Here is a 66,749-nt window from a genome sequence, read left to right on the forward strand (position 1 = left end):
TGGCTTGTTTGGCAGCAACCCTGAGACGCTTTACAGCCCTAGACCCTAAAAGGTCAAAAGGCCATCTTATTCTCAATATACATTTTATTACCCAATCTGCTCCCGACATTAAATAAAACTCCAAAAATTAGAATCTGGCCCTCAAACCCCACAACAGGACTTAATTAACCTCACCTTCAAGATGTACAATAATAGAAAAAAGTTGCAATTCCTTGCCTCCACTGTGAGACAAACCCCAGCCACATCTCCAGCACACAAGAACTTCCAAACGCCTGAACTGCAGCAGCCAGCCATTCCTCCAGAACCTCCTCCCCCAGGAGCTTGCTACATGTGCCGGAAATCTGGCCACTGGGCCAAGGAATGCCCGCAGCCCGGGATTCCTCCTAAGCCGCGTCCCATCTGTGTGGGAACCCACTGAAAATCGGACTGTTCAACTCACCTGGCAGCCACTCCCAGGGGCCCTGGAACTCTGGCCCAAGGCTCTCTGACTCCTTCCCAGATCTTCTCGGCTTAGCACCTGAAGACTGACGCTGCCCGATCACCTCGGAAGCCCCCTAAACCATCACGGACGCCGAGCTTTGGGTAACTCCCAGTGGAGGCTAAGTGTGTCCCCTTCTTAATCAATATGGAGGCTACCCACTCCACATTACCTTCTTTTCAAGGGCCTGTTTCCCTTGCCTCCATAACTGTTGTAGGTATTGACAGCCAGGCTTCTAAACCTCTTAAAACTCCCCAACTCTGGTACCAACTTAGACAATACTCTTTTAAGCACTCCTTTTACTTATCCCCACCTGCCCAGTTCCCTCATTAGGCCGAGACACTTTAAATTATCTGCCTCCCTGACTATTCCTGGATTACAGCTGCATCTCATTGCTGCCCTTCTTCCCAATCCAAAGCCTCCCTTGCGTCCTCCTCTTGTATGCCCCCACCTTAACCCACAAGTATAAAATACCTCTACTCCCATCTTGGTGACCGATCATGCACCCCTTACCATCTCATTAAAACCTAATCACCCTTACCCCACTCAATGCCAATATCCCATCCCACAGCATGCTTTGAAAGGATTCAAGCCTGTTATCACTCGCCTGCTACAGCATGGGCTTCTAAAACCTATAAACTCCCCTTACAATTTCCCAATTTCACCTGTCCTAAAACTAGACAAGGCTTACAGGTTAGTTCAAGATCTGCGCCTTATCAACCAAATTGTTTTGCCTATCCACCCCATAGTGCCAAACCCATATACTCTCCTATCCTCAATACCTCCCTCCACAATCTATTATTCTGTTCTGGATCTCAAACATGCTTTCTTTACTATTCCTTTGCACCCGTCATCCCAGCCTCTCTTCGCTTTCACTTGGACTGACCCTGACACCCATCAGGCTCAGCAAATTACCTGGGCTGTACTGCTGCAAGGCTTCACAGACAGCCCCCATTACTTCAGTCAAGCCCAAATTTCATTTTCATCTGTTACCTATCTCGGCATAATTCTCATAAAAACACACGTGCTTTCCCTGCTGATTGTAATCTCCCAAGCCTCAATCCCTTACAAAACAACAACTCCTTTCCTTCCTAGGCATGGTTAGTGCGGTCAGAATTCTTACACAAGAGCCAGGACCGCACCCTGTAGCCTTTCTGTCCAAACAACTTGACCTTACTGTTTTAGCCTAGCCCTCATGTCTGCATGCAGTGGCTGCTGCCGCCCTAATACTTTTAGAGGCCCTCAAAATCACAAACTATGCTCAACTTATTCTCTACATTTCTCACAACTTCCAAAATCTATTTTCTTCGTCATACCTGACGCATATACTTTCTGCTCCCCGGATCCTTCAGCTGTACTCCCTCTTTGTTAAGTCCCACAATTACCATTGTTCCTGGCCCAGACTTCAATCCGGCCTCCCACATTATTCCAGATACCACACCTGACCCCCATGACTGTATCTCTCTGATCCACCTGACATTCACCCCATTTCCCCATATTTCCTTCTTTCCTGTTCCTCACCCTGATCACGCTTGATTTATTGATGGCGGTTCCACCAGGCCTAATCGCCACACACCAGCAAAGGCAGGCTATGCTATAGTACAAGCCACTAGCCTGCCTCTTAGAACCTCTCATTTCCTTTCCATCGTGGAAATCTATCCTCAAGGAAATAACTTCTCAGTGTTCCATCTGCTATTCTACTACTACTCAGGGATTATTCAGGCCCCCTCCCTTCCCTACACATCAAGCTCAAGGATTTGCCCCCACCCAGGACTGGCAAATTAGCTTTACTCAACATGCCCTAAGTAAGATAACTAAAATACCTCTTAGTCTAGGTAGACACTTTCACTGGATAGGTAGAGGCCTTTCCTACAGGGTCTGAGAAGGCCACCGCAGTCATTTCTTCCCTTCTGTCAGACACAATTCCTCAGTTTAGCCTTCCTACCTCTATAACAGACCAGCCTTTGTTAGTCAAATCAGCCAAGCAGTTTTTCAGGCTCTTGGTATTCAGTGAAACCTTTATATCCCTTACGGTCCTCCGTCTTCAAGAAAAGTAGAACGGACTAAAGGTCTTTTAAAAACAGACCTCACCAAGCTCAGCCACCAATTTAAAAACTACTGGACAATACCACTTTCACTTCTCAGAATTCAGGCTGGTCCTCGGAATGCTACAAGGTACAGCCCATTTGAGCTCCTTTTTATTAGGCCCCAGTCTCATTCCAGACACCAGACCAACTTGGACTGTGCCCCAAAAAACTTGTCATCCCTACTATCTTCTGTCTAGTCATACTCCTATTCTCCGTTCTCAACTACTCATACATGCCCTGCTCTTGTTTACACTGACAGTTTACACTGTTTCTCCAAGGCAGCATAGCTGATATCTCCTGGTGCTATCCCCAAACTGCCACTCTTAACTCTTGAAGTAAATTATCTTTGCTGGCAGGACTATGCTGAATCTCCTTAGGCACTCTCTAATCAGATGTCCTGAGTTGTCCCAATTCTTAGATCTTTTATACCTGTTTTTCTCCTTCTCTTATTCCATTTAGTTTTTCAATTCATACAAAACCGTATCCACGCCATCACCAATCATTCTAAATGACAAATGTTTCTTCTAACATCCCCACAGTATCACCCCTTACCACAAGACCTCCCTTCAGCTTAATCTCTCCCACTCTAGGTTCCCACGCCGCCCCTAATCCCGCTCGAAGCAGCCCTGAGAAACATCGCCCATTCTCTCTCCATACCAACCCCCAAAAATTTTCGCCACCCCAACACTTCAACACTATTTTGTTTTATTTTTCTTATTAATATAAGAAGGCAGGAATGTCAGGCCTCTGAGCCCAAGCCAAGCCATCGCATCCTCTGTGACTTGCATGTATACATCCAGATGGCCTGAAGTAACTGAAGAGCCACAAAAGAAGTAAAAATAGCCTTAAGTGATGACATTCCACCATTGTGATTTGTTTCTGCCCCACCCTAACTGATCAATGTACTTTGTAATCTCCCTCTCCCTTAAGAAGGTTCTTTGTAATTCTCCCCACCCTTGAGAATGTACTTTGTGAGATCCACCCCCTGCCCGCAAAACATTGCTCTTAACTTCACCGCCTATCCCAAAACCTATAAGAACTAATGATAATCCACCACCCTTTGCTGACTCTTTTATGGGACTCAGCCCACCTGCACCCAGGTGAAATAAACAGCCACGTTGCTCACACAAAGCCTGTTTGGTGGTCTCTTCACAGGGACGCGCATGAAACCAGCTACCTTATTATTCTTTATTGACAATGGGGGGGGGGAGAAAAAAACAGGCAGAGCACTTAGTGCCAGGATGTTGGCAGGTATTTTCACATTAAACACTGGTCTCCTCAGCCAAAGCTCACAATCCAGTAAGACAGGCATTTTAGCTGAACATTCTCATCTAACCCTAGGGTTATGCACTGAATTGTGTCCCAGAAAATTCACAAATTGAAGCCCCAGTCCCCAATGTTACTATATTTGGGGATAGGGCCCTCAGGAGGTAATTAAGGTTAAAAGAGATCCTAAGAGTAGGATCCTAATCCAGTAGGATTGGTATCCTTCTAAACAGGGGGAGAAACACCAAAGAGCTCTCTCCTTCTCACTGTGTGTGAACAGAGGAAAGGCCATATATATGACACAGCAAGAAGGTGGCCGATTACAAGCCAGGAAGAGAGTCCTCACCAGAAACTGAATTCTCCAGCACCTTGATATTGGACTTCTAGCCTCCATCCAGAATAGTGAGAAAATGAGTATCTGTTGTTTAAGCCACCTAGCATGTAGTATTTTGTTACAACAGCCTGAGAAGACTAATACACCTACAGACCCAAATGTAAAGGCTTCTGGGAACCCAAGCTGATAGTCACTGAAGCATTCCTGGCTCTCAGCAGGTCTTAACCAGGGTCACTGTGACTTCTAGGTTTCTTGGGACCCAAGGCCCACTGGAGTTATAGTCCAATTCATTTTTTTTTTTTTAGACAGAGTCTCACAGTGGCATGATCTCGGCTCACTGGAACCTCTACCTCCCAGGTTCAAGCGATTCTCCTGCCTCAGCCTCCCGAGAAGTTGAGATTACAGGTGCCCGCCACCAGCTGTTTTTTATATTTTTAGTAGAGATGGGGTTTCGTATGTTGACCAGGCTAGTCTCGACTCAAGGACTCAAGTGATCCACGCGCCTCGGCCTCCCAAAGTGCTGGGATTACAGGCGTGAGCCACTGTGCCCAGACTATAGTCCCATTCTTTTCCCTGCCCTCATCCTCTAAAACCAAGTTCCAGCTCCCTTCCTGTATTCCCTTGGCCCTTATTCCCATATTTCTCCTGGTACTCACCATGTCATTCCATTGGCTCAGGAACTCGTCTGCAATGCAGGGAAATTCTTCAGGAGATTCTTTTGTTGCCATTTCCTCATGAATGGTTCCCTCTTTGAGAAGCTTCAGACATGACTGTAAATTTCACTTGGGGCAGGAGGGGCAGGGAATGGGAGTGCCCATGCCAAGGAAAGAGGTAAAGTTTCCCCTGCTTCATCCCCCGTGCTGGGGGGAAAACCTTTAAGGAGGAATCAATAGTTCCTTTATGGAGGCCATCTGGCTCTGAGGAGGGGCTGGGTCCTGGGCCTCAGCTGCTGCAGAGCCCCTCCCCGCTGAGTGCCCAGCTCCTTCTGTCTTCCCCTAGTGAGGAAACAGTTCCTGTTCCCAGGGAGTCCACCCCAGCCTCAGGGCTTCATCCCAGCAACTAATAAATTAGCCTAGAATTGGAGAGAGGGCTTTTCAAGGCAACAGAACCAGCATAGACTTCAGTGAAAATGACATAGATTTTGGAGTCAGACTAACAAGGCTGTGATTTCTGGCTGTGAGTCTTTCTGGGGGATCTTAAAACAGGCACTGTCATCTCTGAACTGCAGTGTTCTCATATGCTAAATAGGAAAAGTGATCCTGGCTTTGCAGGGTTGTAAAGAAGATTTCCATTGTTTATGGAAATAGATACGTACCCCATTGACTCTCTTCTTCCTGAGTCAGTCTTGCTAATACATCTGAACTGTAATTCCCTTTCTGAATTTTGGGGTGGGGTAGGTTGGGGGAGTGGTGGAAGAGTGGTAGCTTTTTCAAAAGTCTGATTTGGACCAGGCACCATAGCTCACGCCTCTAATCCAGTGTGGGAGTCTGAGGCAGGAGGATTTCTTGAAGCAAGGAGTTCAAGACCAGCCTCGGCAACAAAGGGAGACACTGTTTCTCCACAAACTTTTTTTTTTAATTAGCCAGGTGTGGTAGGCTGAGGCAGGAAGCTCACTTAAGCCCAGGAGTTCAAGGCTGCAGTGAGCCATGATTGTGCCACTGCATTCCAGCCTTGGCGACAGAGCAAGACCTGTCTCAAATAAAATAAATAAAATAAAAATAAAAAGTCTGATTTATCCTTGGTTGTTGTTCAAGAAGTACGCCCTCAGAAAAAGCAGACTAACCACAATTGCGGCCCAAGCACATCTTTAGAAAGGCAAATCCACCCTCCAAATGATACATTAGTGAGCAATCATTCAAAGACTAAATGTTGATGTGGGTCTTTTTGGCAGTGGGGAGAGTGTGTGCATGCATGAGTGAATGAAAGGCCTTCCTAATGTCTGGCTTGGAGGGATTTACTGGGCCTTCGGGGCATTCTCAGCTTTCCTCGGATTACCCACTCTCCCTTCCCTTTGGACTGCTTTGGAGAGAGACTGCAAGGTACTGAGACCAGCATCTTGGGAACTGCAGGACATGCTTTGCAAAGACAGATACTTTCTGGGAGTCATTTTTCTGCCTGTTCTGCAGACACTTGGTGATACCACTTTGGGTATGTTATGCCCTGTAGTGGAGACAGTCTGCTAGCTAGACCCACATCCTGCCCCCCTACCTTGTTTTGCTATTGTGAAACCGAACAAAGGGGTAGCCCAGAGGGGACAGGGGAGGGCGAAAGAACACAATAAGGTCACAGGGCCCTGCTCTAAGTGTGTGCCCGTGCACATGCCATAGGGGTTGGGGGCCAGAGGCAAAATCCCCCTGGTGCTGAGGAAACAGCAATGGATTTAGAGCCCTGAAGACTGGCATTTAAGTTTTACCTCCTTACTGGCTATGTAAGTTTGGGCAACTAGTTTACCTTCAGAAGCCCTGTAACATGCAAGTGCTAACAAAGCCATCTCAGGGCTGGTGTGAGGAATAAATTTAACATTTATTTATTATTCACTTTAACAGTGAATGCAAAAGGGCTTAGTTGAAGAGTAAAATACTAAAAATCTATTGTGGTTAAGACTTTGGCTGTGAGTCAGGTGATTGGTGTATTTGACTATATTATTGTCCATCAATATTCAGTGTTTTTCCCCAGTCAGGCTTGGTCATGTGACTTGGCCAAATGTGAGCAGAAGTGCCCCTTCAGTTCCAAGGGGACGTTTAAAAGCTTTTATTAGCAATTCCCCAGCTCTCTTTCCTCTGCCCTAGGGATGGAGGGAGCACGTGTGAAAATGGGGCCCTGGGGAGTTGGGGACATGAGTGATTAGAAGGACCACAGCTCCCACGCTACTGCTTGATGGGCCCCTTACACCAGCCGGTTTAAGGCCACTAGGATTTGGGGGCTGATTGTTACTGCAGCAAAACTTAGCCTGGCATCACCATACAGATAGGTGCCGTTTCTTTATGCAGTTTAATAGAAAAACAACAAAACAAAACACGCACAAAGAAAACACATAGAAAATAATAGCAAACACAACACAGGCTTGGGAGATGGCAGGCGAGCCTGAGCTGGGTGCTACTTGCTGCTGCTCTTGGGAACAGGCCGGTAGACCCCGACCACCACAGCGTGGTCCCTCTCATAGGGCTCCAGGGTCAGCTGCTCTTGAGGCTTCAAGTTCTCCTGCTGCAACTTCCTCACCTCAGAAGCAAACACAGCCTCGGCGGATGCGGTGGAGTCGATGCAGTTGGCCTTGATGGAGATGAGAAAGTGGCCCCCGTTGCGCAGGAAGGTGTGGGCGTTCAGGGCCACGATGCGGGACTGGTCGGGCTGGGCCACGTCGGCGAAGATCACGTCCACCATCCCAATGAGCATGCGGTACTTGAGCGGGTGCCGCGCGTCCTCCAGGACCGGGATGATGTTGGTGCGCTTCTTGGCCACATTGACCAGATCGCGGCCGGCGCGGTGGGAGAACTCGACGGCGTAGACCAGGCCGTCTGGGCCGATGATGTCGGAGACATGGGAGACGGTGGTGCCCGACGCGGCGCCCAGGTACAGCACCTTGGACTTGGGCTTGATGTGGATCTGGTCCACTCCGCCCAGGATGGCCGCGGCCAGCTTGGAGCGGAACGGGTTCCACGTGCGGTACTCCTGCTTCACGCCTCCCTCGGTCACCGTGACGCGCCTCTCGCCGTACACTGACTGGCCCGGCACCATGTTCAGCGTGACCAGTGCGTCCTCCGCCCCGCGGTAGATGAAGACGCCCTCGTGCCGGTGCGGCTCCACAGACACCACCATGGCGCCCTTCCTGCGGCGGCTCTTGCTCTTGGCCACGCCGCCCCGCCGCTGTCCGCCGCCGCCGCGATCCTTGCCGTCGCCGCCGCCGCGCCCCCGGCCCCGGCCGCCTCCGCCGAAGCCGCGCGCCCGCGCTCCGAAGCCGCCCTTGCCCCCCTGGCCGCCGCCGTCGCCCCCGCCGCCCTTGCCCGCGCCGCCGCCGGCGCCTCGGCCCCCGCCCCAGCCGCCCCAGCCGCCGCCCCCGCGGCCGCCCCCACCGCCCCCGCGCGAGCTCGCCGCCGACTTCATGGCGCGCCCCGGGGCGGGTGCCGCGGGTTACCGGTGCCTCGGGGCGGGTGTCGGGGGCTCCGGTGGCTCTTGGTGGTCGTCCCGGCGGCTGTCCGCGGGGTTAGCGGCGGCGAGCGGCAGGGGCGGGACCGGCTCTACCGCAGTCCCCGCATCCCGGAGCCGCCCCTTGACGCAGCGGCTGTGGCGCTATTGCATCACACCCGTCCCCGCGACCCTGCGGCCCGGAAGCCCCGCTTCCCATCTCGCGTGCTGACGCAGCCTGCTCCTCTTCGCTCACCCTGCCCCTTCCCCATCTCCCGCCTTCCCAGGGACCCCTGGCACTTCCCTGGGCCACAGGGACGGGGGCGTCTCTGCTGCAGGAGAGCAGGAGAGGTGGAGGTAAGCATCAGCGTCGGTCCTGGCTGTGCCACCAGTTCTGGGAATATTGATCAGCAAGGAAGTGTTGATTCTTCAGTGTGAATGGGGATACACAGACAGCCAAAATGTCATGTTCATCCTCGAAGTCTGGTCTATTCTTCAAAATCACACTGTCAATCTGCAGCATTTTCTTGAGGAAAGAAAGAAAGAGAAAAAGAAAGAGAAAGAAAAGAGAGGGAGAGGAGAAGAAAAGAAAAGAAGAATTCGGGAGCACCAAGGGCAGCAACGAGAAGAAAAGAAAAAAGAACAGAAAGAAAATAAAAGAATAACTGGGCACCACCAATGGCCCCAAGGCCGTAACGCAGAGGCGTTAGCGTTTGGTCAGAACCAGGGACAGCGACAGCAGTGGGGGCTGTTTTGGCTACTGCTGGGGGCTTTGGGACCCACGCAAGAGCTGGGGAAAGCAGGGTAGGTGGTGTAACAACAGACCAGCCGACCAGCCTCCCGTTAGTTGAAGTAAGTGTGTACGAGAGAGAGACAGAGAGAGAGAGAGCGAGCGCGCTAGCGTACCATAAAATCGGAGCATTTACTGAACACCTGGTATGTGCAGTATGACTTTCGTTCCATCCTGGACCACAGCTCTTTCCGTCTCATACTCATGGACAGCAGTGCCAGGTCTGATTTTCCCTGAGGACTGGAGTGTCTCCTTAATGGGGACCAGAGTTTTATACACTGGAATGCGAACAAGGGATCAGTGAGCGAAATGTATGATTCCTGAGGTTGAATGGTTCACATAAAATACTCTACTTAGAGGTTTCCATTCTTGCTATGAGTTGAATATTTTCCAAAATGATGAACTACACTTGGTGTCTGTGAGGGTTAATTTTATGTGTCAACTTTACTGGGCCGTGGGGTGCCCAGATATTTGGTCAAATAGTATTTTGAGTGTTTCTGTGAGGGTGTTTTTAGATGAGATTAACATTTAAATTGGTATATTGAGTAAAGCTGATTGCCGTCTATGATGTGGCTGGGCCTCATCTAATCAGTTGCGGGCAGAAATAAAGCAAAATGCTGACCTTCCCCAAGGAAGAGAGAATTCTCCTGCCCAATGGCCTTTCAACTGGCACATCAGCTCTTTCTGCCTGACAACCTTTGGACCGGGACATTGGCCCTGCAGATTTTGGACCTGCTGGTCTCCCTAATCACATGAGCCAATATATATCCTATATACACACATATATATATCCTACAAGTCTGTGTCTTTGGAGAACCTTGAATAATCGAGATCCTGAGACAAAGCCTTGAGTCCAAGTGGGTTGTGAGGTGATCCCAGGAAGCACATGTTGGGGGGGCAAAAATGAAATAGAGAAGATAGAAAGGTTAAGAAAGAACTGGGCACAGTGCCTCACGTAATCCCAGCACTTTGGGAGGCCAAGGTGGGAGGACTGATTGAGCCCACGAGTTCAAGACCAGTCCTAGCAAGATAGCAAGACCCTGTCTCTACAAAAATGAAAAAAAACTTAGCCAGGTGTCATGGTGTGTACCTGTAGTCCCAACTACTGAGAAGGCTGAGCTGGAGGGGTCGCTTGAGCCTGGGAGATCAAGGCTGCAGTGAGCTGTCCGCACACCACTACACTCCAGCTTAGGTGACAGAGCGAGACCCTGTCTCAAAAAAAAAAAAAAAAAAAGAGGGTAGATTAATGAGTAGATGACCACAGTGGACAATGGGAGCTCAATTGCCCTGAGTATTCTCTGAGAAACTGTGTGGAAGGCATCTCAGAATTGTTCTACTGCAGGTTGGAGGCTGGGGCATTAATCCACTGTCTTAATTTGTTTCTATACCTGAGACTGGGTAATTTATAAAGAAAAGGGCTTTATTTTTTATTTTTTTATTCTAAGATAGGGTCTCACTCTGTCACCCAGGCTGAGTGCAGTGGCACAATCATGGCTATTGCAGCCTTCATCTCCCAGGCTCAAGCAATCCTCCCACCTCAGCCTCCTGAGTAGTTGGGACTACAGGTGTGTGCCACCACACCAGGCTAAATTTTTTATTCTTTATAGAGATGGAGCCTCACTATGTTGCCTAGGCTTGTCTCAAGCTCCTGGACTCAAGCAATTCTCCTGTTTCAGTCTCCTAAAGTGCTGGGATTGCAGGTATGAGCCACAGTGGCCAGCCAGGTTTATTTCTATATAGGTATAAACCATCATGCCTGGCAATTTTTTTTTTTTTTTTTTTACTTTTTGTACAGATGAGACCTCATTATGTTGCCCAAGCTGGTCTCCAACTCCTGGCCTCAAGCCATCCTCCTGCCTCAGCCTCCTGAGTTGCTGGAATTCTAGGCACAAGCCTCCACACTTGGCACCATATATACTTTTGTTTACAATTGACTTGTTATTCCATAAGATATGCCCTACAATAATGATCATAACTACATCTGTGACTAGGCCTCAGTAGTAGACATAGTGCACATCAATCATTCCCATAGACTTAAAAAATGCATGAGGAATTTTGCTTATTTTCTCACACAACCATTCCAACAAATTGCCCAAGGATTAACTAGACATGATTGATGTGAAACCAGAGGTAATGCTCTATAACCCCATCCCCATTCTCATTATACTTTAAGCATCCATACATGAAGAAACTTAACTTGTTTTCTCTAAGCCGTGGTCCACCTCCAAAGGTGACTGACTCTAGGGATCTGATCTCCACCCCAGTGACAGGTGCAGGTATATTTGCTCAAGAGGAGTTAAGCTATGATGCAGTAACATAGAACTCCAAAATCTCAATGTATTAATACAACTGTGTTTCTTATGTTTTATGTTCACTCAGAGTCAGTGGGAGGTTTGCACCACACAGCCACTGAAGAACTCAGGCCCCAACATCTTATGGCTGCAACATGGGAAAAAAGAGGGTCTCCACTGTACCGCTGAAGAATAGAGTGCAGAGAACTCTCAACCTTTTTGTATATTTAGTCTGGACTTTGACACAATCATTTCTACTCACCACGGATTGCAGCCTTGATCTCCCAGGCTAAAGCAATTCTCCCACTTCAGCCTCCTGGCTGATGACTGGCCAAAGCCAGTCACATGCCCTAGCTGAAAGGCAGCTGAGAGATGTGGGTGCCATAATTGGGGAACAGTAAATGCTTTTACCTAGGTGTCTACTGCACACTGCCAGCTGGCACACCTGGATCAGTGTACCCAACACAAACACCTCAGGTGAAATTTACTGTTTGGCATGTATATATTTAAATTTACTCATCAAGACAAAATATGACACCTCCTTCCTAACACATGACTAAAACTCAGAATCACAGTCAACTCCCAATAATATATCTCATATAGCTGGTTAATTAATTAGAAAAAGGGAATCTTCTCCCTTTTTCTAGCCTCTGGGCCTTGGAGAGTAGCTAAAATCCCTTATTTGGGATGTGATTATTGTTTGGCCATTACCTCTGCTGGGGGACACTTTGTCTCTTGGTGACCCAGACTCTCACTCCATTCCCCACTGTAGAATTAGTGGCTGCCATTTAGGAAATGCTCAAAAAGCTTAGCTGGACTACTTTTGCAAAGGTCTTCTTTCCATAAGACACCTTAGAAATTCTCTGTAATTCTTCATTTTATAGAATAAGAATCTGAGATTTGGGCTGGGCGCAGTGGCTCATGCCTTTAATCCTAGCACTTTGGGAGGCTGAGGTGGGTGGATCACTTGAGCTCAGGAGTTCAAGACCAACCTGGAAAACATAGTGAGACCCCATCTCAATATGTAAAAAAAAATTCTGGCCGGATGTGGTGGCTCACGCCTGTAATCCCAGCACTTTGGGGAGCCGAGGCAGGCAGATCACAACATCAGGAGATCGAGACCATCCTGGCTAACAAGGTGAAACCCCGTCTCTACTAAAAATACAAAAAAATTAGCTGGGCGTGGCGGCGTGCACCTGTACTCCCAGCTGCTGGGGAGGGTGAGGCAGGAGGATGGCGTGAACCTGGGAGGCGGAGCTTGCAGTGAGCCAAGATCGCGCCACTGCACTCCAGCCTGGGTGACAGAGTGAGAAACCATCTCAAAAAAAAAAAAAAAAAAAAAAAAAAAAAAATATATATATATATATATATATATAACTATCAAAGTCCTACAAACAATCTAAAATCCCCACAAAAATTACAGTGAGTCTAACTGTGCTCCCCTTCAATCCATTACGTTTTATAAGCACCATGTATATTTATGTAATTCAACTGGTATGAAAATGCAAAACAAACCAAACAACAAAGCAAAAAATTGGTTTACTTTAGATGACCCCGTGTACTCTCATTAACCAGTGAAATTTCTATAATGCGACCAAGTATTTTTTTGATTTGTACAAATGTATGGGGTACATGAGAAGTTTTGTTACATGTATAAGGCACAGTGATCAAGTCAGTGTAAAGTATCCATCATGAGAGTACAGTACATTTTTATTAAGTATCATCACCCTGCTCAGTTATCAAGCATTGAATTTGTTTCTCCTATCTTACCGTATGTTTGTACCTTTTTCTTTTTCTTTTCTTTTTTTTTTTTTTTTTTTTGAGATGGAGTCTCCCTCTGTCACCCAGGCTGGAGTGCAGTGGTGTGATTTCAGCTCACTGCAACCTCCTCCTCCCAGGTTCAAGCTATTTTTGTGCCTCAGGCTCCACAAGTAGCTGGGATTACAGGCACATGCCGCCATGCCTGGCTTTTTTTTTTTTTTGTATTTTCAGGAGAGACGGGGTTTTGCCATGTTGTCCAGGCTGGTCTCGAACTCCTAACCTCAGGTGATCCACCCATCTCACCCTCCCAAAGTGCTGGGATTACAGGTGTGAGCCACCTCACCAGGCCTGTATGTTTTTACCTTTTAACCCACTTCTCTTCATCTTCCCACCCTTCCCAGTCTCTGTTACCTGTTTTTCCACTCTCTACCTCCATGTGATCAAATTTTTTAGCTTCCAGCCAGGTGCGGTGGCTCACGTCTGTAATCTCAGCAGTTTGGGAGGCTGAAGCAGGTGATCACTTGAGCCCAGGAGTTCAAGACCAGCCGGGGCAACATGGCAAAACCCCATCTCTACCAAAAATACAAAAATTAGCCAGGTTTGGTGGCATATGCCTGTAGCCCCAGCTACTCAGGAGGCTGAGGTAGGAGGATCGCTTGAGCCCGGGAGATGGAGGTTGCAGTGAGCTGTGATGATCATGCCACTGCACTCCAGCCTGGGCAACAGAGCTAGACCCTGTTTCAAAAAAAAATTGTTTTTTAGCTCCCACATATATGTGAGAACATGTGATAGTTGTCTGTTTGTTCCTGGCTCGTTGCACTTAACATAATCACCTCCATCAACTGAGTATTATTTAGCCAATTTTCTAGAAAGGTTAATAATGGCCATTTTGGGCTGACATTGGCCAAGAAGCAAAATCAAAAATGATGAGAAAATTAGCATAAAATTGTAGATGCATATTAACTTCTCTGTACCATTTATGCCTTAGTTTAAATCTGCTTTTAAAATTTATTTGAATAAGTGTGGGCTGGGTGCGGTGCAGTGGTTCACGACTGTAATCTCAACACTTTGGGAGGCTGAGGTGGGCGGATCACTTGAGGTCAGGAGTTCAAGACCAGCCTGGCCAACATGGTGAAACCCTGTCTCTACAACAATACAAAAATTAGTTGGGCATGCTCACTTTGTCACCCAGGCTAGGGTGCACCAGCATGATGAGGGCTCCCTGTGACCTCTGCCTCCCAGGCTCAAGCGATCTCCCACCTTAGCCTCCAGAGTAGCTGGGACTACAGGCATCTTGAATAGGTAGATGTGGCAAGAGTGGACAACTTTGTTTCTGATCTATTGAGATGTTCACGTGGGGTATTTCCCTCTTCAGTTTATTAATATGATTTATTACTGTGATCTTTTGTTTTTGAGACAGGGCCGTGCTTTGTTGCCCAGGCTGGAGTGCAGTGGCTCAGGCTCAGCTCACCGCAATCTCTGCTTCCCAGGTTCAAGCAATTCTCATGCCTCAGCCACCCCAATAGCTGGGATTACAGGTACACACCACCACGCCCGGCTAATTTTTGCTTTTTTTTTTTTGAGACAGAGCCTCACTCTGTCGCCCAGACTGGAGTGCAGTGGCGTGATCTCGGCTCACTGCAAGCTCTACCTCACGGGTTCACGTCATTCTCTTGCCTCAGCCTCCCCAGCAGCTGGGACTACAGGTGCCCGCCATCGCGCCTGGCTAATTTTTTGTATTTTTAGTAGAGACGGGGTTTCACCGTGGTCTTGATCTCCTGACCTCGTGATCCGCCTGCCTCGGCCTCCCAAAGTGCTGGGATTACAGGCATCAGCCACTGCGCCTGGCCAATTTTTGCATTTTTTTGTTGACATGGGATTTCACCACATTGGCCAGGCTGGTTTCAAACTCCTGACCTCAATCAGTCCACCTGCCTCTGCTGCCCAAAGTGCTGGGATTACAGGCGTGAGCCACTGTGCCACCCTGCGATTTTACTTCATATGCTGAATCACCTTTACATTTCTCAGATAAATCCCACTCGGTCATATGTATAGTGCTTTTAGTATTTTGCAGAATTCAATTTGCTACTATTGAGAGTTTTTTGTATCTATGTGATAATTGATCTAAAGTTGTCTTATTTTATGATGTTTTTGGTTTGAATATTGGGGTAATAATATCCTTATAGAATCAGTTAAAAAGCAATCCTCCTTTTTTCGAAGTTTGAGAAAGACTGGTGTTGTCTTCTTTAAAGATTTGGTAGAACTCACTAGAAAAGCCATCTGGTCCTTGGCTTTTCTTTGTTGGAAATTTTTTGACTATTGATTCAATCTGTTTGCTACATAGGTCTATTCAGATTTTGAGACAGTTTGGGTAGTTTGTGTTTTTCTAGGAATTTGCTCATTTAAATTGTCTATTTTTTTAAACATACAATTGTATTCTCTATTCTTTTTATTTTGTAAGGTCAACAGTAGTATCTCTACTCTCATGCCTGGTTTTAATAATTTGAATCTTATCTTTTTCTTTCGAGTCTAGCTATCAAGGTTTGTCAATTTTGCTGATCTTAAGAAACCAACTTTCGGTTTAATTCATTTTCTCGATTGTTTTTCTATTCTCTCATTCATTCATGTCCACTGTAATCTTTATCATTTTCTCCTTTCTGCCTTCAACATGTTAAATAGGTTTTTTTCATTTTAGTGTACTATTTTAATTACCTTGTCATTTCTCTTACTATATATTTTGGAGTTATTTTCTTGGTGGTTGCCCCAGGGGTTAATTTATAACATCTTAATTTATAACATATCAAATTCAGATTAATATCAACTTAATTTCAGTAGTATACAAAATCTTTGCTCCTATATAGTGGTCTCCTATTCCCTTTTCTAGTTTTTGTCATAAATTACATCTTTATACATTGTATGTCCATCAATATAGATTTATAGTTAGCTTTACTCAGTTGTCCTTTTTATTTTTAAAAATTTTAATTTTTTAGAGATGAAGTCTCATTATGTTGCCCAGGCTGGAGTGCAGTGGTTATTCATAGAGGTGACCATAGCACACTACAGCCTCAAACTCCTGGACTCAAGCAGTCTTCCCACCTCAGTCTCCTGAACAGCTGGTACTACAGGGCATATGCCACCACACACATCTTCGCAGTTGCCTTTTAAGAAAAAAGTTAAAAACAAAAAATGCATTACTGTTGATTTTTATACTTCTACATACTTGATTTTATAATCTTTTACACTTTTAAAATATATTTTGTACTATATACTTACCTTTACTGGTGTTGTGTGATTTTGTTAGTCTAGGGTCCTCACATTTCAACATTTAGCATTTCTTGTAACGATGGTCTTCTAGTGACAAACTTTTTGTTTATTGGGAAACATCTTAATACCATCTTCCTTTCTGAAGAATAGCTTTGCTGAATATAGAGGTCTTGATTGACAGTTTTCACCCCTTTTGGCACTTTAAATGTCATTCCACTGGCCCTGTGAAGTGCCAGTGGAAGGTAGGACTGGCACCAGAATTCTCAGTTGGGGGTGGGATTGGGGAGAGTAACTGAATTCCAGCAAACCAGATTATCTTTGGATGACGGAAGGCTTCAGGCAGCCCTGTGTTTGGAAAAGCGCTGAGTAGAGACCTAGGTAATAGATCTTAGCTCAGCAAACAGGTCCCTGTAAATTAAAGAATGCAATGAGGAGAATTTATATTCATGTGGAGACACTGGACCATACCAAGTCAAACGTTTTCTGACCAACTTAATTTTCCTCATTCCTCACACTGTTGTGTTTAATCAATTTTGGGATGTACATTTTAACATTTCTGAAATTGCGATGCATCTCACAGTCATTATTAGTCAGATGATGGTTGTGACATAGTCATCAACGCCTTCACATGAATATCAGGACTCAGATAATAATCCTGGGAACTATAGTGGAACATCAAAACGCTGCATCATCAATGTTTTTGGTAGCATAGAGGATGATATTGTCTAGAAAAGACAGATATTAATGACTGCATCAAAAAGTGTCTCAAAAGAGTGGGACTCTGAAGTTTTAGGAGTATTTTAACCAATTTAGTTCAGTTGTATTTTCCTTTGCTAAGTTTATACATAAGTGATACATGATACAAACGAAAGTCTAAAAGACTCTTTTCAGTATGAAAATTCTAACTTACGAAAGTTCTATCAGTTTAAAAGTTTGTCAGAACTTTTTAGTAGTGCAAAACAATAGTATCTTGCAATCTACAGTGTTTAGAGCTATTGATATATAGTACTGTAATTTCCTAGAATGCAGTAAATAAGCTTGAGGTCACAGAAAGTTCATCCAATGTTAGGATAAATGAGTGAACATCTGAAAATCGTGTTTTTTTCTTTTTTTTGAGACGGAGTCTTGCTCTGTCTCCCAGGCTGGAGTACAGTGTTGCTGTCTCGGCTCACTGCAACCTCTGTCTCCTGGGTTCAAGCGAGCGATTCTCCTGCCTCAGTCACCCAAGTGGCTGGGACTACAGGTATGCGCCACCACGCCCAGCTAATTTTTGTATTTTTAGTAGAGACGGGGTTTCATCACGTTGGCCAGGATGGTCTTGATCTCTTGACCTCGTGATCCGCCTGCCTCAGCCTCCCAAAGTGTTGGGATTACAGGCGTGAGCCACCGTGCCTGGCAAAAATCGTGTTTTGTCTATTAACCAATAAAACAATTATTTTGACTTTCTTTAGAGGTCAAATGAAGGCAAGTTTGAGGGTCACAAAGGCCCATAGACTGACATGAGACTAAGGATTATCTGAAGTCAAACTGGCTTTGTTTTTCCAAAGGCTAGCACATTAAAAACAGGCTAACCAGCACAACCATAGTCATAGCTACTACAGAGACTGAGGCAGGAGGATCACTTGAGCCCATGAGTTCAAGGTTACAGTGAATGGCCAGGCACAGTGGCTCACACCTGTAATCCCAGCACTTTGGGAGGCTGAGCCGGGCAGATCACTCGGAGGTCAGGAGTTCGAGACCAGCCTGGCCAACATGTTGAAACCCTGTCTCTACTACAAATACAAAAAATTAGCAGGGTATGGTGGTGCATGCCTGTAGTCCCAGCTACTTGAGAGCTGAGGCATGAGAATTGTTTGAACCCGGGAGACGGAGGTTGCAGTGAGCTGAGATCGTACCACTGCACTCCAGCCTGGGTGACAGAGTGAGACTCTGTCTCAAAAAAAAAAAAAAAAGTTACAGTGAACTATGATGGCACCATTGCCCTCCAGCCTGGAAAACAGACCTTGCCTCTATAAACAAAAACAGGAGAATCAGAACTATACTATTCCTAAGGAAAGGTTTCTGATATTATCTGTATTATTAAATGGTATTTATATATCGATAAATTATGGTAAGACAGTGTTTTAAAGACATAGTTATGGCCTGGGGTATCTGAGATGATGAAGTTCCAGTATATGAACTTACCATGACCTTTGGTTAATTTAACATACTCCTGTAGTCTTTCATTATTTTCTCCTCCACCTCACTGAATCTTGTTTTTTTTTTTGACAGAGTCTTGCTTTGTCTCCCAGGCTGGAGAGCAACGGTGTGATCTTGGCTCACCACAACTTCCGACTCCTGGGTTCAAGCAATTCTCCTGCCTCAGCCTCCCGAGTGGCTAGGATTACAGGCACCCGCCACTACGTCCGGCTATTTTTTGTGTTTTTAGTAGAGACAGGGTTTCTCCATGTTGGTCAGGCTGGTCTCGAACTCCCAACCTCAGGTGATCTGCCCACCTCGGCCTCCCAAAGTGCTGGGATTACAGGTGTGAGCCACCATGCCCGGCTGAATCTTGTTTTTAATTCCTAAAGTCTCCTGAGTCTTCTGACCCAAGGGCTCAATAGTCTAGGTGAACTGTCTTTGCAGTTAGTAGAGTGAAAGGAAACTGCTTAGCCTCCCTATGTTTGCTAGAGGGAGCAGCAATCTAAGACTTATACACACCAGTCTGTGAATGGAAGCTATTATTATAGCTCATTAAGATACTCTCTAAGGTTCCTCTAAGCTTGGAGACTTTTAGAAACAGCATGGTATGACACAATTCCTGCTCATTAAGCATTCATTTTTCTATTGTGTTGGCTTTACATGGAATCTCATTTCAGTTTTAATTTGTGTTGGCAGATTCCATTAACTGCTGACTCAATAATCAGTGTGCTCAGCTGTACCCCAAAACCTCTCGCTGCCACTGCCAATCTCCATATTCTGTGCTGCTACAAAGATTCCAATTTGATGAAATGAGACAATACGCCCTGCCTGGAGGATGAATCATGACTGGTCTAAGGAAATCACAGCAATCCTCTCCTTAGCTTGGACATTCACTCTAGGTTTCTACCTTCCTTTGCAACTGGGATTGGCATCTGGCGAATGAGATGTTAAGAGTTCATCTTGAGCTTCAGGAAAATTGCCAGTCTACATTTCCTTGCCCCCTTCCCCCGAACCCAAGTCTTTTATATTGCCAATGTCATCTTTTCTTAAAAGGGGAAATAGCCTGAATTTGGGATTTGAAACATGCACAGGTGTGAATCTTAATTTTGTTCCTGAGGATTCCAGGGCAAGTTACTTATCTCTGTGCAGTCTCAAGTTTTGTTACTTGTAAAACAGGGTAAGTACCTCTCACAGAACAATGAAATGAGACATGAATGGGACAATGAAGAGGCGTAAATTCTTGCAGCCTTTTCAGGGTCAACAAATGGGATTCCTTATCTAACTAAAATTAATAAAACACATTCCTGCAAGGTCAATACATTCTCACTGTAGTGCACAAATCCTGTTATTTCATGGCCTCCACTAAGTCATTTTGGTTTAATGCTCAGCAAGACAGAAGCATATTTGTGGAAGTGATTTTTTTCTTTTTAGAATTCTAGTGGTTAAAGAACCACATTTTGCCTAGTTGACAAATTTTCTTTACTTATGCTTGTGTCCACATGATTGTAAAAATGCAAACAGTGCCAATGGCCACTTTGGTAAAAACACACAGTGTTCAAACCTATGAAGGATTACATCCTTTGGACAGGTTTTATTCCCAGGATATCAAACCCCTTGGCCATGACAGCAGCTACTGCTTCACATAGCAGCATACGCCACATGTTCACCTTCAATATTTTTCCTGAAAAGACAGAAAAAAGTTGTTAATTAACTTGTTTTCCTTTTTGAAAATCATTATTAAAGAATCTATGTTACTTGCAAATTTTAGTTAGAAGTGCATAGCCCAAACCACACATGTTTTTGGGTTTTAATTAGAATCTTCTTTACCTTAAATTATGAAGACAGACAATTTAAAAAATAAAGGCATTTCTGTTAAGAAATATGTTTTTAACTATTAAGAGATATAAGGTATGCAAGGATGAGAACAGCAAATTTTAACTTTCTTTTAAAAAACTGTCCTAGTCCTCATGGTCTGAAATAACTATAAACCTCATTATCACAGTGGTGATTTTTTTCCCTAATAAAGTTTCAGTCCTCAGGCATGACTTTAACAAATGCCTACTTGCCTCGTAATACATTAATTCCGGCTACTTCATTAACTATGTAATATGACAGAGGGCAGAGGGCCTAAGGTAAGAAAAGATAACAATTGTTTTCCAATAAGTTTCCATTATCAAAAACACCCAAAGATTCCTTCTGGGACCCACAAACACATTGTGTTTGTTGGAAAATCCCTACTCTCAGTCATCTTCCATTTGTTTTCTTTGGAGTCCTAAGGTTCCATTTCATGTGCCTAATTGTAGAAAAGTAGACTAATTGGGCAGAGTTCCACTTCTGGTTGAAAGTGCTACTTCACATTTTGTCTTTTATATATGATATGGTTCACTGTGCAACTGCTAGGGAAAAAGTGGAAGTTTCCATGAATAAAATAAATCTGAAAACCACTCCCACACAATTCAAATGCTTTAATGGCACCCCATCCCTAATACGGCTACTAAATGAGACACTTGGACCTGGGTGCAGTGGCTCACACATGTATAAGTCCAGCTATTCGGGAGGCTCAAGTGGGAGAATCACTTGAGGCCAGAAGTTTCAGGCTTCAGTGACCTATGATTTCACCACTGTGCTCCAGCCCAAGATCCGTGTCTCTCACAAAAAAAAAAAAAAAAAAAGACACTCACCAGTCTGTCTATCTTTCTCCACACAGTAGCAGCTATCATAGAACTCTGTGAAAGTAGTTGCCAGCTCATATATATAATCACAGAGAGTGTGGAGAAATAAGTCATCTAAAATCTTTTGCAGAATCTCAGGGAACCGTAAAATGCACCGGCCTAGTTTCCATTCCTTCTCATGATCCAAAAGAATCTTGGTTTCTCGAGCGGCTTTTTGGAGCATTTCTTCATCAATATTGGCCAGACGTGCAATAGACCTTAAAAAAATAAAATAAAATCATCAGGCAATCACCACTGTTCCCCTTTTTTAGGCACACTCATTCTCCACTCGAAAATATGTACTAAGAAGTGATTCACGTAAATCAGAAATTATCACCGATTAAAAAGAAGTTCCTATAAAATGAAGTATTTTATTATATGACATACTATTAGGCAAAACTAATAACCTGATCTAAAGCATTTCATAATACTAAAAATGGAAATATAATTCTTTTAGGGGATCAGCTGACACTTTCTAGGTATTTAAACATACAGCATCTAGAAGAGTATCGGCAAGTGCAGTTAAGGCCAGGTTTACGGATTCCGGGATAACTTGCAACACTAAAAGAGCACGTATTTCCAAAGATGCTTGTAGGCAGAAAAATAAATCTGAAAAAAACACTTTAGGCTGAGCGTGACGGCTCATGCCTGTAATCCCAGCACTCTGGGAGGCCGAGGCGGGTGAATCACTTGAGGTCCGGAGTTCCAGACCTGCCTGGCCAACATGGTGAAACCCTGTCTCTACCAAAAATACAAAACTTAGCTGGGCATGGTGGTGAGTGCCTGTAATCCCTCCTACTGGGGAGGCTGAGGCAGGAGAATCACTTGAACCCAGGAGGTGGAGGTTGCAGTGAGCCGAGATCGCCCCATTGCACTCCAGCTTGGGCAACAGAGTGAGACTCCGTCTCAAAAACAAACAAACAAACAAACAAACAAACAAAACACTTTAGGAGTCAGGTGTAATGGTGGTATATCAGTAATCCCAGCTACTCAGGAGGCTGAGGTGGGTGGATCATTTGAGCCCAAGACCCCGTCTCATTTCAAAAAAAAAAAAAAAAGAAAATATTTTTGAGTAACTAAATATGTTTTCATTTGATTCACAATAAAACAATGCCTACCCACAATTACCTGATTCTAGTGAAGGCATACAACAAGTAAGCAGCTGTATTTCCTTTGTCATCTAGCATTTTGTCAAAGGAGAAGACGTAGTCATTCAACCGGTTATGGGAAAGGTCAGCATATTTGATACAGCCATATGCGACGGATGTCTGAGCAGCATTCAATTCCTCTGCAGTTAAGACCTTTGGGAAAAACAAAACAGTATTTCATAGCTTACTGACTGCTGCTTCTGCCCTGGTGTCTCATAGGCATAAGACTGGGGTAGGGAACATCTAATGGTATTCTTTTACCAATAAACTTTAATAAACACTGACACTGAGGCAGAAGGACATGGGCCAATGTACAAACAAAATAATGAAAATATAAAACGCATTACGCACAACAAAGAATGTTTATATGAGAAACTGAATTTGTAAAATGTAAAATGTCAGCATGCATACCTTTCTCCAGTGTATTCAGTAGATATGAAACCAGAAGCATCAATTATTAGTTTATATCCACTTCATACTATGAACATTGTGAGGTTATAGGAAACAGAGTAACACCGAAAACTACAAACAAAAAGTTAGGGTTAAATAATTAATTGAAATCAAGGGTGTATTAAGAGTAGATAAAAGAACCCATTCACTGATTTGCTAATATTTGCTCAAGTATTCTGAAGCATTATTAGGTCACAAGTAAGTAATTAAGGATTTTTGCTTCTCGCCATGACAGAATACCTTGCAGCAGACTAACCATTCTACCAAAAGCAACTATTTAAAAGCTGGGTTAAACATATGAAACAACTGTTTGAAGTCACTAGAGAGCATCAACACAAGCAAAGTTGAAGGGACTATAGTTCTTAGAAGAACAAAAACATTGGGGATGAGTCCATAATCACTTGGCTTTTGCCCTAAGGGCATTTTTCAAATCACTACATAGTGGACAGAACCCAAGCAGAAAGAAGTAGTCTTACTGAGGAGAGAAGACAAGAGTTTAGAGTATGGGGCTGCCAAAGAAGCAAGGACACAATCCCCAAAAAGAAGGAGCCACAGAAGAGTCAAAGACTCTGTGAACAAATTTCTTTCAAATGTCATATGGCTGGCATGCACAAGGCAAGATCCAAAAAATCTATCAGGAAAGCAAGTGGTAATTAAAGAGCTGAGCAGTGATTTCAGCAGCTGTGTGACACTAGGCAGTTCTGCAGTGGCAAAATGGAAGGGCATTAGCACACACACCATTGAAAGATGGCCAGAGGGCCATATTTCAGGAGTAAGGACCTCACCCTAGTCATAAAGGTAAAATTTAAATAGTTCAGCCCTAAAGAAGCATAAGGCCAATATGAACAGGGTCAAGATAATCAGCTGGTATGCTATCTATCGGCTAGAAGAAAACATAACAGTCTCTGGAGGGAAATAACCTCAGCCAGAATCTTTATAATTTTCTCTTCATAATGCCCAGCACCCATAACAAATAAATCTTTCTAAAAAAGCAAGATGAGCCATGCCTGTAATGCTCATGCCTGTAATTGGCTCATAGCTGTAATGCAGCTACTTGGGAGTCTGAGGTGGAAGGATCACTTGAGACCAGGAGTTTGAGACCAGCCTGGACAACACAGACCCCTATCTCTTGGGAGGGGAAAAAAGATAAAAGAGCAAGATGAAATAACTAAATACTAAGGAGGGGGACTACAAAGAAAGGGCTAGCAGAGAATCAAGACAACAGAAACAAAAGAAAAAAGATAATAGCAACTTTAAAGTCTGAAATTGTTTAAGATGAAGCTACTTAAAAAATACTTATTAATGACAAAGGGGGAAAATACTAACTTTACAGGGGAGAAAACTGATACCATCACCTTACCAAAGAGATCAAAATTATTATTATTAATTATGAAGCTTATCAATATCATGTGCCTCCCGATATGAACTGATAAGAACTCTACATCTATTCTTGTAAGACTGTATAACCTGGAAACAGACTTAACAGAACAGGAGCCAGTATCAGACAAATCCAACTAAGTGATATTCCAAAAAAACTAACTGACCGGCAGACTTCAGAAGTGTTGAGGTCATGAAAGTCAAAGACAGACCAAGGACCGAACTGCCCAGATTAAAGATAAGGAGACATGATAACTAAATGTGACATGTTATCCTGGACTGGATGTTAGACTAGAAAAAGGTCATTAGTGAGATCAACTGTGCAACCAGAATAAGGACTGCAGATTAGTTAATGGTATTGTATCAATGTTAATTTCCTGATTTTGATAATCATACTATATAGCTATGAAAGATATTAGTATCTGGGGATACTAAATGAAAGATACAAAATTCTTTGTAATATCTTGCAACTTTTTTATGTCTAAAACTGTTTTAAAATGTTTAAAGAAAACTATGATTAACATGTTCAAAAAATTGAAAGGAAAACAGTAAGAAAAATGGAAGAAAAGATGAAAAATTTCAAGAAATACCTTAAACACAGAATACCAAAATATAATATCTGAAGTAGAAAATATTCAAAATAAAGCAAAGAGAAAAAAATGAATTAGAGCATAAGAAACACGTGAGATACAAAGTTCTAACATATGTACTTGGAGTACCAAAAATAACAGAATGAGGAAAAGTAGTAGCATTTGAAGAGATATGGCCAAGGATTCTCCTAACCTGATGAAAGAACTCAACCCACAGATTTAGGAAGTTCAGCAGCCCCCAGAGAGTAAATACAAAAATGATTCCCCAAACCACACTTAGGCATTTCTTAGTCAAAGGACTAAAAATAAAGCCTAAGAAAAATACTAAAAAAAGTCTGAGAAGAGGGAGCCAAGATGGCCGAATAGGAACAGCTCCCGTCTCCAGCTCCCAGCCCCAGTGACACAGAAGACGGGTGATTTCTGCAATTCTGCTTGAGGTACCAGTTTCATCTCACTAGGGAGTGCCTAACAGTGGGTGCAGGACAGTCGGTGAAGCGCACTGTGCGCGAGCCGAAGCAGGGCGAGGCATTGCCTCACTCGGGAAGCACAAGGGGTCAGGGAGTTCCCTTTCCTAGTCAAAGAAAGGGGAAACAGAGGGCACCTGGAATATCGGGTCAGTCCCATCCTAATACTGCGCTTTTCCAACGGGCCTGGAAAACGGCACACTAGGAGATTGTGTCCCGCACCTGGCTCGGAGGGTTCTATGCCCACGGAGTCTCGCTGATTGCTAGCACAGCAGTCTGAGATCAAGCTGCAAGGCGGCAGCGAGGCTGGGGGAGGGGCGCCCGCCATTGCCCAGGCTTGCTTAGGTAAACAAAGCAGCCAGGAAGCTCGAACTGGGTGGAGCCCACCACAGCTCAAGGAGGCCTGCCTGCCTCTGTAGGCTCCACCTCTGGGGGCAGGGCACAGACAAACAAAAACTCAGCAAGAACCTCCACAGCCTTAAATGTCCCTGTCTGACTGACAGCTTTGAAGAGAGTAGTGGTTCTCCCAGCATGCAGCTGGAGATCTGAGAACGGACAGACTGCCTCCTAAAGTGGGTCCCTCACCCCTGAGCAGCCTAACTGGGAGGCACCCCCCCAGTAGGGACAGACTGACACCTCATTCAACCGGGTACTCCTCTGAGACAAAACTTTCAGAGGAACTATCAGACAGCTGAATTTGTGGTCTCACGAAAATCTGCTGCTCTGCAGCCACCGCTGCTGACACCCAGCCAAACAGGGTCTGGAGTGGACCTCTAGTAAACTCCAACAGACCTGCAGCTGAGGGTCCTGTCTGGTAGAAGGAAAACTAACAAACAGAAAGGACATCCACACCAAAAACCCATCTGTACATCACCATCATCAAAGACAAAAAGTAGATAAAACCACAAAGATGGGGAAAAAACAGACCAAAAAAACTGGAAACTCTAAAAAACAGAGCACCTCTCGTCCTCCAAAAGAACGCAGTTCCTCACCAGCAACGGAACAAAGCTGGATGGAGGATGACTTTGATGAGTTGAGAGAAGAAGGCTTCAGACGATCAAACTACTCTGAGCTACGAGAGGAAATTCAAAACAATAGCAAAGAAGTTAAAAACTTTGAAAAAAAATTAGAAGGATGGATAACTAGAATAACCAATGGAGAGAAGGGCATCAAGGAGCTGATGGAGCTGAAAGCCAAGTTTCGAGAACTACGCGAAGATTGCAGAAGCCTCAGTAGCAGATGCGATCAACTGGAAGAAAGGGTATCGCTGATGGAAGATGAAATGAATGAAATGAAGAGAGAAGGGAAGTTTAGAGAAAGAAGAATAAAAAGAAATGAACAAAGCCTCCAAGAAATTTGGGACTATGTGAAAAGACCAAACCTACGTCTGATTGGTGTACCTGAAAATGATGGGGAGAATGGAACCAAGTTGGAAAACACTCTGCAAGATATTATCCAGGAGAACTTCCCCAATCTAGCAAGGCAGGCCAGCATTCAGATTCAGGAAATACAGAGAACGCCACAAAGATACTCCTCGAGAAGGGCAACTCCAAGACACATAATTGTCAGATTCACCAAAGTTGAAATGAAGGAAAAAATGTTAAGGGCAGCCAGAGAGAAAGGCTGGGTTACCCACAAAGGGAAGCCCATCAGACTAACAGCTGATCTCTCAGCAGAAACTCTACAAGCCAGAAGAGAGTGGGGGCCGATATTCACCATTCTTAAAGAAAAGAATTTTCAACCCAGAATCTCCTATCCCGCCAAACTAAGCTTCATAAGTGAAGGAGAAATAAAATACTTTACAGACAAGCAAACGCTGAGTGATTTTGTTACCACCAGGCCTGCCCTAAAAGAGCTCCTGAAGGAAGCACTAAACATGGAAAGGAACAACCGGTACCAGCCACTGCAAAAACATGCCAAATTGTAAAGACCATCGAGGCTAGGAAGAAACTATAGCAACTAATGAGCAAAATAACCAACTAACATCATAATGACAGGATCAGATTCACACATAACAATATTAACGTTAAATGTAAATGGGCTAAATGCTCCAATCAAAAGACACAGACTGGCAAACTGGATAAGGAGTCAGGACCCATCAGTGTGCTGTATTCAGGAAACCCATCTCACGTGCAGAGACACACACAGACTCAAAATAAAGGGATGGAGGAAGATCTATCAAGCAACTGGAAATCAAAAAAAGGCAGGGGTTGCAATCCTAGTCTCTGATAAAATAGACTTTAAACCAACAAAGATCAAAAGAGACAAAGAAGGCCATTACATAATGGTAAAGGGATCAATTCAACAAGAAGAGCTAACTATCCTAAATATATATGCACCCAACACAGGAGCACCCAGATTCATAAAGCAAGTCCTCAGTGACCTACAAAGGGACTTAAACTCCCACACAATAATAATGGGAGATTTTAACACCCCACTGTCAGCATTAGACAGATCAACGAGACAGAAAGTTAACAAGGATATCCAGGAATTGAACTCAGCTCTACGTAAAGTGGACCTAATAGACATCTACAGAACTCTCCACCCCAAGTCAACAGAATATACATTTTTTTCAGCACCACACCACACCTATTCCAAAATTGACCACATAGTTGGAAGTAAAGCTCTTCTCAGCAAATGTAAAAGAACAGAAATTATAACAAACTGTCTCTCAGACCACAGTGCAATCAAACTAGAACTCAGGATTAAGAAACTCACTCAAAACCGCTCAACTACATGGAAACTGAACAACCTGCTCCTGAATGACTATTGGGTACATAATGAAATGAAGGCAGAAATAAAGATGTTCTTTGAAACCAACGAGAACAAAGACACAACATACCAGAATCTCTGGGACACGTTCAAAGCAGTGTGTAGAGGGAAATTTATAGCACTAAATGCCCACAAGAGAAAGCAGGAAAGATCCAAAATTGACACCCTAACATCACAATTAAAAGAACTAGAAAAGCAAGAGCAAACACATTCAAAAGCTAGCAGAAGGCTAGAAATAACTAAAATCAGAGCAGAACTGAAGGAAATAGAGACACAAAAAACCCTTCAAAAAATTAATGAATCCAGGAGCTGGTTTTTTGAAAAGATCAACAAAATTGATGGACCGCTAGCAAGACTAATAAAGAAGAAAAGAGAGAAGAATCAAATAGATGCAATAAAAAACGAAAAAGGGGATATCACCACCGATCCCACAGAAATACAATCTACCATCAGAGAATACTACAAAATCCTCTATGCAAATACACTAGAAAATCTAGAAGAAATGGATAAATTCCTGGACAAATACACCCTCCCAAGACTAAACCAGGAAGAAGTTGAATCTCTGAATAGACCAATAACAGGTTCTGAAATTGTGGCAATAATCAATAGCTTACCAACCAAAAAGAGTCCAGGACCTGATGGATTCACAGCTGAATTCTACCAGAGGTACAAGGAGGAACTGGTACCATTCCTTCTGAAACTATTCCAATCGATAGAAAAAGAGGGAATCCTCCCTAACACATTTTACGAAGCCAGCATCGTCCTGATACCAAAACCTGGCAGAGACTTAACCAAAAAAGAGAATTTCAGACCAATATCCTTGATGAACATTGATGCAAAAATCCTTAATAAAATACTGGCAACCCGAATCCAGCAGCACATCAAAAAGCTTATCCACCATGATCAAGTGGGCTTCATCCCTGGGATGCAAGGCTGGTTCAACATACGCAAATCAATAAATGTAATCCAGCATATAAACAGAACCAAAGACAAAAACCACATGATTATCTCAATAGATGCAGAAAAGGCCTTTGACAAAATTCAACAACCCTTCATGCTAAAAACTGTCAATAAATTAGGTATTGATGGGACATATCTCAAAATAATAATAGCTATCTATGACAAACCCACAGCCAATATCATACTGAATGGGCAAAAACTGGAAGCATTCCCTCTGAAAACTGGCACAAGACAGGGATGCCCTCTCTCACTGCTCCTATTCAACATAGTGCTGGAAGTTCTGGCCAGAGCAATCAGGCAGGAGAAGGAAATAAAGGGTATTCAATTAGGAAAAGAGGATGTCAAATTGTCCCTGTTTGCAGATGACATGATTGTATATCTAGAAAACCCCATTGTCTCAGCCCAAAATCTCCTTAAGCTGATTAGCAACTTCAGCAAAGTCTCAGGATACAAAATTAATGTACAAAAGTCACAAGTATTCTTGTACACCAATAACAGACAAACAGAGAGCCAAATCATGAGTGAACTCCCATTCACAGTTGCTTCAAAGAGAATAAAATACCTAGGAATCCAACTTACAAGGGATGTGAAAGACCTCTTCAAGGAGAACTACAAACCACTGCTCAATGAAATAAAAGAGGATACAAACAAATGGAAGAACATTCCATGCTCATGGGTTGGAAGAATCAATATCGTGAAAATGGCCATACTGCCCAAGGTAATTTATAGATTCAATGCCATCCCCATCAAGCTACCAATGACTTTCTTCACAGAATTGGAAAAAACTACTTTAAAGTTCATATGGAACCAAAAAAGAGCCCGCATTGCCAAGTCAATCCTAAGCCAAAAGAACAAAGCTGGAGGCATCACGCTACCTGACTTTAAACTCTACTACAAGGCTACAGTAACCAAAACAGCATGGTACTGGTACCACAACAGAGACATAGATCAATGGAACAGAACAGAGCCCTCAGAAATGATGCCGCATAGCTACAACTATCTGATCTTTGACAAACCTGACAAAAACAAGAAATGGGGAAAGGATTCCCTATTTAATAAATGGTGCTGGGAAAACTGGCTAGCCATATGTAGAAAGCTGCAACTGGATCCCTTCCTTACACCTTATACAAAAATTAATTCAAGATGGATTAAAGACTTATATGTTAGACCTAAAACCATTAAAATCCTACAAGAAAACCTAGGCAATACCATTCAGGACATAGGCGTGGGCAAGGACTTCATGTCTAAAACACCAAAAGCAATGGCAACAAAAGCCAAAATCGACAAATGGGATCTCATTAAACTAAAGAGCTTCTGCACAGCAAAAGAAACTACCATCAGAGTGAACAGGCAACCTACACAATGGGAGAAAATTTTTGCAACCTACTCATCTGACAAAGGGCTAATATCCAGAATCTACAATGAACTCAAACAAATTTACAAGAAAAAAACAACCCCATCAAAAAGTGGGCAGAGGACATGAACAGACACTTCTCAAAAGAAGACATTTATGAAGCCAAAAAACACATGAAGAAATGCTCATCATCACTGGCCATCAGAGAAATGCAAATCAAAACCACAGTGAGATACCATCTCACATCAGTTAGAATGGCCATCATTAAAAAATCAGGAAACAACAGGTGCTGGAGAGGATGTGGAGAAATAGGAACACTTTTACACTGTTGGTGGGACTGTAAACTAGTTCAACCATTGTGGAAGTCAGTGTGGCGATTCCTCAGGGATCTAGAACTAGAAATACCATTTGATCCAGCCATCCCATTACTGGGTATATACCCAAAGGACTATAAATCATGCTGCTATAAAGACACATGCACACGTATGTTTATTGCGGCACTATTCATAATAGCAAAGAGTTGGAACCAACCCAAATGTCCAACAACGATAGACTGGATTAAGAAAATGTGGCACATATACACCATGGAATACTATGCAGCCGTAAAAAATGATGAGTTCGTGTCCTTTGTAGGGACATGGATGAAACTGGAAAACATCATTCTCAGTAAACTATCGCAAGGACAAAAAACCAAACACCGCGTGTTCTCACTCATAGGTGGGAATTGAACAATGAGAACTCATGGACACAGGAAGGGGAACATCACACTCCGGGGACTGTTGTGGGGTGGGGGGAGGGGGGAGGGACAGCATTAGGAGATACACCTAATGCTAAATGACGAGTTAATGGGTACAGGAAATCAACATGGCACATGAATACATATGTAACAAACCTGCACATTGTGCACATGTACCCTAAAACCCTAAAGTATAATAAAAAAAAAAAAAAGTCTGAGAAAAAGACATACTTTCAAAGGAGAAACAATGAAACTTACAACTGATTTTCAAAGGAAACTACGGTAGCTGGAAGACAATGGAGTATAATTTTTATTTATTTCCTCCCCCAGCCCCACTGGTCCTCTCTAGTTCTGTGGAATGTCATTTCTAAAAATGCTGAAAGAAAACAGCTGCCAAACTAGAATTCTATACCCAATAAAAACATTGTTCAAAACTGAAGGCATCATAAAGATGTTTTTGGACAAACAAAAATTCTGAAAGAATTTGTCACCCCAGCAGACATGTGCTGAAAAAAATAAAGACCTTCAGATTGTGGAAAAATAATCCCAGGTGGAATTAAAAAACTGCAGGAAAGGGCAAAAATATATAGATAAATGCAAGTACTGATGGTCTAATGCAAAATAATAATAATAATGATAAATGGGCAAAAGAGTTAACAGACTCTTCACAAGAGAAGATTATCTAGATGACCAATAAGCCTAGGAAATGCAGTCAGGCAGGGCACGGTGGCTCATGCCTGTAATCCCAGCACTTTGAGAGCCTGAGGCAGGCAGATTGCTGAGTCCAGGGGTTTGAGACCCACCTGGTCAACATGGTGAAACCTCATCTCTGAAAACAATACAAAACAAAAATTAACGTGGTGTGTTGGCATGTGCCTGTAGTTCCAGCTACTCAGGAGGCTGAGGCAGAATTGCTTGAACCCGGGAGACGGAGGTTGCAGTGAGCCAAGATTGTGCCACTGTACTACAGCCTGGGTGACAGGGTGAGATTCTGTCTTAAGAAAGAAAGAAAGAAGCCGGGCACAGTGGCTCACACCTGTAATCCTAGCACTTTTGGAGGCAGAGGCAGGGCAGATAACGAGTTCAGGAGATCGAGACCATCCTGGCTAACATGGTGAAACCCCGTCTCTACTAAAAAAAAAAAAAAAAAAAAAATACAAAAAATTAGCTGGGAGTGATGGCGGGCGCCTGTAGTCCCAGCTACTTGGGAGGCTGAGGCAGGAGAATGGCGTGAACCTGGAAAGCGGAGCTTGCAGTGAGCCGAGATTGTGCCACTGCACTCCAGCCTTGGCGACAGAGCGAGACTCTGTCTCAAAAAAAAAAAAAAAAGGAAAGAAAGAAAAATAAAGATAGTGAATATCGTCAATATCATTATTCATCAGAGGAATGAAATTTTAACCACAATAAGTCACTGTGCACTCACCGAAAAGCTAAAATAAAAAACACTGACTAAACCAATTGTCAAGGTTAATATGTCAACTTGACTGGACTGAAGGATACAAAGTATTGATCCTGGGTGTGTCTGTGAGTGTTGTCAAAGGAGATTAACATTTCAGTCAGTGGTCTGGGAAAGGCAGACCCACTCTTAATGGGGGGGCATCATCTAATCAGCTGCCAGTGAATATAAAGCAGGGAGAAAAACGTGAAAAGAAGAGACTGGCCTAGCCTCTCGGCCTACATCTTTCTCCTGTGCTGGATGCTTCCTGCCCTTGAACATCTGACTCCAAGTTCTTCAGTTTTGGGACTCAGACTGGCTCTCCTTGCTCTTCAGCTTGCAGACAGCCTATTATGGGACCTTGTTGTTGTATAAGTTAATACTTAATAAACAACATCCCTTTATATGTATCTATCCTATTAGTTCTGTCCCTCTAGAGAATCCTAATACACCAGTATTGGTAAACACATGGTGCAATGAAACTCTCATTCGTTAGTAGTGGGAGTATACAACGGTCACCACTTTCTCCTTGGCAATTTTTAATAAAGTTAAGCATAAGCCAACCCTACAACCCAGCAATGCCATTCCTAGATATATATCCAAAAGAAAAAGCACATGTACCTCTAATAGGGCTTGAACAACAATGTTCAAAATCGCTTTGTATTCAGAACAGCCAACAACTGGAAATAATCCTAATGTCCATCCATAGGAGAATGGATAAACAAAATGTGGCACCTTCATATATCAGAATATCATGCAGCAATAAAAACAAATGAACTACAGCTGGGTTTGGTGGCTTATGCCTGTAAGCCTAGCACTTTGGGAGGGCAAGGTGAGTGGATCGCTTGAGCCCAGGAGTTCCAGCCTCGGCAACATGGCAAAACCCCATCTCTACAAAAAATACGAAAATTAGCCGGGCATGGCAGTGGGTGCCTATAGTCCCAGCTACCCGGGAGGCTGAGGTAGAAGGATCACTTGAGCCCAGGAGGTCGAGATGCGGTGAGCCATGATCTTGCCACTGCACTCCAGCCTGAGCGACAGAGACTCTGTCTCAAACAAAACAAAACCAAAAACATATGAACTACTGATGCACATGGAAAAGGGCATATACTAAGTGATTTCATTTATGCGAAATTCCAGAATAAGCAAAAGTGATTTATGGTGACAGGAAAATCTCTGGGGTGATGGAAATATATGTTGATTGGTGTTCTAAGGCATATATATGTAAAAATTCATTAAGCTGTGCATTTTACTATACACATTTAAAATTAACTTAAAAAAATACTAGCTGGGGTGGTTAAAAAGAGTTAAAGCAATTTTTGTCATCAGGCAGACTAACAGACAGCTAGATGACTAAACTTACCACTTTTCATCTGACTGTGCCAGATGAGCCTAGACCAGTGATTTCGCTGGATCATGGGGGCAGATTCCTTATGGCTTGGTGCTGTCTTGGTGATAGTGAGTTCTTGTGAGATCTGGTCATTTAAGTGTGTGGCACCTTCTCCCGCTACTCTCTCTCTCTTGCTCCTGCTTTAGCCATGTGAAGTGCCTGCTCCCCCCTTCATCTTCCCCCATGAATAAAAGTTCCCTGAGGCCTTCCCAGAAGCCAACTGATGCTGGTGCCATGCTCCTACAGCCAGAAGAACCATGAGCCAATTAAACCTCTTTTATAAATTACCCAGTCTCAGGTATGCATGATCTCTCTCCTCTACTGCTCTAAACTTCAAAAAAAAAATTTTTTTTTCTTGTTTACTTTTCATTTCCTCCAAATTCCACACAAACTGAAAGACAGTCTGTTCTAAAGGTGCTATGAAAGGCCATCATGTTGCCTGCTCTGAAGGTTCATCAATGGCCTTGGGTGGCAAGAACTGACTGCTATGACCACTCTACAAATGCTCCCAAGAAGGAGCACGGCACATGTAGACACTGATGTGAGCTGACGAATCAAACCTTCAGTCTGCAATATTCTCCCATCATTGGGAACTGCTGTTAAGCAGCACGGATACTAAGCTACATTAACAAAGGAGGAAAAAGCCAAGGTCTTTTTTAATTGCCAAGAACTATATTTTCTAAATAAATGCTCAGCAATTCCCAAAATAAACTTACTGTGCAATAAAGTCAGAGCAATATAAGCCTTGTCCTAGGTGGGACTGACTCCTTATACTTCTCCTCAGTTCTCTCAATAAAAACAAAAATGAAAAATCACAATGCTTGATACACATTATGCCAATAAGGCTTTGAATTACCTTGTCTCTTTCTTTTTCCTTCAACTTATCCATGGATCGTTTTAGTCCTTCTCCCAGAAGGTCCACGAGGCGCACTGTTTCACCCGAACGTGTTTTAAACTTTTTCCTAAAAAATGTAAAACCCCCCAATCAGATTTTGAAAGACTTTTCGACTTAGAAATCTTTGAAAATGAAGGTTTGAGAGACCTGACCACAAACTGCAACATATGTTTTACATCTCTAAGGTACATGTTGCCCCTGAGAACTATGAAGAGAGGGTTGATGCCAATGGTAACAATGCCTTATGCCAGTCATCAAGCAAGGAGAGTACTACATGAAACACTGTGCTTTCAAGTGTCTTTCATCTCCAGCCCTCAACTCAAAGCATCCTATGCTTTAGCCCTCAAAAGCACTCTCTACATATTTACCTTTAATAAGTTTCCTAACAGAGAAAGAAGATATTTGTTAATTTGTTTGCTTTCTTGGAATACTGAGTTTGGCTTACATGTTTCACCTTTTTAGAAAAATTACCCATTAAAATATATGTTTCTAGAATTCCTGGGAAAGTCAGCAAATCCTTTGACAAAATCTCACTTGAATTTCTCTGTATACTAATTCCCCTTGTTCAGTGGTAACCAAGCCTTGATTCATACCAGAATCGCCTGGCAAGCTTTAAGAAAGATGCTTGAGCAGCCAGTTGCTTGCTTGCTTCATTCACTCATTTATTTATTTTTAGAGACAGGGTCTTGCTCTGTCACCCAGGCTGGAGTGAAGTAGTATGACCACAGCTCACTGTAACCTTGAACTCCTGGGCTTAAGTAATCCTTCTACCTTACCCTCCCACGTAGCTAATTCTATAGGTGCGAGCTACCACACCTGGTTAAGTTTTTAATTTTTATAGAGATGGTGTCTCTCACTATGTTGCCCAGGCTCCTATCAAACTCCTGGTCTCAAGTGATCCTCCCACCTCAGCCTCCCAAAGTGTTGGAATTACAGGCCGGAGACACTGCACCTGGCCCAGTTCCTTAAAAAAAAAAAAAAAAAAAAAGAAAGAAAAAAGAGAAAAACCCCCAGGATGCTAGGGCCCTGTTCAGATCCACTGCAATCAGAATCACTACGGATATGGCAAAAGCAGTCATAAGCATTGCCCTGGGCAGTCGCTGTTAAAAAGCATTTTGAGAAAACTGAATTTTACGTATTAAACAAAAAAGTTTACATAACACCAAGGATATAGTATCATTTTCCTTTTTTTGGTGTGTGTGTGGGCTGTTTAAAAAATCCCTCAAACACAACAATGAAGCATGCTTTTCTAACACAAAGAGTACCAAAATGAATGTGCTACTTTCTGTTAAAGTTTTATTTCCAGAGCTTGCCTAAGCAAGAATCTACTTGCCCTGTAAAATTCTGCTTATACAGAATTAAAACTCCTTTATTATCCCACAAATACATTATATATTTCGACAGCTTTCTTTAGCCCATACACTCCTTCTTAAGTGTCCAACTTTCAAATCTCTGATAAAATGAAACTCATCATGAAGACCAGTCAAAATGCTAAAAGAACCTTCCTTAATCTTTCTACTTTGCAATTACTGTTCCTTTCAGTTACTCCCTACCTGTGCCTGCCTTGAATTTTTGTTTTTTTGTGTTGGTCTATTCTGACTAGTGGCTCTACAATGAGGGATGCGTATCTGAATATCGAGAGAGCTTTAAAAGAAAACACAGATGCCTAATACCCCCTTTAGACCCAATAAGTCAGTAACTCTCACAGTGGGGCTTGCATGTGTATTTTCAGAAGCTCCACAGGAAACTGCTCTGCTCTAGATGATAGCCTCTTTCAGAGAGGAGGTCATGTTCTGTGTACCTATGTATACACACTGTGGAGCATCCAACCAACACCATGCACAGCACATGCTCAATAAACAGATGCACAAGGAATAGCAGGAAGATGATGAAATAAAAAAAATTATCATTCAAAAAATTAAAACAGAAAATGTCATTTAAAAATAGCAGAATCTGTGAGCATTAAAAAAACAAACAAACCTTTTTTTAAGTCCCATCCCCCTCTGTGAGATTTTTTTTTTTTTTTTTTTTTTTGAGACGGAGTCTCGCTGTGTTGCCCAGGCTGGAGTGCAGTAGCACAATCGCAGCTCACTGCAAGCTACGCCTCCCGGGTTTACACCATTCTCCTGCCTCAGCCTCCCGAGTAGCTAGGACTACAGGCACCTGCCACCACGCCCAGCTAATTTTTGTACTTTTAGTAGAGACGGGGTTTCACCATGTTGGCCAGGCTGGTCTCAAATCCTCACCTCGTGATCCACCTGCCTTGGCCTCCCAAAGTGCTGGGATTACAGGTGTGAGCCACTGTGCCTGGCCCAAAATTAAAAAAAAAAAGGGCGGGGGGGATAGGATACTGTAACTACACAATGCTGAGTGCAGGAAAATTTTAAAAATTATCAAGAATCCTTTAGCCATTATATGACAAATGAATTAAATGCCATAATATGAGCACTAGTGAGTAATTTTAAGGAAGTGTCAGAATATCATCTAAATGTCCAAAAAACCAACCGTTAAGAAACTAAGATACTATGAAGTAATGACCAACTTACTGTTTTGTTTTAAAAAACTTTATGTCCATAAACACTATAATAAGGACTTAGTGTCTTCTTAGTTGTTCTTTTTGTTTTTGAGACAGAGTCTCACTCTGTCACCCAGGCTGGAGCCCAGTGATGTGATCTCACCTCACTGTAACTTCCATGTCGATGCTCAAGTAATCCTCAGCTGGGCTTACAGGTGCATGCCAGTACGCCCGGCTAAGTTTTCTTTTTTTTGTTTTTGGCAGATACGGGGTTTCACCATGTTGCCTAGTTTAGTCTTAAACTCCTGGGCTCACGCAATCCTCCAGCATTGGCCTCCTAAAGTGCTGGAATTACAGGCGTGAGAGCCACTGTGCCTAGCCCCTAGTGTCTTTTGATTTCAAAAAAGTGCAGATCCATGGAGAAGAAACACAATTAGAAAATGTTGTTCCCAACAAGGTCTTTGAGCTCCACAAATCTGTATCTAAGATAATACCTTAACACATCTAATCTGCCTTTTACATGTTCAATTAGGGCTTTTGTACATTGGCTGGCCAAACATCTTGAGCTACTTCATCTGGTTTTTTAGAAGCATTACCACCTTTGTAGGATGGAAATATTTAGGCTTTGTTACCAAACGTAAGATGCCATGGATTTTTGGTAAGTGATCCTAGATACCAGTGAATACAGGAGGTTAAAACATGAAAAATGCTGTGCCTTTGAATTGAGGAATACTGTATGGAAACACGGTTGTATTTAACTTTTTATTTTATAAATATTGAAAATATAAAAAAAATTAGAAAATAGAAAAGCTGAAAGTATGAATATTAATACATAGTTCTCAATAAACAATATTTTTGGAGAGAACATAACAAAACCAGTGAATCTTAAAACTTAATTGGAATCTCAATAACTTATACCTTTTGCCTATGTTCAACTTTGAAGGGAAAAACAAAAACATTTATAAAATGCATAAGCTATGTTGTTGAATAGTGTCTGAAATCTGGGCAGGTATTGTAATAGATTTTATAATTTAGATTAGTGGGAGAGGAAACCCCTCATATATAATCTATTAGGTCTACAGTCTGGCTTTCACTAAACTTTGTACATACTATCTACCTAAAAGGCTACATTCTCTGGCAGTGATGATATAGATACAAAATCACTCAGCTGGGTTTACACCATTATAGCTTATGTGGACTAAAGAAAACTGTGGACTTTCTTAATTCTAATATGGTATCAAATGAAAAGTAGCCTCTTCCAAGTAAATGTGGGGGTCAAGTATATCATTACCATCTTCAGATTTTCCAGACTTACTTGTCTTCTCCTAGCACCACACCAAATCCAGCAAGGAAGACTCGAGTTACTTTAGGGTCATACCAACCAATCATTTGAGCAGCAGCAAATATTGTCTGGAAGTGCACAGACTGCAAATCAACAGAAACGGAAAGTTACTTGCTAGTCTTCTTTAAAGAAAAAAAAAAACACTTAAGGCTCTTTTGCTTAGGAATAGATGTGTAAAATTCAAATCGCTCATAAATCTTGTGAGACAAGTGCTATTATAAAACCTCCTCTTTTATTCCCTATATATGAGAAACACTAAGAGCAACACATATTTTCTACTATCTTCAAACGTTTTTAAAGCAACTGAATTAAGGGCAGGGTCACATGCAAAAACTTCAGTTACATTTTAGGTCTCACAATAACCCTATTGACAGGAACAACTGTTGAGGTTCAGAGGTTCCAGTTTGTGGAGGCAAGCTGGAAAACTAGGAAGTGTCCAGTTTGGCTGGGTCCAAACCCTCTTCTTTCTTCTATGCTATACTGATGTCCTGAATCTTAGTCTTTGGGGAAAATTTACAGTCACCCAGTGTCAAATGTCACCAACTGCACCATACTGTCTTACCTCCAATCAGTCAATGTAAAATACATACAAATCTACAAACTCACTTGTCCGTTGTCCACCACATAGATAATCATATCTGCTTTTTCCTCAAATAGTCTTTGTTTAATAGCAGCCAGGTCAGATGTATCATAGGTATAACCTCCATCTGATTTTACTATGGTTAATGGTATGGAACACCCTGGGACAAATACAATCTTTCTGCCATCATCCACCTGCACAAATCCTGGGGGGTAAAAAACACTTCATTAATAAACGTAAAAGAACCCTGAAGGAAAATGAATGCTTACTCATTCTGCTATGTAAATATTTAGTTATTCTAAGAATATTTTGAAATATATTTATTAGAGAGCTAAAGAAAGCACATAATTGTTTCCTCACCATGATCTATTAGAAACCTTGGAAAATGTTAAGCATCAAGGTTGCCTGGATACTCAGGGTGCTATCAGAGCACAGGTCAGATGTTCTGGCATTTTTCCAGACTTACACTAAACTTGGTTCCCAACTGCTTTTTTTTTTTTTTTCTTTTTTGACACACAGCCTTGCTACGTTGCCCAGGCTGGTCTCAAACTCCTGGGCTCAAGTGATTCTCCTGCCTGGGCCTCCCCAAGTACTGGGATTACAGGTGTGAGCCACCATGCCTGGCCTCCCAAACTCTTTAGTTGGGAGTCCATCAGCTTGGTAGGCCCAGAACATGAAAATCTGCTTTGCTTTCAAGCTGGAGCCACAACCTTCCTCCTGGAGAAAGCTGCAATTCTTACACTGATCTCTAACAATGTGCTGAAGAGTAGTTGACACTGTTTCAAGGTCCAGGAAAAAAACAGGGCAGGATTTGGCATTTGGAATGAGAGGTAGGAAGGAAAATTAAATCCATGTTCATATACTCATGATGAAAAAGACAGAATTCTTAGATGCAAGAAGGTACAGGAAGAACATGATAACATAGCAGCTATATAACAGTGCTACTATGTGCCAAGTACTATGCTAAAGTTCTTAAATTTAACCTTCAAAATAACCCTATGTAGTAAATAACTCTATGCTTTCTCACAGTTTAGAAAATTGAGGCTTGGTAATGTAAAGGCAGTATAAAATAGTAGTGAAAAACATAAGCTTTGAAGCCAGACTGGCTAGGTTTGAATCTCAGACATATCGCTTATTAGCTATGTGACCCTGGGAAGCTACTAACTTCTCTGTGCCTATTTTCTCATAAAATAAACATTTAAAAAATTGCATTTATTTATTTTTTTGAGACAGGGTCTTGCTCTGTCATCTAGGTCTTGCTCTGTCATGCAGTGGTGTGAACATGTTCACTGTGGCCTAGACCTCCTGGGCTCAAGCAATTCTCCTGCCTCAGCCTCTTGTGAAGCTGTGACCACAGGCATCCACGATCACGCCTGGCTAATTTTTTTTTTTTTTTGAGACGGAGTCTCGCTCTGTCACCCAGGCTAAAGTGCAGTGGCGCAATCTCGGCTCACTGCCAGCTCTGCCTCCCGGGTTCACGCCATTCTCCTGCCTCAGCCTCCCGAGTAGCTGGGACTACAGGCACCTGCCAACACGCCCAGCTAATTTTTTGTATTTTTAGTAGAGATGGGGTTTCACCGTGTTAGCCAGGATGGTCTCAACTCCTGACCTCGTGATCCACCTGCCTCAGCCTCCGAAAGTGCTGGGATTACAGGCGTGAGCCACCGAGCCCAGCATTTTTTTTTGTTTTGTTTTGTTTTTTGAGACAGAATCTTGCTGCGTCGCCAGGCTGGAGTGCAGTGGCATGATCTCGGCTCACTGCAATCTCCACCTCCTGGGTTCAAGCGATTCCTCTGCCTCAGCCTCCCAAGTAGCTGGGACTACAGGTGCGTGCCACCACACCAGCTAATTTTTTGTATTTTAGTAGAGATGGGGTTTCACCATGTTGGTCAGGATGGTCTAGATCTCCTGTCCTGTCCTCATGATTCGCTCACCTTGGCCTCCCAAAGTGCTGGGATTACAGGTGTGAGTCACCATGCCCAGACATGCCTGGCTAATTTTTTAATTTGTAGAGACAGGGTCTCACACATTGTTGCCCAGGCTGGCCTCAAACTCCTGGGCTCAAGTGATCCTCCCACCTCAGCCTCCCAAAGTGCTGAGATTACTGTCACGAGCTGCCATGCTCGACTTCTCTTTCTCTCGTTATTTTTTTTTTTTTTTTCAGAGACAGGGCCTCATTCTGTTGCCCAGGCTGTAGTGCAGTGGTGTGAGCATAGCTCACTGTAACCTCAAATGCCTGGGCTCAAGCATAGCTAGAACTACAGGCATGCATCAACATGCCCAACTACTTCTTTTGTTAATTTTGTTAATTTTTTGGCAGAGAAAGGGTCCCGCTATGTTGCCCAGACTGATCTCAAACTCCTGGCCTCAAGTGGTCCTCCTGCCTCAGCCTCTCCAAGTGCTGTGATTACAGGCACGAGCCACTGCACCCAGCCAAAATTTTATCATCTTAAAAAGTATGGTCCCTAGGCCCTAGACTGTGATTAAAATACTACTCCCACTCAAGGAAACAGGCTTCCATAGAGATATGGTTGATTTCAGGTCTGAGGCAGGAAATGTACAAAATGGGCCTGGAATATTGTATACCAGAAAGCAATTAACTACCAAAGGGGTTGAAAAAAACAAAACCACAATAAAAAATATGAAGTTACTTGGCCAAAATGGAACAATTTGAGCATTACATAAAGACGACTGAAAAATATAAAACACTTTAAAAGCCCACCACAATAATGTTAAAATCAAATAACTCACTTTGAGATGCTAAGGAACAAACCTATTATTCTGCAATTGATACAAAAAAAATCAAGCACTTCTACTACCCTACCTGTTTTATATGAATTGTACCTGAGGATAACCACAATAATGAGTAACAAAGTTCAGCATAAGAGAATCCCAAGTAACAAATGGAGAAAGAATGACAGAACACTACCATTTTCCAACCTCCAGTGAAGTGGTGGATCTAAGTCATGGTCATAAATAGCTGATAAAGCCAATAGTGAAAAGTCTGATGGGGAAATTTACGGACAGATCCAGCTGATGATACCTGAATTCACTAATCAATCTTAATATGACAAAAACAGAGACAACCAGACACTGCCTCATTGCCTGCACTCTTGCAACTAAAGAAAACAACAAAAAAAGGAATAAAACATAAATCAGAATCTAATGAAGCCTCTTTAGAGAAACACAGACAAGGAATTATGCTAAATAGTTTCATATGGGAAATTATTTAGGACAAATGGCCCAGTTTCTTCAACAATAAAAGAAATTTAAAAAGAGGGAGAAACCTCAGATTTATAGAACTTAAGATACATATCAAACAAATGTTACATGCAGACTTTGAAAAAACTATTAAAAACAATCATGAATCCAACACTTTGGGAGGCTGAGGCGGCTGGATCACTTGAGGTCAGGAGTTCAAGACCAGCCCAGCCAACATGGTGGAACCCTGTTTCCATTAAAAATACAAAAATTAGCTGGGTGTGGTGGTACATGCGTGTATTTCCAGCTATGTAGGAGGCTGAGGCAGGAGAATTGCTTGAACCCAGGAGGCGGAGGCTGCAGTCAGCCGAGATCACTCCACTGCACTCCAGCCTAGGTGACAGAGTAAGACTCTGTTTCAAAAAAAAAAAAAATTGATGAATCAACTTGGGAAATTGGAACTCTATTTAATGGTATTAAGAAATTATTGTTGGCTGGGGCTGGGAGCGGTGGCTCACGCTTGTAATCCCAGCACTTTGACAGGCCGAGGTGGGCAGATCACAAGGTCAGCAGATTGAGACCACGGTGAAACCACGTCTCTACTAAAAATACAAAAAATTAGCCGGGCATGGTGGCGGGCGCCTGTAGTCCCAGTTACTCAGAGAGGCTGAGGCAGGAGAATGGCGTGAACCTGGGAGGCAGAGCTTGCAGTGAGCCGAGATTGTGCCACTGCACTCCAGCCTGGGCGACAGAGCGAGACTCCGTCTCAAAAAAAAAAAAAAAAAAAAAAAAAAAAGAAAAGAAATTATTGTTGGCTGGGTATGGTAGTTCATGCCTATAATCTCAGCACTCTGGGAGGCAGAGGTGGGAGGATCGCTTGAGGCCAGGAGTTCCACACCAGCCTAGGCAACATAGCAAGATTGCTTTAAAAAAAAAAAAAAAATTTATATATATATATAATTTTGTTATTATAATGATATTGCGGTTTTAGGGCAGAAAGAAGGTCCTGTTCTTTCAGAGACATATACCAAAGTCATTATAGATGGAATTATATGATGGAGGCAGTGTAAGAAGGTATAGACACAATAAGGTTGGTCAGTACCCATAACTGTGGAAATTGGATGATGAGTACATGAAGCTGGCGTTACTATACATTCAATCCACTTTTGCCTATGTTTGAAAATTTCCATAATAAAAAGTTAAAAGAAGAGTGCCTACCTCTATCTTCAAATTCCTTTACAATATCATACATCCTATCTTGATAGAAGGATTCCCCTCTCTCTATTAAAGTGATGTCCAAGGCATCATAGATTTTATTAAACTCTAGGGAAAAAAATAAAATGCCACCAAATAAAATGCATAAGAATTTTTTAAAAACAGGAAACATGCATCTTACATTAAAATAAATTTATTAATAAAAATATTAAAAGGAAATTAATTACATAAAAATGTATGATACAGAACATTATATACATGCTGTCATTTTGAAAAAGGGAAAGAAAATGGTAAGGTACACATCAAAATATTAACAATGGGTGAGACTACAGATAATTTTATTTTTCTCCTGTCTACATTTACTTTATTATTATTATTATTATTATTTTGAGATGGAGTCTCGCTCTGTCACCCAGGCTGGAGTACAGTGGCGCGATCTCGGCTCACTGCAACCTCCGCCTCCCGGGCTCAAGCGATTCTCCTGCCTCAGCCTCCCGAGTAGCTGGGACTACAGGCGTGTGCCACCATGCCTGGCTGATTTTTCTATTTTTAGTAGAGATGGGGTTTCACCATGTTGGCCAGGCTGGTCTTGAACTCCTGATCTCAGGTGATCCACCTGCCTCAGTCTCCAAGTGCTGGGATGATAGGCGTGAGCCACTGCGCCCGGCCTACATTTACTTTTTTATATAAGGAACATGTCCTTCTTGTTTAACTTATAAAAAATTAATTCTTTTTTTTTTTTTTTTTTTTTTTGAGACGGAGTCTCGCTCTGTCACCCAGGCTGGAGTGCAGTGGCGCGATCTCGGCTCACTGCAAGCTCCACCTCCTGGGTTCACGCCATTCTCCTGCCTCAGCCTCTCCAAGTAGCTGGGACTACAGGCGCCCGCCACCACGCCCGGCTAATTTTTTGTATTTTTTTAGTAGAGACGGGGTTTCACCGTGGTCTCGATCTCCTGACCTCGTGATCCGCCCGCCTCGGCCTCCCAAAGTGCTGGGATTACAAGCGTGAGCCACCGCGCCCGGCCAAAAATTAATTCTTAAAAAATGTGAATGAGAAGAAAAAAGCTCTTCCTATCTAGTGATCAAATATTTACTGAATTTTCTTGCGGTTTTTCCTGATTTAAACCACTTAGCTCTCTACGTAGCAATACATCAGTGACACAGTATTACTTACTGTAATTATAAAACATTTTATTACCTAGTGCTGCAAGCCAGTCATCATTAGTCGTCTTTTTCAAAGATCTACTGCTTGTTCTTTACCCATTTACTCTTCAAAGAAACCTTTAAAACTATTATGTCAAGTTAGAAAACTTGAAATCGCCTTAAAACCATAAATAAATTTGGAGAACTAGGGAACTAGGCCTGGCACTCTATCCAAACATTCTATTCCATCTCACTGTATACTTCTCTTCATTTTGGTCCTACACATTTCTGAATAAATTCATTCCTAAGTGCTCCTAAGTGTTTTATAGGTTTTGTTGCTATTGTGAATAAGATTTATTTTTATTTTCCACTTTATTTTCTAATTAATTTTTGCTGACTTCTAAGAAAGTTAAGATTTGAACCTGCCTGTCTTATGGCAGGTTCAAAATTTATTAGTTGTTTCAGAAATACATTTAAGAAAAAATCTATTTGCCTGTCCTCAGAAGGTTAAAATATCACTCAAAGTCAAATCAAAATTAAGACTCAAGAAAATGATATACATAGTATTTGCTGGACGAAGGAACAAAGCCCAGAAACTCACCTTGGCGGGAGACATCACAGATAAGCTTCCAAGCTTTTGTAATATCTGGGTTTTTACCCTGGAGCAGAACTACACACTGATATGCTCGCTTCTTAAATTCCTCCTCAGTATCAAACCTCTTCTTAGATTCCTGTGTATGTATATATTTTAAAAAGTAAGGTTTGTAAAAAGATCGAATCCTGTATTTCCAGAAAAAGAACTTACACACTTCTACACACACAAACACAGTGAGAAAGTACAAACTCAGAACACCAGAACAAGTGCTCTCTCTCAATAGTTGAGAATACTGTTACAAATGAGCATGCCAAAAAACTCAGAATTCATTTCTCTTGAAAAATACAAAAATCTCACCACAGTTTTCTTTACACTTTTCCAATTCACAAAAGTCTACTTCAGCTAATACTTTTGTGTTCAAGAAGAGTTAGTACAGAATAGCTAACAGGTACGACCTAATTTTGTGTGTTCCAATCTCCGTTTTGGATGTGGTCCTGAATGAATTTTTTTTTTCTTTTTTTTTTTTTTTTTGAGACATAGTCTCACTCTGTCTCCCGGACTGGAGTGGCACGATTTCGGCTCACTGCAACCTCCGTGTCCCGGGTTCAAGTGATTCTCATGCCTCAGCCTCCAAGTAGCTGGGATTACAGGCACATGCCATCACACCCGGCTAATTTTTGTATTATTAGTAGAGACAGGATTTCACCATGTTGGCCAGGCTGCTCCTGAATTCCTGATCTCAAGTGATCTGCCCACCTGGGCCTCCCAAAGTGCTGGGATTACAGGTGTGAGCCACTGTGCCTGGCCAACTCATTATTATTATTTTTAACTAAAAAGAAAGTTGCTTTCATTGTTTTATTTCTATTTTGAAAGCAATACTTAACTTAAAAATAATTAATCTCACCTCAAATTAACCGGTGTTAACATTTAATGCACAAATCTAGATATTTCTTTACAAATACACATATATGTTTTATCAAAAATTGGAAATGGCTTTTCTTTACTGTAGTTTGTAAATTTTAGCAATTTATTTATACAAACAATTTCTTGCATTAATAGGTCTGCTTCACTATATTCAAAGTACAGAATTCCAAAAGATGTTTATAACATTACTTTTCCAGTCCATATCAGTAAACATTTAGCTTATTTTCAACAGAAAACATTTACCAAAAGTAAAATGAAGCCAACAAAAACAAAATCCCCACAAATGTTTACTTTTTAATACAGGAATCCTGTTCTTGAAACGTTCTCCATCATAAAGAAATGCCTAAGAATTTAAACAGAAAACATGCAACTCACATTAAAATAAATTTATTAATCAAAATATCTGAGAGGAAATTATGATCTTTATGATCCTTCTACCATAGGGAATTTTTTTATGTTTATTTTTTTAAGACAGGGTCTCACTCTGTCACTGAGGCTGGAATGCATTAGTAAGATCACAGCTCAATGCAGCCTTGACCTTGCCAGGCTCGGGTGATCCTCCCACCACCTCCGCCTCCTAAGTAGCTGGAACTACAGGAGTGTGCCCGGCTAATTTTTTGTATTTTATGTAGAGACAGGGTATCTCCATGTTGTCCAGGCTGGTCTTGAACTCCTGGACTCAAGCGATCTGCCTGCCTCAGCCTCCCAAAGTGCTAGGATTACAGGCATGAGCCACTGCACCCAGTCCATAAGGAAATTTTTAAAAAACATTTTTTATTTTCAATTTTTGAAGAAATAATTTTTTTTTGAGATAGGGTTTCACTCTGTTGCCCAGGCTGTGTAGTGCAATGGTGTGATCACAGCTCACTGCAGCCTTGGCCTCCCTGGTCTCAAGTGACACTCACTTCCACCTTAGCCTCCCAAGTAGCTGAGACTACAGATGTACGCCAACATGCCTGGCTAACTTTTGTAGTTTTTGTAGAGATGAGGTTTTGCCATGTTGCCCAGACTGGTCTCAAACTCCTAGGCTCAAGCATTTTGCCCACCTTGGCCTCTCAAAATGTTGGGATTACAAGTGTGAGCCACTGAACCCAGCCAGGAAATAATTTAAAAAAGCAAAAAAAGGCCGGGCGCGGTGGCTCACACTTGTAATCCCAGCACTTTGGGAGGCCGAGGCGGGCGGATCACGAGGTCAGGAGATCGAGACCACAGTGAAACCCCGTCTCTACTAAAAATACAAAAAAATTAGCCGGGTGTGCTGGCGGGCGCCTGTAGTCCCAGATACTGGGAGAGGCTGAGGCAGGAGAATGGCGTGAACCTGGGAGGCGGAGCTTGCAGTGAGCCAAGATTGCGCCACTGCACTCCAGCCTGGGCGACAGAGCGAGACTCCTTCTCAAAAAAAAGTGAAAAAAGTCCAAGTGTACAAAGCTATTTACTGAATAATAACATCTCTAAAATAGAAAAAAATCCTAATAAAGGATTAATGTAAACACTGGTACACGGATCCAACAAAATGTGCAGTCATAAAGTAACACAAAAGTTTGCAATATTAAATATAATACAAAAACTATATTAAAATCATAAATGATTAATACATGTTGTATACAGATAAGTCAAGGAGTCAAAGTTGATCACGATGGGCGTTTTAAAATTACGGATGATGTGAAAATTTGTCTTTAAAATTGTTTTTCCATACATTTAATCATATCAAAATACATAAAATTAAGCATCACAAAATTTTAAGTGCTATAATGCATTCTGATTAATAAACCTCCAAATTCAATGTGGTAGAATTCATTTTTTTTACTTTTATTTTTTAATATAATTTTATCTTTTAAGATAAGGTCTTGCTCTGTCACCCAGGCTGGAGTGCAGTGGCATGATCACGGCACACTGCAGCCTTGACCTCCTGGGCTTATGCGATTCTCCCGCCTCAGCCTCCCAAGTAGCTGGAACTACAATGCCTGGCTAGTTATTTTTGTATTTTTTGTAGAGATGGGATCTCACTTTGTTGCTCAGGCTGGTCTCAAACTCCTGAACTCAAGCAATCTGCTTGCCTCAGCCTCTCCAAGTGCTGGGATTACGGACATGAGCCACCGCACCTGGCCTAGAATTTGGTTTTTCACATACACCAATAAACAAAGCAAAGATGACATATTAACAGGTGGGGGATGGCTGTTTCTATGCATACAACCAAATGTAGGGTATCTAGTAGCGGTTCAACATACATGACCAAATGCAATGAATCTGGGGGTAGCGGACGGCTGTTTCTAAGGCACACAACCAAATGCAATGAATGTCAGAATAAAAAAGAATTCAGTGTAGGTGAACAAATTTTATATGTTTATCAATTAGTCTGTTCCCATTTTGCCGTTCATCATAAATAAAAGCTCCCTGAGTCCTCCCCAGAAACTGAGCAGATGCTAGCGCCATGCTTGTACAGCCTGCAGAACTACGAGGTAATTAAACGTCTTTTCTTTATAAATTTAAAAAAAAAAAAGTAGTTTAAGTTCAAGAGAATGTCATTTATACAGAGACATGTATTACTAAGGCTGTTAGCAACTTTCACTTAACTCCATAGTAGCTTTAAAAACCATTTTAAGTTTCCTAAGGAAAATGGATAATTACGATTAATGGTAAACACACAAATAATATAAAAGAAATGGTATCAAACCTTATAAAAGAGCTGAAGATCCCCAATAGGAGGTGAAACTGTTAGATAATCTGGAAATTTATCTTGCAGGTGAGCGATGAGCATGCCAAACTGGGTTCCCCAGTCTCCTACATGATTTAACCTAACACCAATCAGAGAACAGAAAATCATTTTTTAAATAATAAAGATGGTTAAGTTAAATTAGAGGAACTATATTCCATTAGGAACCACTAACATTTACATGCCAGTACGTCACCATTTAGTAATACCTGTTTACTTGGTTGTTTCTTCAACTCGTCTGCAACCTCCACAAGAGATGAAAACTATGTCTGTTACATTCAGCTCTGCATACTCAAGTACTAGAGGCTGCACATGGCAGGCATCCAGAATTTGCTGAATGAATGTGTTTTCTGTCAGTGGACTATAATCTGTTTATTTTGTAGCTAATTGAGATAATGACAGCTGGCCAATGTTGGTTATTCCCACAATTTTATGAAAATTTAACATTTTAACCATTATCTTAGTGGAATTTAGACCAATGGTTCCCAAATATCAATGAACAAAATTCTTGAAAATATATGTTGAGGCCGGGCGCAATGGCTCACACCTGTAATCCCAGCACTATGGGAGGCTGAGGCAGGCGGATCACTTGAGGTTAGGAGTTCCAGACCAGCCTGGCCAACATGGTGAAACCCCGTCTCTACTAAAAATACAAAAAATTAGCCTGGCGTGGTGGCAGGCCCCTGTAGTCCCAACTACTCAGGAGGATGAGGCAGGAGAATCGCGTGAACCTAGGAGGCAGAGCTTGCAGTGAGCCAGGATCGTGCCACTGCACTCCAGCCTGGGTGAGAGAGCGAGACTCTATCTCCAAAAAAAAAAAAAAAGAAAAGAAAATATATGTTGATCCAACCCACTTCTCTCCCTCTCTGCTTTTATCTAATCCAAACCACCAGATCATCTTTCAACTGGATCATGATGATAGCCTCTTACTTTTTTTTTTTTTTTTTTTGACACAGAGTCTTGCTCTGTTGCCCAGGCTGGAGTGCAGTGGCACAATCTCAGCTCACTGCTATCTCTGCCTCCCAGGTTCAAGCAATTATCCTGCCTCAGCTTCCCAAGTAGGTGGGATTACAGGTGTGCACCACCATGCCCAGCTAATTTTTGTATTTTTAGTAGAGACAGGGTTTCGCCATGTTACCAGGCTGGTCTCAAACTCCTGACCTTGTGATCCATCCCTCCTCGGCCTCCCAAAGTGCTGGGATTACAGACGTGAGCCACTGTGCCTGGCCTAACACTTACTGTTATAGTCTCCCTTCTTTGTCTAGCTTCTTCACAGTAAGTAACCAGAGTAATCTTTAATTTGTATTATTTTAAAAATTTTCTTTAAAAATATAAAAAATAGAGACAGGTTCTCACTATGTTGCCCAAGCTGGCCTAGAACTCCTGGCCGCTAGTGATCCTACCACCTTGGCCTACCAAAATGCTGGGATTATAGGTGTGAGCCATGGTACCCAAGCTAATCTTTAATTTGATTACCCTGCTTCACAAACTAAAACTCTGTAACAGCTTCCCAGTACACTCAAAATAAAATCTCAATTGCCTCTCACAGCTTACAAGGCCCAAAATAACCTGTTTCTTTACTACTTCTCTCCCTGCCAGGATATAAACCCGCTGCATACAAGAGGTCCTCAAGAAAGATGTGTAGAATGAAGGAAGGAGTTTTGTCCTTGGTTCCACTAAGAGTCTAAAAAAAAATAACATAGTAAAAAAGGTTCAGAGGAAAGGCTCAGGACATATTTTAAAAGCTTACTGGGTGATTGTAAAGAAGAACTAAGCTGATGAACCACTGATTTAGTCGAATGTTCTTTCTTGAGTGAGATATTCCATGTGCTATAGAATTTTCCAAACGAGAAAATAAGGAATGAGAATAGTAAGCAAGGCAAGAGCACATACCTGAGCACGTCATACCCTGCAAATTCAAAGAGGCGGCTTATACTCTCTCCTATGATAGTGGACCTCAGGTGGCCTACATGCATCTCTTTAGCTATATTAGGGGAGGAAAAGTCAACTATAACCTGGGGTAGACAAAAAGAGAAAGGCTGTTAAGTGGGGCATAAACATAAAGACAGAAAGATTTTTTTAAGACGAGCATAAACATTTTGTTCTAATGCATTCATTAATAACACATTTAATAACAAACTCAGACTTAAACATTCATTTGGGTTGTAATTCAACCATGTTTGATTTTATGATGGATCTGCTTGTGTATTTTTAACTGAAAAAGAATCAAATTCATGTATACAAATTGTCCATTCTATTTCAGCGATATCTGTGTATCAATTGGCTACCTCAAATGCCAATTAAGTGGAAAAAAAAAAAAATCACACAACATGCTAGACCCAGGAGAAAGGCTACTTCATAAATGTTCATAATCTCAAATGTGAATGATTAAATTTCAATATAAAAGTGAAATCCATTCCCAGTTTCAGCACATTCCATGCAGTTCGTTTTTCTTTTTTAGAGATGAAGTCTCGTGATACTGCCCAGGTTGAAGTGCAGTAGCTATTCACAGGTGCAATCATAGCACACCTCAGCCTTGAACTTCTAGGCTCAAGCAATCCTCCTGCCTCAGCCTCCCAAGTAGCTGAGACTATAGGCACATACCACCATGCTTGGTGCCATGTAGTTCTAAGATACTAATATATTAATAGAAGAGTGTACATATACCTTTTTATTCTCTCCCAGAGCAGGTAGTCGAACTCCATTCACTAGGAGACTGGTCAATTGTTCTGATACAAAATCCTTTCTTAAGTGGACATTAATAAAACCTAATGGATAGAAGAGAAAAAATATCAGATAGTGTGTTATCTTGAATAATCACTCACTCCTAAGGATTTGCTCCAGACGCTGACCTGGCTCTGGCAAAATTCTTCAAGATTCCAATACCAGTTGTGGCCTTGACTTAAGCTGTCTTGTAAGCTCCTGTCTCACCATCTACTTCAAGCCTTCACCACTCTCCTGAAACCTTCCTACTTAACTCAGGGCCCTTTCATTTTCAGCAAACGATCTGTTCGCCTCTTAAAAGAAAACAGAAGGCCCTTGTGCCGAAGACTTATATGCCATTATCTATCCTCATTTTGCTGATGAAAAACTGAATCACAGAGGCAAAGTAACTCATTCAAGATAAAGCAGCTAAAAGTGGTAGCTGAGTCTAGATTAAAACTTCAATTTCCTATATCACAATCCACAGTGCTTTCACCATCTTGTTCAGTATATAAATTTTAACCCTGTAATTAAAATGTGTGTTCTTTTTTAACTTCAAAAAGGACTCATCTTCAATACAACTATTAAGAAGGATAACATTATGTCATACCAGGACCAGCAATTTCAACTTTTTCAATACATTCATTGTCTGGGAGGTGTTTGGTAATGTTTTCAGCAATTTCTCTTGGATTAACTTTCTGTTCCTTGGTTTTGAGCATCTACAACACAATATAAAATGATTCATTACACAACAGATTTCAGCAAGTTACTCGGAAATGCACACCTGACAAGGCACGAGATGCATTTTACGTTAAGAACCATCAAAAGGCAGAAGCAGAGAAGTCCAATCACATTATGAATGACAGATTAAAGTATCAATAGTGCCAAGAGGAATAGAAAGTGCCCAAACTACATGATCTCTATTTCCAAATACGTTACACACTAATACCTGGAACTACTTTTTTTTTTTTTTTTTTTGAGATGGAGTCTCGCTCTGTCGCCCAGGCTGGAGTGCAGTGGCGTGATCTCGGCTCACTGTAACCTCTGCCCCTGGGTTCAAGCAACTCTCCTGCCTCAGCCTCCCTAGTAGCTGGGATTACAACACCTCGAACTTTTTAATGATGACATAACAAAGTCTACTGCTATGAAGCCTGGTTCCAGCATATTTACATTTCTAATCTTCAAGTCATGAAGGTGTGCAATATTCACACTTGAGAAATAAACCACGCTATAAGACCTGGACTCTTCAGAGTAACCCTTTCCAATTCAGCAAAGAAAGGAAAACAGAAAGACCCAAGCCAGATGCAGTTAACCACAAACACATCAGACAATGCAGCTATTTAAAATGGGGAACTCCTCTGCTTGAAAATGAATATATAAGCCTGGCTCAAAGATCACAGTTACATCAAATATTTAATTGGGATGCTGACTGGTAAATGTCTTATTTTAATTTTTCACCTCCCAACACTCAACACCACCACACAGCAATCCTGGACGCAGCAGGAGGGAAATACCTAAACAAAAGAGTACCAATGATTGCCCTTAAACATTGAGAATACATATAAAATTTAACCAAACCTTAAAAATTGCGCCTAAAAAAGTTAAAACATATGCGCCCCCCTAACCCCTTTCTCAAGTTTTTCAAACTGTGGCAAATGCCCTTTTCACTAACGATACAACTTGCAATAGTATTATTTCTGTAAATGGCAATGATGATAATAATACTTAAAAAAATCAAACAGCCAAGAGTCATGACAATACATCACCTGAGAAATACCCATAGCACTATTACACTGATAGTCCCCGAACTTGGCCTGCTGACTTGGTGTCACTAGCAGAGGAGGATTTTCCAAATCTGGATATGCAGCCTTAATTGCATGACCAAAGACCTCTTGTAGGCGGCTAATAATGTTAATCATATTTTTAGTTGGTTTGTTCCTTTCTGCCTGAAGACTCTGTAGGAAAAGAATGGAAACATGTCCATAATGTACTATACCATCATCATACAAGATGTCTCCAAATATTTTGAGTATAAACCTTCAAATATCTTAAGAACCAAAAGGGAAAACGTACTCATAGTGTGATGCCCTCATATCTGGGATTTGCTAAGACATGTAGCAGGACAAGTCCATCCCACGGCATCTAAGACATCCATGGGAAATGCCCTGAGGTCTTACTTTTTGCATTTGTTTTAGCAGAACAGAAACTGGGAGGAGGAAGTTAAAAGGGCTGACGGAATCCTTTTCTCAGCTTCAAATCTCTGAGAAAATAATATAATTTCACATCAAATATTGGAAGTGAAAACTCAATGGACAAAAAACAAACAAAAAATTACATGATGTCCATCAAAATGTTGACCTCTTCAAGGCATGAAATAAAAGGGAGCAAAGTAGGTAATATCAATATACCAGAAAAGCCAGTAGTTTTGTTTTACTGTTATTAGACCTACTACCTCCTGTTTTCCCATGGAATATAGTCATTTAAGAAGGCATATAATTATCTCTATTACTGCACTTGTCATACCCTCACAGAACTCTCTGTCTCTACCACTAGACTGCTGGATGCACAGAAAGTGCTTAATTCATGGCTCTCTTCCCTGTCCCTGGCATCTAGCACTGTACTTGCCATATAGCAGTTTAGCAAAAAAAAAGGTGAATGACACATATGCTTTTAATGGAAGATAAACACGCTGCCTATACACCTTTATGTTTGTCAATTTTATGTACATCAACATGTTCATCACAATTTTATGTTCATCACAAATTTATATTCATCAAAATGTCGTCAACAGTATAAAATAATGACAATAACAAAAGTTAGTATTTGAGTATGTAGTGTCAAGATTTGAACCAAATGCTTTATTTATATGCATTATCTTATTCCATCTACATAATAAAATTCAGTTTGTTACTATTATCACTATTTCTATGTGGGCTACAGATAAGTAACTTGCCAAAGACAAGACAGAGTAAGTGGAAAAGGCCAGATTCAAACTCGGGTCTACTGGAATGGAGAGTCCAAGTTTTATGCTCCCCTCATCAGCCCTCTCTATCATATGAAGAAATTATATTCTTAAATTCACTAAAAAACCTGATTTCAAGTTCGTAGCTAATCAATAATTGACTCCTCTCTGTGGTAACATACTTAAAACAAGGAAGATACATTTTTCCCAATCTAATGATTTCCAACAGCAAATGCCAAATTTACTTGGATATGATCCTTTTTTCTTCTTTGTTGGGGGTAACAGACAAGATCTCACTGTGCACTCTGCTGAGGCTGAAGTGCAGTGGCATGACAGCTCACTGTAACCTGAACTCCTCGGTTCATGAGATCCTCCTGCCTTGGCCTCCCAAAGCATTGGAATTACAGGCGTGAGCCACCACACTTGGCCTAGATTATGATCTTATACCCAAAAGCTGCTATAATAAATGTCAATTTTTTGTTTATTTTTATGTATTTATTTTTTTGAGACTGGGTCTTACTCTGTTGCCCAGGCTGGAGTGCAGTGGCATGATTTTGGCTCACTGCAATCGCCACCTCCTGGGTTTAAGCGATTCTCATGCCTCAGCCTCCCAAGTAGCTGGGATTACAGGCCCGCGCCACCATCCCTGGCTAATTTTTGTATTTTTAGTAGAGACAGGGTTTTGCCATGTTGGCCAGGCTGGTCTCGAACTCCTGACTCCAGGTGATCCACCTGCCTCGGCCTCCGAAACAGCTGGGATCACAGGTGTGAGCCACCGCGCCCAACCTCAATTTTTTATTTTTAAAGGATAGGAGTACCACCACGTACATACGTATGTGTGTGTACCTACACACACTAAATCTACTGTGCTTAGTTTTGGCACTATGAAAATTGCTATCTGATTATAATCAATTCAGCAAGTTGTCTCTACCAGTTTCATATGTGATGCTTTCAAGTCAGAGCGCCTGGCCAAAGTGAACCAGGGAAAGACGACAGGGTCAGTGGCCATCACACACAGTACTTTATTACTCTGTGGTTTTTAGTTCTGCTGTGTACCTTGTGTTCAGCTGTTCATTAAGTAGGGCAATGTATTTGTCAAACTACCAATATGCCTCCCACAATACAGTGAGAGCATTCTCCTATCTATATAAGAGCTAATCTGCATTATAGAAAAATGTGTAGTAGAATATGCTGTATTTCTATCCCAGCTACTTGGGAGGCTGAGGTGGGACGATTACTTGAGGTGAGGAGTTTGAGAAAATACTGTACTTCCTTTTGTGTATCTTTTCCCTCATAGTCTCTAGCATATATTAGACATTTAATAATACTTTTGAATTAAAATAAATATAACAGAGAATTACACATATATAAGCGTAGAATGAATGTGTATCTTTTCCCTTATAGTCTCTAGCATATATTAGACATTTAATAATACTTTTGAATTAAAATAAATATAACAGAGAATTACACATATATAAGCGTAGAATGAATGACATAACGAGAAAGGTGAGATTCTTTTGGGAAGATTCTATGGCAAAGGAATTTTGTGATTTTAGAAGACTCAAGGACAAGCACAGCAGATCACATATAGGTAATATGAGACTCGAGCACAGCAGATCACAAATAGGTAATATGGACGCCGGCCACGGTGGCTCACGCCTGTAATCCCAGCACTTTGGGAAGGCAAGACAGGCAGATCACCTGAGGTCAGGAGTTCGAGACCAGCCTGACCAACATGGAGAAACCTCGTCTCTACTAAAAATACAAAATTAACCAGGTGTGGTGGTGAATGCCTGTAATCCCAGCTACTTGGGAGGCTGAGGCAGGAGAATTGCTTGAACCTGGGAGGCAGAGGTTATGGTGAGCCGAGATCGTGCCATTGCAATCCAGCCTGGCAAATAAGAGCAAGACTCCGTTTCAAAAAAAAAAAAAAAAAAAAGATAATGAGAGACATCATGGGAGTGGAGCAGATAGTCTAAGGTGACTAAATGGAATCAATCAGCTTTGGGAAACGGATTTAATGCCAGCACAGTTTGTCGAGAGTAATATATACACACAGGAGCATAATCATGGGAATGAGGTCAATACTCTGGGATATGTCATCACCAAATATGAAAGGCAGGCCAAAAAACTGCAGCAAGTTCATTTTTTTAAAACAAAATTGATAAAACACTGTTAAATCATGAGACCATTAAATAAACACAGCACAAGCTCCATGGGGAAAAAAAGTGTTTTGAAATACCAGGTGAAGAAAAACCCAAATGATTATGTAAGATATAAAACTGTAAAATAACCAACTTAGGGCACAGAAAATATGCAGGTGTATTTTCAAATATTTCCTTTATGATAGAGGCAATGGTTTAAAAATTAAATACGTTTTTTTAAAAAAGGCATGGGCATAAACTGTTGAAAGAAATGCCTCAACCATGCTAGGTGCCGTGGGTCATACTTGTAATTCCAATACTTTGGGAAGCCAAGACAGGGAGGGTTGCTTGAAGCCAGGAATTCTGAGGCCAGCCTGGCCAACACAGCAAGACCCCATCTCTATTAAAAAAAAAAAATTAGCTGGATGTGGTGGCACACGCCTGTAGTCCCAGCCACTCAGGAGGCTGCGGTGGGATGACTGCTTGAGCCTGAAGGTTGAGGCTGTACTGAGCTGTGACGATGCCACCGCACTCTGGCCTGCCTGAGTGACAGACACTTTGTCTCAAAAAGTAATAAATAAATTTTTAAAAAGAAATGTCTCAACCCTACCTAAATCCTACTTTAAGTTAGCCAAATAGTTAGCAGGATGAAACATTTCAAAGAGTCCTGAAGGACAGGACAACACCAACTTCTCACTGTTTGCACCAACTACCTCAGTCCTAAGTTGTCTAATGCAGGGAAAAGAATAGGGTTTCTATGCTTCTTTTTCCAAACTCCATAGGATATACTTCCGGAATCTCTGGTAACAAAGGCTTTTAAAAAGGTATAATGATTCAAACTGGAGAATAAAACTGAAACCCAAAGTACTCACCTTTCGAAGAATATTCAGTCGATACTTTAATTTTAAATTTTCTTCTTGTAACTGCTCCAAATTTGGAGAAGCTCCTAAACAGCCACAGTTTTTCAGCCGGTCAATTTCAGCAGTCAGAGATTTAATCTCTTCTTCCTGTGGAAAAAAAAGCACTTTTTTCAGTCCATAAACTGACTTCCACATTTCTCCTCTCTACCAAGGCGTGGCATAGACCATGGGAATCATTAATGTTCCCTTTGATGAGCTGTGTTTCTTTCTCCTCTGAGACTTTTGCTGACGTTAGCATATTATCCTTAATAAGAAAATATTGGCCAGACATGGTGGCTCACGCCTGTAATCCCAGCACTTTGGGAGGCCTAGGCAGATGGATCACTTGAGGCCAAGAGTTCAAGACCAGCATGGCAAACATAGCAAAACGCTGTCTGTACTAAAAATACAAAAATTAGCTAGGCATGGTGGCGCATGCCTGTAATCCCAGCTACTTGGGAGGCTGGGGCAGGAGAACTGCCTGAATCCCACAGGCTGAGGTTGCAGCAGAGATCGTGCCACTGCACTCCAGTCTGCTTGACAGAGCGAGACTCTGTCTCAAAAAAAAAAAAAAAAGAAAAAGAAAATATTAACCACACATACATGTGTGCTGGGAGACAGGAATAGGAGTAAGTATATAATGGGATATGTCTCATATCCCTCGTTCTTTTCTTTGGCTCGATAAGACACTCTGATTTAGCAAGAGTAGTTAAGTTTCAGGTTGACCAACCCGCTTTTATTTCCAAATCTTATGACTTGGGACTCTTAAAAAACCAAATGTCTTTTGTCACATTCAAAATAGCTCAAGGGTCGGCCTTTCAGCCTTTCTGGGACTAAACAATTTTCCCGTTTCTTCCTCTTTCCAGTGTCTTAGGTCCTAGACTAGACCAGACCAGGCTTTGTACTTTAATATCTAAAAGTAAAGACATGTCAATTCAGAAAGAAATAAAGCTTCCAACTTAAACTGCAAAACTCAGGGGGAGATTCCTCACCTGAAATTTCAGAATACTTACTGGGAGATAGCTACAGCCAAAACCAAATTGCCAAAAATGAGCAAACATTATGTTCCAGGAGCTGAGCTAAACACTTTTCAGAAATTACCTTTATGATTATCACAACCCAGTGAGGCAAAAATAAATACATACCGATAAATACATGGCTCAGAAATGTAAAGGGCTTGCCAATTTACTTGACTAACTTGTACTTTGTGGCTGCTGATTAAGTATAAAGCTGTAACAGGACAGAGTACTGTGAACTATCTTCCCACGATCCCTCCCCACCTGGGCATAAAAGGTAATGGAACTGTTTTCACTTTTTTTCGGGGGGGGGTGGGCGGGGGACGGAGTCTCGCTCTGTCGCCCAGGCTGTAGTGCAGTGGTGTGCGCTCTGCTCACTGCAAGCTCCGCCTCCCGGGTTCACACCATTCTCCTGCCTCAGCCTCGAGAATAGCTAGAAATACAGACGCCCGCCACCACACCCGGTTAATTTTTTTTTTTGTATTTTCAGTAGAGACGGAGTTTCGCTGTGTTAGCCAAGATGATCTCGATCTCCTGACTTCGTGATCCGCCCACCTCGGCCTCCCAAAGTGCTGGGACTACAGGCGTGAGCCACCGCGCCCGGCCGCTTTCACTTTTATCTGGTGTGGCTGCTCCTTCCCGACGAATGCTGAGGGCACAGAGCAAACTCCGTTGGTCTGATAATGAATCGCCCCATGGGCTTATTAGGAATCCTCTCGCTCAGTAACCCGGAAAGAACTGCGGCTGAGCTGCAAAACAAGACCCAGAGCTCTGAATGTACTCCCAACTTGTCTATCTCCCCGCATCCCCTAAATCACATGTGTATGCAGAAGAGGAGGTGGATTGTGGGGAGAGAATTGTTCTAAACATGCCAGGCTCCAGCCCACCGAAGACGCTGGCTTGAGGGAGGCCTGGGAGAGGGTGGGGACCCTCCATTCCGCTGAAAGTCACAGTCGCACGGGCTTTGAAATGATGGGTGCTTCCTCTCCCAACCCTTCCTGCTCCCACAGGGACCGTGCCGCCCCACTCTGAGAGGACAAGGATGGTCCCTGCCTAGCTGTCGCGCCCCCGAAGCCGCTTGGGCAGGAGTCAGAGCCTGCTCCATCTCTTTCAGGCGTTCCCGCCGGTCTCCTGCGTCCAAACCTGCTGCAGCAGCCGCGCTGAGTACTCAACACACCACTACGTCCACCCTCCCGTCAGCGTCTCACTCGCCAAGTGGACGGAAGCGGAAACGGTCAGCCTCTCCCGGAAGCGGAAACCCCCTCCGGTCCGCTGTCCCGTCGGACTGGGTGCTGGCGCCTCTGCTGCCTCCTGGCGGGATCCAGTGGACACTGCGAGGAGAACCCGCGGGGATTTTGGCCAGGAGCGAGGCCAAAGCTCAGGGACGTTTGGGCGAGGGGAGGGGAATTGAGCAGAGACTAACCAGAGCTGCTCTGTGCTTGAATAGACTAGGACAGTCACTGACCTAGAGCTTCTGGCTCTCAGAGGCCTCACTTTGCCCCTTTGTGAAATGGGCACAAAACTAACAAATCCATTCATTTGTTCAACAAGCATTTATTGTGTACTTTAAAATGCCAGACACTATTCTAGGCTCTGGGGGCACAGAGAAAACAAAACAGACTCGATCTCCCCTCTCATGGCAGACACATTTTAGAATGGAGAGAGAAAATAGACCAAAAAAGGCAATAATCTCAGGTAGTTTTAATTGCTAGGAAGGCAATGTGATCGAGTGACTTGGGTCAGAGAAGACATCTCTAAGCAAGTGACATTTGAGTTAAAAATCTTATTTATTTTTCCAGTTTTATTGAGGTATAATTGACAAAGATTGTATATCATAACGATATACAACGTAATGTTTTGATATATATATACATCCTGAAATGATTACCACAATCAAAATAATTAACATAACCTTCATCTCATACAGTTATCATTTGCAGGTGTGTGTGTGCGTGTGTGTGTGTGTGTGTGTGTGTGTGTGTGCTGTGAACATTTAAGATCTATTCTCATCCTGGGAAACAGCTAAGACCTCGTCTCTACAAAAAAATGGAAAAATAGCCGGGCATGGTCGCATGTGCCTGTAGTCCCTGATAGATGGGAAGCTGAGGTGGGAAGATCACTTGAGCCCAAGAATTTGAGGCTGCAGTGAGCCATGATCATGCCACTGTACTCCTGCCTGGATGACAGAGTGAGACCTTTTCTCTCTCTATTTAAAAAAAAAAAACGAAACGAAAACGAAAACTGCAAGTATACAATATACATTACATCTCTAGAATTTATTCATCCTGCCTAACTGAAACTTTGTAACTTTGAGCAGCATCTACTATCTTTCCTATCTCTGCAGCCCTGACAACCAGCATTCTATGCTTTGCTTCTATGAATCTGAATTTTTTAGATTACATGTATACACGAGCTAATGTAGTATTTGTCTTTCTGTGCCCAGCTTATCGCACCAACATAATGTTCTCCAGGTTCATCTATGTTGTCACTCATAACAGGGTTTTCTTTTATAAGGCTGAATAATATTTCATTGTATATATATTGAGTTAAAATTATAAACAGCAAACCTGGGATATATGTTCTAAGAGGGCAGGGACCTTAATTATCTTGTTCACTCTTCTCTATGACTCCAGAACTTAGAAAGTAGCACTCTAAACGTTTTCGCTTCTGTGCCTCATAAAAGTATTTTAAATATTAATATCCCAGTGTATACTTTTAAAAGTTGACATCATGGCCGGGCGCGGTGGCTCACGCTTGTAATCCCAGCACTTTGGGAGGCCGAGGCGGGCAGATCACGAGGTCAGGAGATCGAGACCACAGTGAAACCCCGTCTCTACTAAAAATACAAAAAATTGGCCGGGCGCGGTGGCTCACGCTTGTAATCCCAGCACTTTGGGAGGCCGAGGCGGGCGGATCACGAGGTCAGGAGATCGAGACCATGGTGAAACCCCGTCTCTACTAAAAATACAAAAAATTAGCCGGGCGTGGTGGCGGGCGCCTGTAGTCCCAGCTACTCGGAGAGGCTGAGGCAGGAGAATGGCGTGAACCTGGGAGGCGGAGCTTGCAGTGAGCCGAGATCGCGCCACCGCACTCCAGCCTGGGTGACAGAGCGAGACTCCGTCTCAAAAAAAAAAAAAAAAAAAAAAAAAAAAAAATACAAAAAATTAGCCGGGCGTGCTGGCGGGCGCCTGTAGTCCCACCTACTCGGAGAGGCTGAGGCAGGAGAATGGCCTGAACCCGGGAGGCGGAGCTTGCAGTGAGCTGAGATTGTTCCACTGCACTCCAGCCTGGCAACAGAGCGAGACTCTGTCTCAGAAAAAAAAAAAAAAAAAAAAAAAAATCCCTTTGAAGGGTCTTCCCAGCTGTGCTATATGCACCTCAGGGTACAGGACTTCCCAATCCCCCAACCAAAAAAAGGGGGGAATTGGGTACTAGCCCAGGTGGAGAGATTGGCAAAAGTGAGAGCATATAGGAATTTGTAAGTTGTACAGGACTTCCTGTACCCCGAGGTACGTATAGCCCAGCTGGGAAGACTGTTCATCTTGTTGATTTAAAGGAAGAAACTGAAGCAAAATTAGTATAAGTGGAGAGTCTATTTGGGCCAGGGTTGAGGTCTGCAGCCTGGGAGTCATGGATTCAAGTTGCCCTGAATATATGCTCCGATTAGCAGCCATTACAAGTGGGTTAAAAGTTAAAAAAAAAAAAAAAAAAAGATGAAACAGTTAGGATGCAGTTCCTAAGTTGCTTACCAAGAATTTACAGTGGTTCATTAAAATAACATAAGCTATCATTGTCTATACATTGATCTTCCTACCACAAACCCCAGGAACGTGAAGATAACAGGTGAGGGTCACATTGTGTAACTTGTGGTAACATTGCAGGTAATTTATCAGCTAGTCTGAAATTACGGAAAAGGAAAGAGAAAACAAAATGCCTTTAAGCAATTACCCCCAGGCATGGGTGCGGAGGATGTGACAGGTGTCTCCTGCTCCTGTCTGGGCCTAATCAATTTTGCATACCTCACATTCCTCAGACTGCTCTGAGCCACTTTCTCAATGTAGAGCAGTGCTAGACACAGGGCATTGTCTAAAAGTGTTTCTTAATTGAATGAGTAGGAAGGTTCTATGCAGTGAGACTAGCAAATGCAAATGAGGCAGGAGCTAAGTTTAGAGTATGATCGATGATGGACTGCTCATGTGATGATGGTACCTTAAGATTATAATGAACCTGAAAAATTTCTATCACCTAGTGACACCTTGATGAGTCTGACCTGTGTAGGCCTAGGTTAATGTGTATGTTCATGTCTTAGTTTTTAACAAAAGAGTTTTAAAAGCGGGAAAAAACTTCTAGAATAAGGCTATAAAAATGTTTTTGTACCTTTGTACTTAGGTTTCTTTTAAACAACTGTTATTATAAAAGAGGCAAAAAATCAAAAAATTAAAACATTTATAAAGTAAAAATATTATAGTAAGCTATGGGGAATTTATTATTGACGACAGAACATTTTTAATTTTTTATTTCTATTTTTATAGAGATGGGAATCTCGCCATTTTCCCAGGTTGGTCTTGAACTCCTGGGCTTAAGCGATCTTCCTGCCTCTTCTGGGTTTACAGGCGTGAGCCAACATGGCTGGCCAAAATTTTTAAAGTAAATTTAGCGTAGCCTAAGTGTACAATATTTAAAGTCTACAGTAATGGACAGTAAGATCCTAGGCCTTCACATTCACTCACCACTCACTCACTGATTCACTCAGAGAAATTTCCAGTTTTGCAAGTTCCATTGATGGAAAGGCCCTATACAGGTGTTCTTTTTTTAATCCTTTTTTTTTTTTAATTATTGTTTTGAGATAGAGTCTCACTCTGTCGCCCAGGCTGGAGTGCAGTGGTGCCATCTTGGCTCACTCCAACCTCCGCCTCCGTGATTCAAGTGATTCTCCTGCCTCAGTCTCCTGAGTAGTTGGGATTACAGGTATGCACCACCATGCCTGGCTAATTTTTTGTAATTTTAGTAGAGATAGGGTTTCGCTATGTTGGCCAGACTGGTCTTGAACTCCTGACCTCAGGTGATCCACCTGCCTCAGCTTCCCAAAGTGCTGGGATTACAGGCGTGAGCCACTTCGCCCGGCCCTATTTTTTATCTTTCATTCCCTAATTTTACTGTACCTTTTCTATGTTTAGATACACAAATACTTTCATTGCATTACAGTTGGCATTACAGTATTCAGGACAGTAATGTGCATACAGGCTTGGAGCCTAGGAGCAACAAATACACCATACAGCCTGGGTGTGGAGTAGGCTCTACCATCCAGGTTTGTGCAAGTACACTCTCTGATGTTCACACAACAAAATTGCCTAATAGCACATTTCTCAGAATCTGTCCCCATCGTTAAGTGACACATTACTGCATTTGAAAAAAAAAAAAAAGGTGGGGGGTGGGCATTGGGTACTAGCCCAGATGGAGAGACTGGCAAAAGTGAGAGCATGTAAGAATTTGTAAGTTGTTGGGGCTCGGAAACCGATACCCCAAAATATGGTGCTTTGACATACTGAAGTGAAGAACACTCAAGGTTTCTCTGACCTTCTTCCTCATCCCATCTTTCCCAAAGAAGTTACAGTTTCTTTATCTGCCTAAGATCCAGACACACTAAGGCACATTAAGGACGATTGTTTTTTCTTCCCTTTCCTGTAAAACCAAGAGTATAGCCACACTTGAACAGACCTTTTCACAAGATAATGTACACGTTAATATCTGTTCCTTAATCCATCCATTCTCCCTAAAAATCCCCTCAACAGAACTCCTTCTCTCACTCCCATAACCTGTTTTGCCAGGACGACATATACACTTAGGCACCACCTTGCGGGGTGAGCAGTTACTTAGTGGTTCTCCCTGTGAATACACAGCAAATAAATTTGTATGCCTTTTTACCCACCAATCTGCCTTTTGCAAGTTGATTTTCCAGTGAAACTTCAGGAGGCCAAGGGGAAAGCTTTCCCTTTCCCTTTACCCACGTAAAGTCAAGGCAGGGGTTTTTAATTTTAATCTACGCACAATGGGAACCATTAGAGGGTTTGGATGAGTAGACGGCTGGTGGAGAATTTTTGTTTTTCAAAAGGGTGGTATTGGCTGGGCGCGGTGGCTCACGCCTGTAATCCTGGCACTTTGGGAGGCCGAGGCGGGCGGATCATGAGATCAGGAGATCGAGACCATCCTGGCTAACACGGTGAAACCCCGTCTCTACTAAAAATACAAAAAAATTAGCTGGGCGTGGTGGCAGGCAACTGTAGTCCCAGCTACTCGAGAGGCTGAGGCAAGAGAATGACGTGAACCCGGGAGGCAGAGCTTGCAGTGAGCCGAGATCGCGCCACTGCACTCCAGCCTGGGTGACACAGTGAGACTCCGTCTCAAAAAAAAAAAAAAAAAAGGGGGGGGGTGTTATGTGCTGAAATGTATTCCTCCAAAGTTCTTATGTTAAAGTCCCAACGCCCAGTATCTCAGAATGTGACTGTATTTGGAAATAGGGTCTTTAAAGAGGTAATAAGTTAAAATGAGGTCATGAGGGCCAGGCGAAGAGGCTCATTCCTATAATCCCAGCACTTTGGGAGGCCGAAGTGGGCAGATCAACTGAGGTCAGGAGTTCGAGACCAGTCTGGTCAACATGGCAAAACCCCGTCTCTACTAAAAATACAAAAATTAGCTGGACGTGGTGGCATGCACCTGTAATCCCATCTACTCAGGAGGCTGAGGCAGAAGAATCACTTGAACCTGGGAGGCAGAGGTTGTGGCGAGCTCAGATTGCACCACTGCACTCCAGCCTGGGTGATGGAGAGAGACTCCATCTCAAAAAAAAAAAAAAAAAAAAAAGTCATGAGGATGGGCCCTAACTCAACATGACTATTGTCCTCATAAGAGGAGATTAGGACGCAGACACAGACACACACAGAGGTAAGACCATGTGAACACACAGGGAGAAAGTGGCCAAGGAAACAGCCCTCTGAAGATACTGACCCTACCTGCCAGGACCTTGATCTCAGAATTCGGAGAAGTTCAGGTCAGCAATGATAAATCAAAATGGTATCAGAAAAAACATGGATAGATTTATGATATATTTTAGAGGTAGAATTGGCAGAACTTGCTGGTGGATTAGGAGTCTAAAAATGAGGACGTGGGTTAAGAGTGTCAAGTGGCTGGGCATGGTGGCTCACACCTGTAATCCTAGCACTTTGGGATGCTGAGGTGGGCAAATCATGAGGTCAGGAGTTCGAGATCAGCCTGGCCAACATGGTGAAATCCCATCTCTACGAAAAATACAAAAATTAGCCAGGAGTGGTGGCAGGTACATGTAATCCCAGCTGCTTGGGAGGCTGAGGCAGGAGATCACTTGAACCCAGAGGTGGAGGTTGCAGTGGGCTGAGATCGCACCACTGCACACTAGCCTAGGCAACAGAGCGAGACTCTGTTTAAAAAAAAAAAAAAAAAAAGAGTCAAGTGAAAAATAGTGAGGTTCATAAATTTAAAGAGGAGAGCTTTATTTCACATAAAGAGTTGCATGGTGCAGGTGGCCAATCTGACAGGCTGGAAAGTGTAGCCTCCAGCCAGTAGCTGAAAACATGCACTTCGAGGGAAGGGCACAGGAAAAAAGAATGTATGTTGAGCAGTTGGCCAAATATACATATTTAATAAGCTGTAGGAGGGGTCACTAATATTTATGAAAGGAGAAACGTGTGCCTGTGCAACTGAGCTTCATGCCCTTTCATGGGACCCCTGTACAAAACAGTGTCCTTACCATGATCTGAGGGTGGAGCTTCTGGGCTTCTGATGTCAAAAGGTGAAGCGGAGGATATGAAAACCCTCCCTGCACATCTGTTGTAAACTGGCCAGAACCATTCAGTGGTGGGTGGCCTCTTATCAGGAAGGAATGCATGTTGGTTGTGGTGGTGAAAC

General features: G+C 42.4%; 2 protein-coding genes across 7 annotated transcripts; both read right to left on the bottom strand.

Moving 5' to 3' along the window:
* Positions 1–7,137: 7,137 nt before the first annotated feature.
* On the bottom strand, positions 7,138–8,518 carry FBLL1 (fibrillarin like 1). The gene has a single exon (XM_055285302.2). The coding sequence runs from the start codon at positions 8,264–8,266 to the stop codon at positions 7,262–7,264; it is 1,005 nt and encodes a 334-aa protein (XP_055141277.1). The 5' UTR covers positions 8,267–8,518; the 3' UTR covers positions 7,138–7,261.
* An 11,518-nt stretch (positions 8,519–20,036) lies between these two features.
* LOC129486042 (arginine--tRNA ligase, cytoplasmic-like) lies at positions 20,037–60,027 on the bottom strand. Of its 6 annotated transcripts, XM_063642623.1 has the most exons (16): positions 59,952–60,027; positions 58,938–59,557; positions 57,766–57,900; positions 53,554–53,742; positions 52,398–52,506; positions 51,752–51,852; positions 50,978–51,099; positions 49,046–49,166; positions 45,454–45,583; positions 43,713–43,817; positions 39,320–39,498; positions 38,687–38,796; positions 34,818–34,923; positions 22,414–22,586; positions 21,256–21,503; positions 20,037–20,255 (listed from the first exon to the last, which is right to left on the bottom strand). In XM_063642623.1, exons 2-16 carry the CDS (start codon positions 58,947–58,949, stop codon positions 20,146–20,148), a joined length of 1,950 nt encoding a protein of 649 aa, XP_063498693.1. In that variant the 5' UTR covers positions 58,950–59,557; positions 59,952–60,027; the 3' UTR covers positions 20,037–20,145. The 6 variants fall into 6 exon arrangements, 5 of the variants coding, with proteins under 5 accessions (XP_063498693.1, XP_063498692.1, XP_055141293.1 ...); XM_063642622.1 differs by lacking the exon at positions 59,952–60,027 and having other exon boundaries at positions 58,938–59,667; XM_055285318.2 differs by lacking the exon at positions 59,952–60,027 and having other exon boundaries at positions 59,364–59,665.
* Positions 60,028–66,749: the final 6,722 nt, after the last annotated feature.

The sequence above is a fragment of the Symphalangus syndactylus genome, chromosome 7 (genome assembly GCF_028878055.3).
Source record: "Symphalangus syndactylus isolate Jambi chromosome 7, NHGRI_mSymSyn1-v2.1_pri, whole genome shotgun sequence".
In the NCBI taxonomy this organism is placed as follows: Eukaryota; Metazoa; Chordata; class Mammalia; order Primates; family Hylobatidae; genus Symphalangus; species Symphalangus syndactylus.

Coding starts and splice junctions, on each gene's coding strand:
- LOC129486042 (XM_063642623.1), bottom strand. Junction 39,499..43,712: donor AAAGGAATTTGAAGATAGAG/GTAGGCACTCTT, acceptor TTTACCCCCCAG/GATTTGTGCAGGTGGATGAT. Junction 21,504..22,413: donor TATGCCTTCACTAGAATCAG/GTAATTGTGGGT, acceptor TATTTTTTTAAG/GTCTATTGCACGTCTGGCCA.
- FBLL1 (XM_055285302.2), bottom strand. CDS start 8,266: ATGAAGTCGGCGGCGAGCTCGCGCGGGGGCGGTGGGGGCGGCCGCGGG.